Genomic DNA, 72,089 nt, shown 5'->3' on the forward strand with positions numbered 1-72,089 from the left:
TTTCCTAGAAAAACATTTAGGAAGTAATAGTGATTGTTTCCAGAAAACAGAAAAGAGGAATTTAAAAGCTAGCCTTTGGAGGATGAGGTTATAACTCAGTGGAGAACATATGGTCAACATGCATGAGGATTCAATCCCAACATCACAGAAAAATAATAAAATGAAAATTAGCCTAAAACTTTATAGATTCAGGGTGGATTGAATTTTTATTCAAAAACTATGGATTAAGAATGTAGTTCAGGGGGCTGGAGAGATGGCTCAGAGGTTGAGAGCACTGACTGCTCTTCTGGAGGTCCTGGGTTCGATTCCCAGCAACCACATGGTAGCTCACAGCCATCTGTAATGGGATCTGGTGCCCTCTTCTGGCATACACACAGACAGGATATTGTATACATAATAAATAAATAAATAAATAAATAAATAAATAAATAGCAACGCGTATGCCTATAACCCCAGGTCACGGGAGACTGAGGGAAAAAGATCTTGAGTTTGAGGTCAGTCTAGGCATAAAACAGATCTAACCTCAACAAGTAAGTAAAGATATGTAAATAATAAAGTAAAAGTAACAAAAAGATAATGACTAGGGGGGTCTAACAAGAACAAGATATACAGCAAGATAGCAACAACGAAATGGGATCGATAGAGTGGAAATTCTGATTGGTCTTAATAATAAAAAATAATAAAATAATAAAAACTTGGTGTCAGATATAGGGGTTAATGCTGAAAGATCAGAGAAGCAGAGCTGCCAGCCACTAGTTCTTACCTTTACTGAATCCTCAGACCCAAAGGGCAATCCTGTCCCTATGAATCCCTCAGACCGAATGGGATATCCTGTCTCTACAAGTCCTTAGACTGAATGCCTTCTCTAAGAAACCACAGATTGAATTCTAAGCTCCTGTCTCCTCCCGCCTTATACAACTCCCTCCAGCCATATCACCTCTCGTCTCCATCTCCCGAGCGCTGGGATTCAAGGTGTATGCCACCACTGCCTGGCCCCTAACTAGTGTGGCTAGGTCCGCACTCTGATCTTCAGGCAAGTTTTATTTGTTAAATCACAAACAAAATATCACCACAGGATCATCACACTGCAAGGCACACAGTAGTAGTACCTTGTGCTAAGAGAAAGCAGACTAAACCACCTAAGGGGTCTGGAAATGCTATAATATGTACTTCAGAAACCCTTGCACAAGCCAGGCAATGATGGAGCATGCCTTTAATCCCAGTACTTGGGAGACAAAAGCAGGTGGATCTCTGTGAGTTCAAGGCAAGTTTGGTCTACAAAGTGAGTTCCAGAAAGTTCTCTGTGTAACAGTCAAAACTATTATGCAGAGAAACTCTACCTCAAAAATAGAAAAGTTTTAAGAAAAAAATAAAAAGGATCACTTTCACTGTAAAAGAAAAGGGGTGGGTAGAAAAGTGAAAATATATAGTGACCATTTTTGTTCATTTGCTGCAGGTCCCCGACTGGAGGCAGCAGGCACTGTGGCAGCAGACAGCGAACAGCGGGTCCCAAGAGCAGTCAGTCCCAGGCAGGGATGGTGCAGATCCCCAAGTGGTTGCAGCAGGCCACAAGGGGAGACAGACAGATGGGCACACCATGCAGAATGAGGTTGGATTTTATTGAGTGGGTTATGGAAGGAAAGGGGGGGGTGGAGAGAGAGAGAGAGAGAGAGAGAGAGAGAGAGAGAGAGAGAGAGAGAGAGAGAGAGAGAGAGAAACAGAAGGGGGAAGGGGAGAAGTTGGGGAATGTCAGGAGGACCAGGAGTTAGAGGTCAATCTGTTCTATACAGCAAGACCTTGTCTCTAAAATGAACAAACATTTTCATTTTTATAATAATTTCTTGTACAAAAAAACAAAAGAATCTTATTCTAAAAGCCTGGTGAGGATGCAGCCTGCTCTCACAGTTCACTGAAACAGCTCTATGCTGTTTTTAGCCTGGAGTCAGCAGAAAGTGATCAGACTTTAAATCAAGAAGTATTGGATCCATGTCTTAACTGAAGCATTTGGAAGGCTAAGACAAGAGGACTGCTATGGGTCTGAAGGCAACCCAGGGTTGACAGTGAGTTCCAGGCTAGCCTGATCTACAGAGACCCTGTCTCAAAGTATATACATATATACATGCATACAGGCATACACATGTGCACATACAATACAAAAATGCAATGGTGTTCAAACTTTCTGAGCATACACTTGCATCATTAAAAAGATGTTGAGCTGGGGTAGAGTGCTTGCCTTGACACACAAGCCCTGGGTTCAAATAAAAAATGTTGAACACAGATAAGGTTCTTTGCTTTTTAACAATTATAAAAATGTACTGCTTAGGCTGGGGAGAGAGTTCAGTGGATAAAGTGATGCATAAAATGTAAGGACAAAGATCAGATCCCTAGCAGCAATACAAATGCAGGGCAGCTGTGAAAGTTCACTGTAATCCCAGCACATGGGTGACAAAGATAGGGTATCCCCCAGGACAAGATAACTAAAGCCTGTAGACTAACCAAATCAGCCAGTTCCAGGTAAGATGAGAAACCTGGCCTCAGTTTAAAGTGGGAAGCAATCAAGAGACATCTGATGTCAACCTCTGACCTCTACATATATGTAGCACTTGCATACATGTGACTTATATGCCTGTAGGTACACCACACACATAAAATAAATTTAAAAAATAAAAATAAATACTACTTCCCTATTTGCAGTATTTATATGTATTATATATTATACAATATATATTCTAAATATACATATTTCTATAATACAAAATACAAATACAAAATAAAGATTTCAAAAAGGATAAAAATTAACAATTAAAGTTGACTATCGGGACTGGGAAGGTGGCTCAGCAGTTAAACGTGCTTACTACTCTTGCAGAGCACCAGAGTTTGATTCTCAGAGCTGCAGCTCACACCAGGCTGCACACAAACACCTGCAACTCCAGCTCAAGGAGGATCTAAATGCCCTCTTCTGGTCACTGCAGGCAACTGCACTCACACACGTAGAAACATGCATACACATAAATAAATCTTTAAAAAAATTAATTGTAGGAGTTCTTTGGTAGAGTTTTTGGGGTCGCTTATGTATACTATAATATCATCTGCAAATAACGAAAGCTTAACTTCTTCCTTTCCAATACGAATCCCCTTGATCCCCTTATGTTGTCTTATTGCTATTGCTAGAACTTCAAGCACTATATTGAAGAGGTATGGAGAGAGCGGACATCCTTGTCGTGTTCCTGATTTTAGTGGGATGGCTTTGAGTTTTTCAAGAGCTAGTTCCAGGACAGGCTCCAAAACCACAGAGAAACCCTGTCTCGAAAAACAAAACAAAAAAAAAAATTAATTGTATTATCATCTTCCTCCAAGTGGATAAAATTGGAGACATCTTGGAAACTATGGTAACAGATGAGCTCAGTGAGGGTTAGGTAAAAAGCGGCTGACACAGGAGGCCTAGGAAATTACTACAGTTCTGAGGCTGCAGTGAGGGCTCCACAGTTAAAAGCATTCACTGCTCTTGCAGATCACCCAGATTTTGTTCCCAGGCCCCACTAGTGGCTCATAACCAACCATAACTCCAGTTCCAGGGACACCTACGCCCACAGGCACCAGGCACACACATAGTGTGAATAATTAAATAAATATTTAAATGAAAAGAACAACTCCATGTTTCGGGCAATAGCTAGGGAAGGGAACTAAAACTCAAAAAGTACATAGTAAACACAGGAAAAAACACAAGCATAAGAGTCAAACATATCTGACCTCTTAGGAAGAAAATTAACAGCCACCACTTAATATTACCAAGGAACTAGCTTCAACTCTCAGCACCTCCAAAAAGAAAAAAACAAAACATAGTTATGAAACTGGCTTAACTGTCAACTTGACACAACCGAGTCACCTGGAAGAACATCAATGAGGGATTGCCTACATTGGGCTGGCCTGTGGGTGTGTCTGTGAGGGATTGTTTTAACTGAGGCAGGAAGCCCTAGCTCGCTGTGGGTAGTACCACTCCCTAGGCAGGGGGACTTGAAGAAGAGTGAAGAAAGCTAGCTGAGCAGAGGCAAGGAAGTAAAGATGCATGCTTCTCTCTCTGTTCTTCATCGTGGATATGATGTGACCGTTTCCAGTTCCTGCCTTGACTTCCCTCCAATAATGGACATTGTGCCTGGGATTATAAAATGAATACACCTTTTCTCCACTAAGATATTTTGCTACAGTAACAGAAAGGAAACTAGAGCACTGGGCTTGTAGTTGGAACATGTTTAAACTGAGTACAATTTGCCACAGATAGGGTATCTACAACTGGCATAGTAGGACACGGTATTAGAGAATCCCAACAGGTATTAGAGAATCCCAACAGGGCCGGGGAGATGGCTCAATGGGTAAAGCACTCTAAAGAAGCATGAGAGTAGAATTTGGATTTCCAGCTCACAATTCAAAGCCTCATAGATATGGAAGCCACCTGCAATTCCAGAACTTACAAAGGCAGAGACAGGGAACCCCCTAGATAAGCTAGCAGGCTAGACTAGCCTAATTGGTGAGCTCTGGGCTCAGAGAGAGCTACTGCCTCGTTAAATAAAGTGGAGACCAACCAATGAAGAGACCCAATGTCAATTTCAGGTCTCCACATGCATGCCATAGATTCACATACTTATGAGCAGGCATACATGCACGCATACATCACACAGTTGTAGTGTGATATTTCATTTGTATTTTAATAAATAAAGTTTGCCTGAAGCTCAGAGAGTAAAACAACCCCACTGGTCAGCCTTACAGACTAGGCAGTGGTGACACACACCTTTCATCCCAGTTACCACACTAGTTTGCCATAGAAACCACATGGTAATGGTGCACGCCTTTGATCCTGGCCCTAGAGAGAAATAGAAAAGGGGAGAAGACAGCTCTCAGACACAGTCTCATTCTGAGATTTCTGGAGGCAGGACTGCCATTTTCAGACTGAATAGAGGTAAGAGCCAGTGGTTGGCTGTTTTGCTTTTCTGACCTTCAGGTTGAACCCCAATTTCTGTCTCTGAGTTTTTATTAATCGTGCTACACATAGTCATATACACGTCACACACCCACACACCAAAAAACATACACAGAAAACAAAAAGTTTATTATGCTCAGCAGCTGCTATTCACCAAACAAGAGAGACTAGGCCATGAACTTCTCCTATCAACTGTAGGTTTGACTGAAGAAAATTATAATATTGTGGCTTTTTAAAAATCCATGTCCTATGCCAATACTAACTGATAAAATAGTTGTGGGGAAAATATGACTCAGAAAAAGAAATCAAATTTAATTTAAATTTCTGGTTGCAGGAAATTTACTGGAGGAAAAAAAATCTGTTAACTCCTCGGATCACGAATCCAAACAACCAGATGTCATGGTGAACAACTTCAACCCCAGCACTCTCAGGAGGCAGAGGCAGCCTGGTCTACTTATGAAGTTCTAGATCAGACTGGGGCTACACAGTAAGACCCTATATCAGTGGGGGGGAGGGGTCCAAGACAAATTAAGGACACAAAGAAACATACTTTACAGACTTTCAGTAGTTCGTGAGAATTTAACTCTCTCCTAACAAACATCTGGTAATCTATTTGAAAATTTGTAAAATAAGGTCACTGGTCATCCTGATGGAAAAGCACAGGCACTCATTGAAGTGCACGTGTGAACTGGATCACTACAACTGGGTGGTTCATAACTCCAGAGCTAGCTCACTGAAACAGGAAGCTTGAAAACTCCATGAGCTTAATATTAAGCGTAAAGTCATGATGAAGTTATTTAAAAACTGAAGTCCATGAACAGTTTTAACTAAGTTTCCTTCAAGGTCCAAGTTCAGGATTTGTCCATTTTCGTTTGTCCTCAAAGATCAACATTTACTGGGTACTCATTAAATAACAGAATTCAAACCAAAGAGTGGTGGTGGCTGCCACCAGGACTCTAACTAACTGTATCAGCTGCTGTGCAATACAAACCAAGTGTTACATTCCATTAACTGGCCTGGGTGGAGACTTAACATTCCAGCTGGGCAATACAATCACCTGGCTCAGTGACCAGCCTCAAGAAAGCTTGATAGTCCTTGAGCCTTTTTAAGGAGATAGGAGGAATAATTATCCCCTAATGCCAGAAGCTCTCTAAGGTCGGCCCTCCCAAATCCTGACTCAGAAAGGCTTAATGCTTCCTTATCCCTCCCTGCTTCTCCCATTGGATGCTGGCCAGAGCCTAAGAACACCTTTTCTGTTATTCTGGGCTTCTTGCTCTTTCTCTGGAGCCCCTCCCTTTTTTGTGGTGAGACTGTGTGGCTGACCTCCATGACTCACTGAAATGGAATGAATTTTTCTCCTCCTCTCCTCTATCTGCCTCCTCTGGGCAGCTGCCTAGATTTACAGTTGGTCCTCCTTGGGGTTTTTCTTCTAAACTAATAAAATTGTTCTCAAGCTTCCTTTTGAGTCCATTCGTAAATTCTTTCAATAACAATACTAAGAACTCCAAGAAAGGAGCATACTAATTTCCCTGGTAACAGGTAGCAACTCCACCAGGATTCTTTTCCGGCAACACAAGTCAGGTTTCCTACAAATGCCTAGTGAAGGCTTTCCTAAACCAACTGAATATATTTTAAAATTGTATATATCTCCACTGTCAAAACACCACATCCCTAGAATGTAAAAGACAATTCTAGAATGAGGCTAGATGCTAAAGCTACATGTAATGTTTTAAGTTAACCTGAAAGAACATGTTTGGAAATATTGAAACTCAAGTTAAAAAATACCATGAGAAAATCAAGTTAGTTCTTCAGAATAGTTCAGCTGGCAAAATATGAATTTTATCATTGTAACATTCAGGTGCATCAATTCCTGTCACTACTTCCTCTGTGATTTGGTTGATTTTGTATAAGTGAGACTATTCTGTTATACTTGTATGGTTCTGTTGGTGACAGTTTTCCCCTACAAGCAACAGCAACAAATCTGACCAATTTTCACACTTAATAAGTCTCTGATAGTGTTCTTAATGGATGCTGCAATCACAGTCCTCCAGTAAAAAGATCTGAATGTTCAGACTCCAGGAACAATTAGCTCCTGCCTCAATGTTGGTCTATTTCCTCCATATGCAGGCTGTGCCCTCACAAGTCTCCAAGAACTATGGTCATACTATTTTTTGGAATTCAAAGCAAATTGACAAGGAAGGCCAGTCTACTAGGTTTTGGATGTCCTACCCACCAAAGCTCATTCTCATTTTTCCAACAAACACTCCCCTGCTGTTGGGCACATAGTTTGCACCTATTGATTCAAACATTTGTAGGCTGATATGAATGGATTACTGATAGGTTCAGGCTGAACTAGATTACACTGAGTTCCAGGTCAGCCTGGATAACATTATCTAACCCCTCTCTGTCTCTGTCTCTGTCTCTCTCTCATTTTGGAACTAGCTCTTGTAGACCAGGCTGGCCTGGACCTCACAGAAATCCTCCTGTCTTTGCCTCCCAAGTGATGGGATTAAAGACATGCGCCACCACTGCCCAGCTCTAACTGATGTTCTGAATGTCTTATCTGTATTTCATAAGTCCTTAAAACAAAAGGGTGCAATGCTATTGAAAAACATGAAAACAAGGAGGAAGCATAGATGCCACTGAGGAGAATTAATTAACTTCATGGGGGAGGGGACTATCAAATGTTCAAGACTTTCGTGGTAAATAACTAAAAATAAAAAATTTCAAACTAAACTAGCCAAGCACATTCATTTATCTCCCTTTTGAGAATAAAAATAATTCAGAAAAGATTTTTTTTTCTTGGTTTTTCTTTACAGGGTTTTTCTGTGTAGCCCTGGCTGTCCTGGAACTCACTCTGGAGATAAAGCTGACCTCAAATACACAGAGATCCACCTGCCTCCCAAGTACTGGGATAAAAGGCATGTGCCACCACTGCCTAGTGCATCAAAAAATCTTTTTAAATATCTAATTGTTGAGAGGACAAAATAAAATACAGCATTTGGCCTAGCACATGGCACATACTCAACAAACAGCCAACAAACAATGGGTATTATTGCTAACATCTCTTTTCAATCAAAATTACATGATATTTTGTAATTTCAAAGAAGTCAATATGTCATCTGTGGTTTTGCTATGTAATCAATACTGATTGAACAATTAAACTTTTCATCAGTGCAACTAATACAAAACAAGAGATCAAGGAAAGGCCTTGGGGTTTTGTTTTTGCTTTGGATTTTGTTGTTGTTGCTGTTTTTTTTGTTGTTGCTTTTTGATTGGTTGGTTTTTCGAGACAGGGTCTCTCTGCAGTTTTGGAGCCAGTCTAGCTTCGAACTCAGAGATCCAGCTGCCTCTGCCTCCTAAGTGCTGGGATTAAAGGAGTGCACCACCACTCCCCCAGCACTCACTCACTCTATCTATCTATCTATCTATCTATCTATCTATCTATCTATCTATCTATTTTGGTGGTTTTTGAGACAGAATCTCAGTAAGAAACCCTGGCTGACCCAGAACTTGCTATATATCAGACTAGCCTGGAACTCATAGAGATTCTCCTGCCTCTGCCTTCCATAGGCTGGGATTAAAGGTATGCACTATCAATGTAAAAGAAAAATTAGTACACTGTATCTAGGGTAAACATTAAAATGTAATAGTTGTTTGCTGGAGGTACTTAGATCTTCAAGAAATCATTGTAGAAAACAGTGATTGTTTTCTTTGACTTACAGAGTTGTTTATAGGTCTTTGCCCTAACTTTGGTCACAAGGCAATCCTGGCACACCAGAAACAACCTGCATTATTGGGTCCTGCAAACAGTGCACAATAAGGACTGAAGTCGCAGGGGCGTGATGTTTTCCTTTACAAAACATAGATTAGATCGGGGCTTTGGGATGAGGAAATTGCTTTACCCACAATATAACAGTCAATAAGTATGCTTCAGCATGACCGTTTGAGTTCAGTTCATCGGGACTGCTCCTCCCAGATGCTTCCAAGCCTGAATTACCCTCTTTCTTTGATTGTCCCTCTTAACTCTGAATACCCAACACCACCAAGTCAGTTTAAAGCCTTTAAACAGCATGATGGTACACGTCTATAATCCCACATTGCCATAGGCAAGAGGAGGTGAGTTTAAGACCACTGTCTCAAACACAAGTCAATTTATATTGGTGTGTTAATGCCTTATGACATCATTCCCCCTGATGGGCAAATACATATGCAATCCTTATCTAGTGTCTTCTCATAGAATGTGAGCCACAAATGTAATTTTAAAATTTCTGCCAAGAGCTAGAGAGATGACTGAACAGTTAAGTGTGTACACTGCTTACAGAGGATCCAAATTCAGTCCCTAACACCCATATCAGGGCACTAACCTAGCCTCCTCCACAGGCACTTGCATTCACTTGCACAAAACCACACATACACGTAATTTAAAAATAATAAAAATAGTCAGGCAGTAGTGGCACAAATCTTTAACCCCAGAGGAGGCAGAGGCCAGTCAACATGGTCAACAAAGTGAGTAGCCAAGGCTACACAGAGAAATCTGTCTCAAAAAAAAACAAAACAGAACAAAAAAAAATTAAAAAAAGTTTTAAAAAGTATTTGACAGTATATATAAAGACAAAATTAACTTTAATATGTATTTTACTTAATCCAGTATATACAAAGCATCCTTTAAATATGCACATAATGTAAAAATAAGATATTTAACATTTTTTTACATTATCTTCAGAATCTAGTGTGCATTTCACTTAGTCCCAAAGAATTCCATTTCAGCAATTTTCTGTGTCCACAACAAAGTCCCGACCGAGACCTTTTTCAGAAAAATCTTTGCAATGTTTTTAGCAGACATTTGCTTCTCAGATCAGTCTCTGACTAGCCAGGTAAGAATGCTGCCAGGCTTGAGTTCCTCCTGATTGCATCTGAGCAGAGACCAAAGTGGGAGAAAAATGACCTGTTGCTACAAGACACATTCTAAACTGCTTCCTTTCACCTCGCCAATTCTCAGTGAGCAGATCATCTCCAAAGGGGGGGACCAGCACAAATCACGTATCAAAAGCCGTAAGAGGGACCCATACTAGGTCATCAGGACCCGTGTGTTCACCTCACTAAAAAGGTATTATTGGCTGGTAGAGAAAGTGCCCAGTATGTGCAAGGCCCTGAGTTTCCGACCTAGTACCAATAAGTACAAATGAAGCAAGGTACTAGCAAGCACTAAATTTCCTTCCAGTTGCAACAGATTCTACACTGGGGGCTCTAAAAGACGTCCAAATCTATACAAAAATCCCAAATTAAGAAAAAAAATTCAAAGTAGCAATGGCTATGTGATCTCAAATATTAAGGTAGAATAGCCCTGTTTTCTCTAGAAACTTAACTCTCCTACCAAGATGAGCAAAGACTTCTGCAAACTCAGTCCTTTGGTCACCTCCCCAAGCTAATGCATTCTTGTTAAACTTTAACAAAGCAGGGAAGCTCAGACTACTTGGCTGCTTGATGTGAAAATAATTATTAAGCCCTTTTGTAAGGAATGGGAAACAGTGGGCTACTGTCTCAAAACCCAAAGTTTTAAAAGTAAACTCGTTATAGGAAAACACCGATATTTCTATCTTTAAAAATACAAAGTGAGCCAGGCGGTGGTGGAGCACACCTTTAATGTCAGCACTTGGAAGGCAGAGGCAGGAGAATCTTCGTGAGTTTTGAGCACAGCCTGGGCTACAGAGAGTTCCAGGACAGTCAGGGATATACAGAGAAACAGAATGAAAGAAGAGTCGTGTGATGTATTGCATTTTTCTCAACACTGAAATGAGTTGCTGGTTGCTGGTAGCTCCCTTTTTCTTCTGAAGTTCTCTAACGATTTCAGACAGGCATACAAGGCACGTCAGTCACTTCCACACACAAACCCTCTCTCATCCTCCTCAGCCCACCTCCTTCACAGCAAGTCCCCCTCCTGTTTTCACGTCCATTTTTGGTTTTGTCCCCTCTTTGAAATTTCTCATTTTCCCGACAATGAATCTATGTTAACTTCATACGAGCATAATAGTTGCAGACGGAACTCAGGGCGGGGGCGCCTACTTATAAGGTACGTGTGTTGTCCCAGATGCAGTCCTCTCGCCGCTGAAACAAGGCTGATCCGGAACTGGAGATTATTAAGACTAGATTCCATGCGAGTGACAACTTCGGACGACTCAACCTTAGAGCAAATCATTCTTCTGAAATGACACCAGTAACAGCATCTAAACTAGTATGGGCAATCGCTTAGCCATCAGTTTACAAATTCAAGCACTGAAAAAATCCTCCACATCTGTATTAACTTTCAAATTACCTTAATTTTCAATAGTCTTTTATTAAGGCCGTTAGGGCCCGAGAAACAGCAAAAGATCATGGCTTTCCATTTTCTATTTCTGCAAAGTAAACAGATTCCAGGTTTTTCCCGCCTCTCCCTAGTTTTCCCTAGAAATGGTGAATCTGAAGTCAGCGCCTGGAACGTGGTCTAGCAGTTTGAAAGACAGACATCATTCTGGGTCTCAGGCTTCTTCATCCAAGACACACTGGTCAAGCACCTACCCACGGGGAGGCCAGGGGAGGCCATAGGTCAGTGCGGGTGAGAGGCAAGCTAAAGAAATCAGGCCCAGCAAGGTGTGGCCTCTGAACCACGGTGACAAACCAGTCAACAAGGAATCCCAATGCCATAAGAGCCCACAGAAGACAAAATGCAAGCAGACACTCCAGGACAAGATTCGGACTTCGGGGAGGGCAGGGGCATTCGAAAGATGGCAAAGATCTGGAAATGGTTTCCACTAGCCAGGAATCCAGTAACTTTCCCAAAGTCTGAGTCACCTCCCCCAGTTACTCCTAGAGAAGCCCGAGGGGTGCGAGGACACCCCCGAGGCCAGCTCAGCCCTCCGCTCCCTCCCACCGTCTGCGGGGAGGCTCCGCCCCGCTCCGAGGCCGCGGGCGCCAGATCCGCGAGCACCCGCGACCGCTGAGCTCCCAGGCCCCGCGGCCTGGAAGTCGGCGCCGGGCGGAGGAGCAGAGCGGCGCGCGGGGGTCGCCTTGGGGCCTGCGAGTCGCCCGGGGCACCGTCCGCAGCCTCGGGCCACGGCTCCCTCGAGGCCCCCGCTCAAGCGTTACCTGGTCAGGCGACAGCACTGTGGGAGCCCCGGGGCTGCGCGGGCGCCGCCGCCCCACCTGGCGGAAGTGCAGCGGCTGGCCTCACCTGGGCGGAAGTGCAGCGGCCTCCTCACCTGGGCGGAAGTGCAGCGGCGGCCTCCTCACCTGGTCCGCTCTCGCTCTCAGCCGGGGCTGGGCTGGGCGGAACGGGGCGGGGCGAGCGGGGCTGCCGAGCGTGGAGAGGAGGCGTGGGGCCGTGCGGGCAGGTGCGGAGGTGCGGGGCCACCGGCGCTGGCCCGAGACCGAGACCCTAAACAAGACACCGAAGGGCGGAATCCATGCAACCTCTGGGTCAAGTCCACTTAGCCCCTAGCCCTATGTCCCTTGGTTCCTGTCTTCTTGTGGCCCTTAGGTTTTCTAGATGTGCTGACTGCACGTAAAGTTTCATAAATGTCGATCTCTGTGTCCCATCATCATAAGTGTAATTATGTGGTTTTTTTTTAAATTTAGAATTTTGACGATAAGCTTCTGCTTTATCGAATACAGCCCACTCAATGCTAAAGAGATAACCATCAAGTATCTTACTGAATAAATGAACTATTAAGCATTGTGATTGACGGGATGCTAGATAAAAGGCTATCCTCGAAAGATGAATACATATAAACAACTACGACATGAGGACGTTTGCTGGTTAAGTGTTTGATAGTTTATGACTGCGTGCTTATCTTAAAGGAGATGACATTTGTTCGGCCTCGTAAGAAGGTGTCCGGTTTGTTCCTAATGTAAGGAATAAAGTGTCCGTTTCACTTGTCCTAGTCAACATCCTATTGAAAACCTCAACCAGAGCTGTAGACAAGGAGTGAACAACGGATAGTGCTCCGTGGAATCCCAGCACTCTGGAGTTTCATGTAGTATTGTTCAAGTCACAGAATAAAAAAAAAAAAAAAAAAAAAAAAAAAAAGTACGAAAAGAAAAAATGGGCACACTAATGGAAAAGAAGCAAGAGCGAAATCTCATTTGTAGACGTCATCATTTTAAAGGTAAACAAACCTGTGAAGTGGAAGGATACAAAATCAACAGACCAAAATCAAGAATGGGTGGGCGAGTGGGTAAAGGTGCTTACTGCCCAAGCCTGACCACCTGCATTCAAGTTCTGCCGCGGGAGCCCATATGGTAAAAGGGTCAAACCAACAGCAGCAGGTTGTTTTCTGACCTTCATACACCCCCAATCCCAATAGACCATGGGTCATGTCCTCTCACACACAAAAATGTAAAAAAGAAAAGAAAGGAAAAGCACACACTGTCATCCCAGCGTTCCTGTAGTTAAACAAGAGGATTTCCATGAGCTCAAAGTCAGCCTAAGCTACAGAGTGAACTCAGGCCAGAATGGACTACTGAAACACATAGTGAGACTGATCTTGTCTCAAAAATAAATGAATGAAACTTTAAACGTCAACAGCTTTTTTTTTTTTTTTTTGTTTTTTCGAGACAGGGTTTCTCTGTGGTTTTGGAGCCTGTCCTGGAACTAGCTCTTGTAGACCAAGCTGGTCTCGAACTCACAGAGATCCGCCTGCCTCTGCCTCCCGAGTGCTGGGATTAAAGGCGTGCGCCACACAGCTTTTTTGATAACAAATAATGGACTTGCTGAGAATGAAATCGAGAAACCCACCCCATCCACAATAGCAAAAACAAATACATGAAAAAACACAACCTGGTATTAGTTGCCTACTTGTGCTGGCTAGTTGTATGTCAGGAGGACAGTTATCCGACAGGTGGAATCCTCAACTGAGAAGTTGCCTCCATGAGTCAGCTGTAGGGTATTTTCTTAATTAGTGATGGATCAGGAGAGGGCCCAGCTCATGATGAATGGTGCCATCCCTGGGCTGGTGGTCCTGTGTTCTTTAAGAAAGCTGACTGAGCAAGTGATGAAGAGCAAGCCAGTAACTGGCACTCCTCCATGGCTTCTGCATCAGCTCCTGCCTCCAGGTTCCTGCCTGTTTGAGTTCCTGATGTGACTTCCTTCAATAATGAAGTGTAGAATTGTAAGCAAAGTAAACCCTTTCCTCCCCAACTTGCTTTGGGTCATGGTGTTACCCTCAAAGCAAAAGGAACCCCATACCAGAAATGGATTATTGCTGTTACAGACCTGACCATGTTATTTCAGGAAAAGAGTTCATGTTCAAGTTCTGACCATGGAAGAACTTTGGAACTTGGGGGGGGGGGGAGAGCCACTCAATGTTTAACGCTTTGGTAAGCTATTCTATAGGAGCTTGGAAGATAACAATGTCGAGGGCAATGCTGAAGGTGGAGGAGGCCTGGCTTGTGAAGTTTCAGAAAAGGTTTAATGACTGTCAGGGGCCATGGTTCTAATTAGTTGAGGCTGAAGAATCAGCAGTGATTAACAAGATACCAGAACTGTTAAAACTGAAATCTTTGCATCTGGGATACTAGATCCTGGTTGACTGGAGCTGAGAAATTAGCAGTGATTAAGGGACCCGCAGGGGGGGCTGGAGAGACGGCTCAGTGATTAAGAGCACTGACTGCTCTTCCAGAGGACTCAGGTTCAATTCCCAGCACCCGCGTGACAACTAACAACTGTAACTCCAAATCTAACACTCACACAGACATGCTGGAATAATTCCTTTCTGCACTATAAAGGTTTGTCACTCAAATTGGCTTAATAAAATGCTGATTGGCAAGTAGCCAATGAGGAAGTATAGGCAAGGCTATCAAACTAAGGATGGTGGGATGATGGCCGGAGAAGAGTGGAGGCAGAAAGTTGCCGACAAACGCAGAGAAGAAGCAAGATGAGAATGCCGTACTGAGAAATGCTACCAAGCCATGTGACAAAGCATAAATAAGGTAATTTAAGTGTAAGAGTTAGCTGGTAATAAGCCTGAGCTATCAGCCGAGCATTTATAAGTAATAGTAAGCCTCAGTGTGTTTATTTGAGAGTGGCTACGGGACAGGAAACATCCACTTACACAGACATACAGGCAGCTAAAACACCAATGCACATAAAATAAAAATAAATTAAAAAGGAAAAAAAAAAAAGACCAGCATCATTAAGGGGAAGTCTTCAGCGAAGTATTTTTGAGAGTCAGCACACAGAAGCTGTGTTCCAGAGGTGGCCAAGGTTGTACCTCAAAACCTGGCAGCTGGACTTCAGAGTGCAAGAGTCACCCAGGTGGTACTAGTTTTGAAGATATGAAGGAGTACTGGAGAGCAGCTGAGGCTAGGCACTGGGAGAGGCCAAGAGAGGGCATCAGTGAAGACACAGCCTCTGTGGCAGTTGAAGACCCAGAAGTGAGTGGTCATGAAGAGAAGTTGAGGCCTGACACCATAAAGAGAGCCTTTGAGAGAGTATTGGCGAAAGTACAGCCTAGATACAGCAGAAGGCCCCAGCATTTTGAAGATGCCAGGACCATGGGATGGTCACCAAGAACGCAGCAGCAGAAGAACAAGCTGTGTCTGCTACAGAGGGCGGAGCCAGAGAACTGATCAAGCCCTTTGAAGGGGACCAGAAGATCGTGAATGAACCCGACATTGGACATTGAGTCATTTGTACTGATTGGAGTTAGGTTTTGCTTTGTTTAGATTGTGGCTGCGTTTTGGTTTTTCCTTCTTGAAAGGTGTATTTAACTTATTTTATAGGCGCCCACAGTTGTGAGACTAAATTTTTAAAAGAGATTTCAGGTTTTAAAAGAGACTTTGGATTTTTAATGAGTTTGAATTTTAAAGTGTTTGAATTTGTAAAGACTGGGAATTTTTTTATTAAAGTTTTATTTATTTATTATGTATACAGTATTCTGCCTGCATGTATCCCTGCAGGCCAGAAGAGGGCAACAAATCTCACTGCAGATGGTTGTGAGCCACCATGTGGTTGCTGGGAATTGAACTCAGGACCTATGGAAGAGCAGGCAGAGCTCTTAACCACTGAGCCATCTCTCCAGCCCCAAGACTGGGAATTTTTAAGTTTGTAAGCTATTTTATGTTGTGGTGTTATTAATATGTGATCTTGAAGGTGAGCAAGAAAGGAAAGGTTAAGCCTAACAATGTTTCTGTGTCAAGTTGACAAGGAGTCAAGACACTACTGCTGTAATGTTGTTTTATCTAAGATGTTCTATTTACCAATAATGAGTCAGGAATTGGGTATTGGGGGGGGGGGACCTGCTAGATCACAGATGCTGAGAAGCAACCAGATGGCCCTCCTTTTTGGCCAGAGACCAAGCAAAAGAGTGTCTCTCCTCCCATCCCAAACCAAAAAGGCCCCAAATCTCTAAATCCTCCCTACTCCCTCCTGTTTGTCTCTCTATCCGTCTTCCTAGTTCTCCATACTCTCTTCAGCTAATTCTTGTCAACTAGTCAAGGTTAATTTTATTAATACAGTCTCAGAGTTTCACAGTGTGAATCAAATACCCTGTGACACTAATAAAATTCTCTGACCCAACAATTGACAGGAGGCAGATGTAGGAAAATCTCTACGAATTCAAGACTAACCTGGTCTCTGTAGGGGGTTCCAATCCAGCCAGAGCTACATAGTGAAACCCTGGTGTTTCTTTGTTTGTTTAAAAACAATGTAAGTGAGAGTTTATTTGGTTCATAATTCTCAGTTACACCTTATCAATGTGGGTTGAAGGTGGCAGGAACATAAAACAGCTCATCACATTCCATTCAGTCAAGAAACAGCAAAGGCTTTTATACAGTTCCGAACCCTCTGTTTAGGGGATGGCACCACCCGCAGTGTGCTGATTATCCCCACTTCACCGTAATCAAGGTCGTCCCACACAACAAAACAAAGCAAAACAAAAACAAACAAAAAAGCCAATTGAAACTATATCACAGAAATTTGTGCACATCAAAGAAATCACTAAGGTCTAGAGAGACGGCTCAACCGTTGGAGTCCTGGCTGCTCTTCAGAGGACCTGGGTTCAGTTCCCAGCAACCCAATGGCCGCTCAGAATCATCTATAACTCCTGTTTCAGGCATCTAAGTCCTTAGAATTCATAGGGTTACTATTACCTTGATGAAACACCACGGCTAAAAGCAACTTGGAAAGAATAGTGCTTATTTGCTTATACTTTCAAACCAGGGCCCATCAAAGAAGGAATTCAGGGCAGGAACTCAAGCAGGGGAGGAACCTGGAGGCAGGAGCTGTTACAGAGGCCATGGAGGAATGCCCCTTACTAGCATGCTCCTCACGGCTTTTTTAGCCTGTTTTTTTTTTTTTTTTTTTGTAAAACCTAGGTCCTCTAGTGTATATAGAGTTTTTTCATCAGGATTGCTGGCTCTCCAAATAATCACAGGAGAATTATTATGAATTATAAATGCTCGGTCGTTATCTTAGGCTTGTTACTAACTCTCACAACTTAAGTTAACCTGCCTTTCTTACCTAGGCTCTCGACAGGGCACTGCCTTTTTCAGCACAGCATGTTTATTTTCTGCTTCCTCTGGGTCTGGCTGGGATGGGGACTCTGCCCCTTTTCTTCCCAGGGTTCTCTCAGTCTGACTCTCCCATCTAACCTCCTTCTACCTAGCTATTGGCCAGTTAGCTTTTTTTTTTTAATGTTTTTTATTTTTTGTTTTTATTTATTTATTAAAGATTTCTGCCTCCTCCCCGCCACCGCCTCCCATTTCCCTCCCCCTCCCCCGATCAAGTCCCCCTCCCTCATCAGCCCAAAGAGCAATCAGGGTTCCCTGCCCTGTGGGAAGTCCAAGGACCACCCACCTCCATTCAGGTCTAGTAAGGTGAGCATCCAAACTGCCTAGGCTCCCCCAAAACCAGTACGTGCAGTAGGATCAAAAACCCATTGCCATTGTTCTTGGGGTCTCAGCAGTCCTCATTGTTCGCTATGTTCAGCGAGTCTGGTTTTATCCCATGCTTTTTCAGACCCGGGCCAGCTGGCCTTGGTGAGTTCCCGATAGAACATCCCCATTGTCTCAGTGTGTGGGTGCACCCCTCGCGGTCCTGAGTTCCTTGCTCGTGCTCTCTCTCCTTCTGCTCCTGATTTGGACCTTGAGATTTCAGTCCGGTGCTCCAATGTGGGTCTCTGTCTCTGTCTCCTTTCATCCAGCCAGTTAGCTCTTTACTAACCCAAAGAGAGCAAACCTTCTTCACAGTGTACAAAAAGATTATTCCACAGCACACCAGCCCAGGGATGGCACCACCAACAATGGGCTGGGCCCTCTCCTCATCAATCACTAGTTAAGAAAACGCCCTACAGGTCAGTCTACAGCTGGGTCTACTGGAAGCATTTTTTTAATTGAGGTTCCGGCCTCTCAGATTACTAGTTTATATCAAGTTGACATAAAACTAACCAACACAACAGGTTTATGCCACTTCCTTCATCCCTGAAAACTTTTAATAATAAAATTTTAGGTATCGAGACTTTCTTTTAAAATGAGAGATTTGGGGGGCTGGAGAGATGGCTCAGTGGTTAAGGGCACCAGCTGCTCTTCCAGAGGCCCTGAGTTCAATCCCCAGCACCCATATGGTGGCTCACAACCATCTGTAATGAGATCTGGCGCCCCCTTCTGGCGTGTGTGCATACATGCAGGCAGAATGTTGTATACATAATAAATAAATCTTTAAAAAAAAGAGAGAGATTTGTCTAGAAACTGGTGCAAAATGGATTGAGTACCTTGGAAAGAGGAGGTGTATAATAAAACAAAAGCGACCAATGTAGCAAAGGATATAGGAAACAAAACATGAAATAGTGTGCAGATAGAGTTTTGACAGCCAGGTGGTGTTGGCACACGCCTTTAACCCCAGCACTTAGGAAGCAGAGGCAGGTGGGCATCTAAATTCGAGTCTGAGGCCAGCATGTTCTACAGAGCTAGTGCCAAGTCAGCCAGGACTACACAGTGAAACCCTGTCTCAAAAAAAAAAAAAAAAAAAAAGGAGAAGAGGAGGAGGAGGAGGAGAAAGAAGACAAAGATGAAGAAGATGATGACAATGGAGGAGGAGGAAAGAGAAGGAGAAAGAGGAAGAAAGAGAGGATAGTCAGGAGAGACGGGTCCCTCACCAGGAAACAGACAGGAGAATCCTGTTATTAAGTTCCAGACCAGCATGGCTACATAGCAAGATCCTTTTTATTATTTTTATTTTTTTATTATCTTTTTGCCTCCCTAGTAAAAGCACAAACAATGATATTAGTTCCTTAATGATTAGATGAAGATATTGCAAAGCATGGAGAAAACTGAAGATTAAAACGTTCCCAAATTTTATGTGTAAAATGTACAGATGTGGTCAATATACACATGTGTGCTCAGTGGAGTCCCGAGGCGAATGTCAGGTGTATTCCTTTTATTACTTCTCTACCTTATTTTTGAAACCAGCTCTTTCAGTTAACGTGGAGCTCCCAGATTTAGCTAGACTAGCTGGCTAAGAAGCCCCAGGGGCCTACCTCTCTCTTCCTCCACTGCACAAACATTACAGCGTGCATCACTTTGCCAAGCTTTTTACATGGGTGCTAGCAACCTAAATGCAAACCCTCATGCTTGTGCAGCAAGCATTTTACTCACTGAGCCATCTTCCCAGCACCGGATTGCAAGTTTGGCTTTTTGTTTTTTTGTTTTGTTTTGTTTTTTGTTTGTTTGTTTTTCGAGATAGGGTTCCTCTGTGTAACAGCCCTGGCTGTCCTGGAACTCGCTTTGTAGACCAGACTGGCCTCAAACTTGCAGAGATCTGCCTGCCTCTGCCTTCCAATTGCCGGGGTTAAAGAAGTGTCTAGCTATGATTCCAAGTTTTGAATCTGATAGGAGATATTGGTAGTGAAATGTAGAAGAGACGGTTTATTTTGTTTTATGAGGAGGACTCTGGTAAAATTAGTTTTAGATCTTCCACATGGCATTCAAGATTAAATATATTTGCCATGTAAGAGTAGGTCTTGGAGCTGAGAGGTTAGCTCAGTGCTTAAGAGCACTTGTGCTCTTGCAGAGGTCTGAGGTTCGAGTCCAAGCACTCAAAGAGTGACTCCCAGCCACCCATAACACCAGGTTCAATGGAAACAAAAGGCATGCACATGGTATACACATAAGCATGCAGGCAAAACATTCATATGCATAATATAAAAATAAATCTAAAAAACAGTTTAAAAAGAAGAGTGGGCTTTATTTTGTGCTGGGGGAGGGCAGCGGGTGGCTGCAGATGCCAGAATGGTTGCACCAGTCTGTGTGTGGAGTCTGGAGGTGAACCCTGGGTTCACTCTTCAGGAGCCATCCACTGTTTTGGGGGGCTAGGATCTCTCAATGTACCCGGAGCCAGTTAGGCTAGGCTGACTGTCCAGCAGGCCCCAGAGATCAGGAATCAGCTTGTCTCTGTCTCCTTAGTACTTGAATTAAAAGAATTACAAAAATGTCACCACACCCCAGGAGTTTGTTTTCATAGCTCTTGGGGAATCAAACTCAGTTCCTTGTACTTTTGAGATGAACACCTAACAAAAACACATTTCCCCAGTCGTGAACAGGCCTTAAGTGGTGATTCAGTTACCCGCAGCAAAGTATGCAATAACAGTTGTGAAGCAGGAGTATGGTTATAGAATTAAATGATGCCCAAAATTAAATGATGTACTAAGGATATAGAAGATTCCTGATGTTATTACCAAGGGAAAAATTTCATGTTATATATAGTCAAATACAAAAAAAGATTTGAGTAACAATCTTGTATCTCATATATTGTTATAGCAACAGAAATAGGTATTGGGTTGTTTTCTTAGACATTTGCTATGTACAAAACTAATCTTTAATGAATGAAGATACATTTATATGAAATCTTAGGGAAAATGTAACTGGGCGTGGTAATACCTATGTTTTATCCCAGAATTCATGAGGCAGAGGCAAGCAGCTTTCTCTGAGTCCCATGTCAGCCTCGTCTATCTAGTGAGTTCTAGCATAGCTAAGATACATAGTGAGGCTGCTATTCATACCCTTTGCTTTCAGTAGAAGTCTACACTTTATATGACAAAGAAACTTGGTGTTAAAAATAATGAGATTTCAGTTCTCATCAAAGTTTCAGTAATGTAGCAGTTATGTGATCATGGTAATTCATGAGATCACTAGACTACAAAAAGAAAAGTTACCTCATTTACAGACAAATAACAGATTTAAGGGCTATTCTGAAGAAGTGATACATCTTCAATACTGTAATACGTCACCAGTTCAAGAGTCAATTTTCTGTTCAAGAGTTGCTGGAGACTAAGTCCAGAAACTTGTGCTTGCTAGGCAACTCCACCACCTTCCCACTCAAGAGTCAAAAGTTTTAGAGCTTCGTTGCTGTCTTATAGAAACCTTTTAATTCTTTCACATTTACATATCATAGAAGAGAATAAAGATAATCATTAAAACCATAAAAATAGATTCCATAATGGGATTAATCAGCCAAGCATCAGCAGTTCTAAGTAATTGTTTTAAATCTGCACTAAAATTGATACACAGATCAGCAGTATTCTTGCACTCAGCAGGAAACCATCTAATTTTGACACAATTTCAATAAACCTGAACCACAAAACTGCTTCCTTTAGTCTTTTGGTTTTCTTTATGTTGTATCTTAAAAATCAACTAGAGCATTCCAAGTCCAAGTAGAAGTTAAACAAAAAGTTGCTTTTATCATCTTGTAAGATGTGTGATTGATATTTTGATTCTTTTTTTGGTTTTTCAGGACAGGGTTTCTCTCTGTAGCTTTGGAGCCTGTCCTGGAACTAGCTCTTGCAGACTGGGCTGGCCTCGAACTCATAGAGATCCACCTGCCTCTGCCTCCCAAGTGCTGGGATTAAAGGTGTGAGCCACCACCGCCAGAAGGGGTCCTTGGGTCCCTTGGAACTGGAATTCCGCGAGGTCTTTAGCCACTACATGGGTGCTGGGTACTAAGCAGGTCCTCTGTAAAAACAACAAATGTTCTCAACTCTAGAGCCATCTCTCCACTACCAATATTCGGATTTTTTTTTGTGTGTGTTGTTTTGTTTTTTGAGACAGGGTTTTCCTGTGTAGGTTTGACTGTCCCAGGAATCACCGCGTAGAGTGTGTTGACCTCGAGCTCATAAAGATCCACCTGCCTCTGCCTCCTGAGAGCTGAGGCTAGAGGTGTGTAGCACCACTGCCCCGCGGATTTTCTGATTCTTAGCCTTGTATTTTACATAGTCCTTGAACTCCAGTCCTTTGTCTTGTAACGTTGTGTAACGTGTAGGAAGTAATCACACTCTGGTCAGAGGAGAATGTGCTTTCAGAGGCTTCTAGACAAACAAAATCCAAATTCTTCCAACCATAGGGAAACCTCTATCCTTTGGGGTATCCAATAGTGGTGCCCACTAGGACCTGGGACAAGCACCTAGGTGAACACTGGGTCCTTCTCTTACTTAAGTGCCTGTTGTGGCTCATCACGAGGAGATTCAGGGAATCCTACCTGGGAAGGCCCCTGATTGTGTATTTATTATATTCAATTTATTTATTTATCTATTTATTTATTTAATTTTATGTTTGTGCTACAACACATGTGTGGAGGGCAGAAGACAACTTGTGGGAGTCAGTTTTCTCCTTTTACCTTGTGGGTCCTAGTGATTGAATTTAGAATGTCAGACTCAGAACAAGTGCCTTTACCCATTGAGCTATCTTCCCAGCATGGTGTATATATATATTAATTCCCTTGCTTGCTTTGGCAGCACATATACTAAAATTGGAACGATACAGAAATTAGCATGGCCCCTGTTCAAGTATGACAAGAGAACATACTTTTAAAAAAATCTCGCTAGCGTTTACTCCAGGGAGCAGCCTTCCGAAGACCCAGGCTGCCCCATTGGAGCCAGGCCCCTTTAAGGCCTTTCCTCATCTCGGAGGCGGAACCGGAAGCGCGAGGACGCGGTGCCCGTCATGGTGGCCGCCTGGCCCGCGGGTCGGGCTTCCCCAGCGGCGGGGCCTCCGGGCCTCCTTCGCACTCTGTGGCTCGTGACGGTCGCCGCGGGACACTGGGGGGCTGCTGCCTCCGGCGCCGTCGGGAGCGAGGAGACGCCCAAGTGTGAGGACCTCAGAGTGGGACAATATCCTCCGGAGAGCCGCCCCTGTCAGGCGCTCAGCAGGACCCGGGGCTGTGGGCTGGGGACCGTGGCCTCGGCGGTGGCCCTAGGGACAATGGACCCCGGGAGGGTTAGCGGGCTGTGGAGACCGAGGGCTGAGCCCTGCGGTCCTTCCCTGGCCCGACCAGTGGCTGGCACTTCCCTTTCTGATGGGCTGGGTTTTTACCGGTGCGCTCGCTTATTCAAACGCACATCCCTGCTTTGTCCCAGGGACTGGGATTGCAAAAATTGATAGACGCCTCCCTGAAAGTTCGCAGGTGTCAAGGGAGACAAATATTACGAGGGAGCCAGTGGTGCATGTTTCTCGTTTGTCGTTAACGTTACACGTATCACCTCCAGCCATCCCCAGATGAACTGCCAGGCAATTGTGATCTTAGACCAATTATCATTTTATGTTTTAAAATAAGAGATCCCCTCAGATGTTTTAAAATGTAATACTTATATTAATATTTTGTGAGAATCTCACCCAGAGGAATTTGAATATAGTCACAGCGACTTTTCGACCTCCAACTCCTTTCAGACCCGATTCAACTGTCCCACTCCCTCTTAACGCTCCCCCCACCAAAAAAAAAAAAAAAAAAAAAACCCTAGGGAGCCAGATCCCTGTTAGAGGTGTGGGCTGTCCACTGAAGCATGCATGACTGACCACGCTCTTAAAACTATGACTGTCTAACTGAGAAGCCATCCACTGGCAATAGTTCCTCAGTTAGGGATGGGGGCTCTTGAATGAGCAAATTATTTATGCCTATTTTCTCATGAATAAAACATGCTGGTATCAGGGACACTCGACTTAAGGGCATTTATATTAATTAGCGCAGCACTTGTGCTGTTATTTACAAATGACAAATCTGAATTAGGATTAGGTAAATTGTCTTATTACAACAGAATTGAAATAGAGGAACAAGGTGAAATGTGTGTTATACTCAAGTCACTGTGTTTGAGCAAAACTGAGTACTGACACAATGCCTCAAACATTTGTCTACAGATGCTCAAACCTGCAGAAGCAAGAAAGACTAGGAAAAATGTTAAAATTCAGAAAATTTTATAGCATCTGCATGCGAATTGAGGAGAGGCATCTATTAGACTTTCACAGGCGATGTCAGAATTTGCTAATCCCAACAAGCACGGAGTTTCTGACATACTGAGTTTGGCCTTGTCTTAGGAAAAACACGAGTGTCCTAAGAAGTGACTGAGCTGTAGAACTCTGCACACTGTCTTCATGGCCTAACTAAAGACGGAATTTCCAGGAGTGACTTAGAAGCCCTAAGAAAGAGTCGGGCCGTGACTAGAGACATCTTGTATGTGCCACACCGACTCCGTTGGAGTGTGAATCGTAACATCTTTAGACAGTAAAACTTGAAAACGTGCTCACTGGTTTCGCACCTAGGAGAGGGGTTGTCAGAAACTTAAAATCCTACTGAAGTCGAAAAACAGCCACCTTCCTGAAGTCAGATGTAAGTGTCCCAGGCTTGGAACCAGGATACCTGGTGTGTCTGCCTGTCTTCCACAGGGCTAGATAAGCCACTCCAAGTTTGACCCTCATCTGTGCCTCTGTGGTATAGGAATAACAGATGGTGTCTTCCTTGCCTCTTTGTGTTACAGGAAATTAAGTGTGAATTGGTTGAATCCAGAGCTCTGGAAACTGATTCGCTCTTAAACTTAAAATAATTTTGTCAAGGTATTTATTTATTTATTTAAGTTTTTTTGAGACAGGGTTTCCCTGTATATCCCTGGCTATCCCGGAACTCAGATCTACCTGCTTCTGCCTTCTGTAGCACTGGGATTAAAGACATGAGACCACACTGCTGGGCAAGATTTTTAATTTGATTGTTGCTTTGTGTTTATTCCCTAATTGTTGTTCTCTGAAGATGGCATCATCTGCTAGAACTTTTGGTAGAAATTTATTTTATACAACTTTTCTATAATAATTTAATTTTCAACTATTATCTAAGTAACACTAAAAGTATATTTAGGTTTGTTTTGTTTTGTTTTGAAACAGGGTCTCTCTCTCAGTTTAGCCCTGGCTGTCCTGGAACTCACTCTGTAAACCAGGCTGACCTTGACCTCGCAGAGATCCACAAACCTTTGCCTCCCAAATGCTGGGATAAAAGGAATGCATCCCCACACCAGGTTTAAAAGTGTTTTTGTAAACCGGGCTGCGGTGGCTAGTTCCAGGACAGGCTCCAAAGCCACAGAGAAACCCTGTCTCGAAAAACCAAAAAAAAAAAAAAGTGTTTTTGTATTTCAATTTGTTGACTAATGCAATAAAGTCTCTATTTTCATGTGAATCAATAGGAGTTATAAGACATTTAAAACACTATGCTAGAAATATAATTCAAATTTCCTTAACTTTTTAAACATATATTTGTAAAGAACCAAAAATAAACGATGCTACCCAAGAACCAGTTAACTGTACAAACTACACAGCTCATGGTAAGATTTCCAGAATCGTTTCTTTAAAATATTTTATAACATTTTACCTACTTCAAAGAATAATGCATAAACCCTAAGGGTAATTATTAAATATGTTTTATGTTGTGTTAGACATGATTGTTCAGTTTTCAGAACAATTTAGATTTGGAAACTGTTTAAAAATTGTAAATATTCAACTAATTGATTAGTTAATTTACTAATTAATTTTGGTGCTTTGGATTGAACCTAGGAATTCTTGCATGCTCTTCCGGAGTTATAGCCAGTCTTACTTTTTAAGTTGAAAAGCAATTTTTCTTAATTTATAAGCTGGGGTGTTTTCTATTATTTAATACTTATTTAAAACTTTAGAATCTGCTTATTTAGCTCATGTCTTTAAATTTTTATTTAAGTTTATTTTTACTTGATATATGAAACATAGCTATTGAACATATTGTATGATGAAATATTTTGGGGTATGTGTATAATACTTAAATCACAATAAGCATATCTTTCTCTTTAAATAGCTTTAGTTTTTTACTTCCCAAGCTTTGTTACAGAAATCTAAATATAGTTCTTTAGTCAGGGTTTTTTTGTTGTTTTGTTTCCATCTCTTTTTAAGACAAGGTCTCACTGTGGAAGCCTTAGATTTACAGAAATCTTCCCGCCTCTGCCTCCCCAGCGCTGGGATTAAAGGTGTGTCCCACCCTGCTGTCTTAGTCACTGCTCTATTGCTACAAAGAGACACGATGGCCAAGGCGACCCTTACTGGGGGCTTCCTTGTGGTTTTACAGGTTTAGTCCATTATCAGGGCAAGGACATGGCAGCGGAGATGGCACTGGAGCCATAGCAGAGAGCTCCATCCAGATCCACAGGCAGAGAGCACATCTAATCCTTCTCAGATAGTGCCACTCCCTGATTATGAAGCATTCAAATATATGAGCCTATGGGGTGGGGTATTTTTATTCAAAGTACCACAGGTGCCCAGCTACTTAGGGCTTTTATATGTTCCATTTTCTTATTTAAAATTTTTGAAAAATTTTATGTGTATGTGTCTGAGTAGATGTATATGTACTATGTGCATGCAGGAGGCTGTGGAAGTCAAAAGAGAGGATTGGATCCCCTGGAACTGGCGTTACCAGTGGGTGTAGGTGCTGGGAATATGCAATACACGTGTGCTGAGGTCAGGAGACCCTGCCCTAGTCAGTTCTCGCCTTTTACCCTGTTCCCAGGTGTCAAGCCAAGGTGACTTGGCAGCAACTGTGCTTACTCACTGAGCCGTCTGCCCACCCTTGGGCGTGTGGTTTGGTTTTTGTTTTTCAAGGTAGGGCTTCTTCTGTGTCGTAGCCTTAGCTGTTCTGGAACTAGCTCTTGTAGATCAGGCTGGTCTCGAACTCACAGAGATCTGCCTGCCTCTGCCTCCCAAGTGCTGGGATTAAAGGTATGCACCACCACTGTCTGGCTGATCATGGCAACTCTTATAAAGCAATCATTTAATTGGGAGTGTGCTTATAGTTTCAGAGGTTTAGTTCATTATCGTGACTGGGAGCATGGCGACACACAGGCAGACATGTGCTGGAGAAGGGCTGAGACTCTGCATTGTGATCAGCAGCAGCAAGAGAGAAGTAGACCTAGGGAATTCTGAAACCTCACAGCCTACCCCAGCATTCTGGAGGCAGAGGTAGGTGGATCTTTGAGTTTGAGCCCAGCCTGGTCCACAGAGCAAATTCTAAGACAGCCAGGGCTACACAGAGAAACCCTATCTCTTAAAAGAAAAGAGAAAAAATTATAATTAGACTAAAAAACTACTGTTTTGTCTTTTGAAGACCTGACTTTAGATAGTCTGCAGACAGAGCTAAAAGGCTGTCTAACAAGGAAATGTGTCCCACATGTGTTAGTTTTTTGTCACTGGGATAACATATCTGAGATAAAAAATGAAATGAGGAAAGGTTTGTTTTTGATTCATGGTTTTGGAAGTTTCAGTCCATGACTGGCTTATAGTGATATTTTGTTTTGTAACAAATAAAGCTTTTCTGAAGATCAGAGTGCACAGCTAAACCACTAGTTAACCATAGAGGTCAAGCAGTGGTGGCACACACCTTTAATTCCAGCACTTGGGAGACAGAGTCAGACGGATCTCTGTGAGTTCAAGGCTACCTTGGGCCATGTAAGATTGAGGTTGTCTATAAGAGAAACAGAGCTCACACAGAGGTGGTCCCAGAGCTTGGTATCATATCATACACCTTTAATCCCAGCACTAAGAAGGTAGAGACAGGAGTGATATGTCTGGGTGGAGAGAGGAATATAAGGTAGGAGGACATAGAAGCTCAGATGCAGTCTGAAGATTCAGTCTGAGGCTACAGTCTGAAGTTTCATAGAGCATTCAGTCTGAGAACTCCTGAAGACAGGATCGCCCTTTTGGTGTGATGTAGAAGTAAAAGCTAATGGCTGGTTGTTGCTTTTCTGATCTTCGGGGAAGCTTTATTTGTTAGATTACAAACAGTATCACTACACTGGCTGGCTCCCTTGCTTTTAGGCGTGTGGTAAGACAGAAACACTATAATGGAAAGGCTTGCTGGAGGAAAATTGCTCATCATTTTGGTAGCCAGGAAGCAAAGAAAGGACAGGCTAGAGATAAGGATAGTCAAAGCCATGCCCAGTGACCTATGTCCTCCACCGGGTCCCACCCCTTGGATCCCTAAGGAAGCCTGACACTGAGCTTACATTAAACTGTTGGACTTTAGTTTTGCTTTGATTTGTGACTGTGGCCTGATTCCTTCCTCTTGGAGTAAGAAAGTAGCTTATGTCTGATTTTACAGGGACTTGCAGTTGAGATGTTTAGGGTATTTTAGACTATGTTTATTTTAGAGACAGTATTTATTTGACACAGCTAGAGTCAGTTTAGAAGAGGGACTCTCAGTTGATAAAATGCCCCCACCAGATCGGCCTATGGTGATAATGGATATGGGAAGGCCCAGTTCTCTGCGGGCCGTGCAGGGTGAGCAAGCCCTGAGGAAGAGCTGTAAGCAGCGCTCTTCATCGACTCTGGATCAACGCCTGCCTCCAGGTTACGACCCTGCTTGAGTTCCTGTTCTGACTTCCCTCAGTGGTGGGCTGTGCTGTGGAACTGTAAGCTGAAGTCAGCCGTCTCCTCCCATGTTGATTTTGGTTGGTGTTTTATCTCAGTGGACACTCTTAGCTGAGACAGTGGATGTGAAAGTGCAGCCGCACTCATGCCACAGCCCATATGTGGAGCTCATGGGCAGTTTTGTAGCATTGGTCCTAACCTTCCATCTTTATGTGTGCTCTTGAGGCTCGGAATTTGAAATTGAAATCAAAGTGTTTCCAGATCCCTGTGCTCTCAGACTCTAGAGTACAATTATTTCCTTTTCCTCCTTTCACATTTCTGATGGTAGCCAGTGTGGTCGTTTGAGAGAAAATGGCTCCCAAAAGAAGTGGCACTATTGGGAGGTGTGGCCTTATTGCAGTAGGTGTGGTTTGTTGGAGGAAGTGTGTTACTATGGAGCTGTGCTTCAAGGTCTCATATGTGCTAAACTCACACCCAGTAAGACAGGCCACTTCCTGTCGCCTGCGAGATATAGGACTCTCAGCTAATTCTCCAGCACCATATCTGCCTGCCCTCCTCCATGTCCCACTATGATGTTGATGGACTGAACCTCTGGAGTGTAAGCAAGCCACCTCAGTTGAATGTTTTCCTTTATAAGAGTTGCTGTGGTCTTGGTGTCTCTCCAGAGCAATAGAGGCCCTAACACAGCCACAGATCCTTATCATTCCTTGTCTAGCAACTGGACCAACTCAATCTTTGCTTCCACCTCCATACAGCCATCCTCCCTGTGTGCCTTCATATCCTCCGTCCATGTATCCAGTTTTTTTTGTTGTTTTGTGTGTGTGTTTGTGTGTTGGTTTTATTTTTGTTGTTGTTTTGCCTCTTTTGAGACAGTATTTCACTATGTAGCCTTGACTAGTGTAGCTCTCACTGTGTAGACCAGGCTGGTCTTGAACTCACAGAGATCCATCTGCCTCTCTGCCTCCCCAGTGCTGGCATTAAAAGTGTGTGCCACCATGCCTGGCCATTTTCTTTTTTATATAAAAGGTTAGTACCTACTCTAATAATGTTATCTTAACTTGATAACTCTGCCAAGAACCTATTTCCCAAATAAGGTCCTATTTTTAAGGCATAATTTAGTCTATAACAAATGCTATTATATATGTATTTTTTTTAAATGGGAGGTTTGTTTGTTTGTTTTTCTAAAAACAGAGTCCCTCTATGTTGCCCTAGCTCTCCTGGAACTCACTTTGTAGACCAGGCTAACCTCGAACTCACAGTAGATCCACCTGCCTTGCCTCCCAGGTGCTGGGATTAGAGCATGCGTCACCACCACCAAGCAGAAATAAGATTTCTTAATTTTACAAAAGATCCTTTTCAAAGATGGTGATGAACATCAAATTTTCAATTTTATTTTAAATAATACTATAGCATTGTAATTTTAATACAGAATTTAATGTGCTGGAAACTACATTTTTCCAGCTATTTAAATTCATAATGAAAAATTTCAAATGTCAGATATGTGAAGCTTTAAAAATGATTTAGGAATGAATGATGAGAGCAAAAAATTTTTTCTTTTTTTTTGTACGGGGTTTCTTTGTGCAACAGTCCTGCTGTTCCCGGAACTCACTTTGTAGATCAGGCTGGTCTCAGACTCAGTGAGACCCACCTGACTCTGCTTCCCAAGTACTTAGATTAAAAGCGTGTACCACCACTGCCTGGCTGAGAACAAAACTTTTTGAAGAGTATCAATCTCAATTTGAGAGGGGTTCATGTAGAGTAGACTGGTCTTGAGCCAGGAGAATGGCTTTGAACTTCTGATCTTCTTGCCTCTGCTTTCTGGGTACAGGGGTTTGCAGGGATATGCTACCACGTTTGTTTTGTTAACATTGGATTGGATAATTCATGGTTTGGGGTTCTAGTGGTGTCTGTGGCTACTGTCTGCCATGCTAGTAGCAGCTCTCCTGTGGTAATTACCAAAGTGCCTCCAAGAATTACCTGATACCTTCTGGGGAGCAAAATCACCTTAATTAAGAATTATTGATCTAGAGGGCTGGGGAAATAGCTCAGCGGTTAAGAGCACTGACTGTTCTTCCTAAGGACTGGGGTTCAATTCCCAGCACCCACATGGCACCTCACAACTGTCTGTAACTCCAGTTCCAGGGGATCTGATACCTTCATACCAATGCACAGAAAATAAAGTTAAATAAATTATTAAAAAAAAGAATTGTTGATCTAAGCCAGACATGGTGGCTCACACTTATAAACAATTCTAACACTTGGAGCCTGAGGCAGGAGGATTATGAGTCTGGTTGCAGATTGGTATCTTATCTCAAGAAGTAAAAACCAAAAGACATAAAATTACTGATCTATCCATGTGTAGTTACCTGCCTATAATTCTGGCACTCAAAGGCTGAGGCCAGCCTGTGGTACATACAAAGATTTAGTATTCTCTTTTGCTCTTTTTCTCTTTTGGAAGACTGAATCAAGGGCCCTGCTCATGCTAGCCAAGTACTGAACTGCTGGTACATTCCCTGCCCTTTGTATACCTGCCTTGTGTATAACTGTCCAAATCATAACAGTACCATGATACTTAAAAACTACAGCATTACTAGTCACCATCGCAGGGTTTTCCATAGCATTAGAACTTAATAACCTTACAACCAACCTCTCACCAAACAAATCCTTACCTGTCAACCTATTCTCAACTTCCCTAGGTTATTTCCCGATAATTATACACGGAATTCTACCCACCAAAACACTCAACATAAGCTTTAAAACAGCCCTAACCCTACTAGCCCTAGTCTTTGTTGAGAAAGCAATTCTACCTTCCATACCTCCACCTTCACAACCTTAAGCAACCAGAAAGGAACATATACCTTGCTGTAATCTGAAGTCATAGTGAAAGTAGCTATATGGAAAAACAATTGTTTTGTGAGTGAGCGTTTTTATTGAAAGCTTTTTCTATTATACTCTGTATCCTTTAAATCATAGTTCAGAACAAGTCACTGCAGTGGGTTACAGGTGAGTTGATGTGTTTTCTTTTTCTTTTTCTTTTTTTTGTTTTTTTGAGACAGGATTTCTCTATAGCTTTGGAGCCTGTCCTGGAACTAGCTCTGTAGACCAGGCTGGTCTCGAACTCACAGAGATCCGCCTGCCTCTGCCTCCCGAGTGCTGGGATTAAAAGCGTGAGCCACCATCGCCCGGCTGATGTGTTTTCTTTTAGTTGTGTAATTGTAAAGCTTTGGCCTTAACTACAAGGAGTCTTGATAACAGTCTCTCTTCTTAGCAAAATAGGCTAATGTGATTACTTCTTTACTTTCTTCTCCTTCATTTTATATGATAGTTTTTAATTAAATTGAATCTGTGTCTTTTATCTTGAGTGCCACCTTGATTTATATTTTTAAAGTACATTAAATAAAAATTTTATGGATTGTGTGGTTTGAACTGTGAGGATTCTAAGAAATTTCTGGACATCTCCTAGAGTTTTATGACACTGCTTTCTTTCTTTTTTTTTTTAAAGATACTTATTTTATTTTGAGGCAGGGTTTCTGTGTTTAGTAGCCCTAGCTGTCCTGGAACTAGTTTTTGTGGACCAGGCTGCCCTCGAACTCACAGACGTCTTCCTGCCTCTACCTCACGAGTTAAAGGTGTGCTCCACCACCACCCGTCCATCACCGTTTTCATGTACTACTCTGGCTTCAAAACAAAACAAAGTCTGATTTGTTAAAAGCCTTAGAATAATTACAAACCAAATAGAAAATATTTTCCTTTCATAATAGAGCCATAAAGTCTTTGTGTATTTTATTATCCAGAGTTCTAGTTTTAACATTAAAAAAAAAGTAAACTAAAACCCAGAGAACTATGATTATTGGTGGTAATTATAGAGGTAAATTTTTGCTGAAACTACCCTAAAATATTAGTACTTTTAACATTCACTGAGAGGCTCTGTCTCAGTAGTTGAGTGCATGCCTACCATGCCTTAGGCCCCAGATTCAATCCTTAGTAGCACGTGCACACAGATGTTGAAGAAGAAAATGTTTATTAAGCTAGGCATGGCATCACACGTCTTTAATCCCAGCTCTTGGGATGGGAAGGTGGGGAAATGAAGGGCTTCAATGTCAGCCTTGGCCACGTGCAAGCAATTTGATGCCAGTCTGGGCTTTATGAGACCTGGTCTCAGACAAACAAATAATATATGGCATATAGTTTTATATATTTAACCACAGTGGTCCTGTGATGTAGGTGATCTTAGTGTTATTTTTACCTACAAGGAATTCAAAGGCTGAAAGAGACAAAAATAACCCAGATAAGGTCATCCTTACTTCAAAGTTCTTTACACCAGGAAGCTGTAACACTTTTAGGACAGTGTCTGCCTGGCACACAGTAACATCTGTACTACTAATTTATTGTGTCTTGGGTTGTGAGTGTGGATTGATATGCTGAAATAACACTGTATTAAGACCTAAAAGGAATCAAGACCCAAATATGTTTATGGAAGCCATAAACAGTGTACAGTACAATAGTACCAGTTACTTGCCTTGTTGCTGTGTTGAAATACCTGATAAACCGATAAAGGAAGGAGATATTTTCCCTCATTGTCAGGTGGCACAGGCAGGAGCAGGAGGCAGCAGATGGTTATGTCCACAGTGAGGAAGCAGCAGCGAATGCTGGTGCTCAGCTCACTTTGTCCTCATTTAGGACGGTCTTCCCTAGCGAGGGAGCCTTAATTCAGAGAGTTCTTGACTGTTTCTATTGCAGTCAAGATTAGCCATCACAAGTAATATAAGCTGGAGATATAAACCATAGATTATGTTAAAATAAATTGATAATTGCCAAATATATTGCTAACAAAAATTCAAGTATCTACCTTAGAGCGGAAATTTAAAAAAAAATAATACTTTGCAGTTCTTTTGTTATTAGAGGCAAAGACTGAACTCCATGCACAGATCTAAAACAGTGTGGCAATGTTTATATTATTGTATGAAGAGACCATTATCATATTTGCCTTTCATATCCATGCATTTCATACATATAATACAGTTCTTTAACTTCTAGTCTAGGTTAAAATCTTCTGTCACATATTACAATGGGAAGTAGTTTGTTATAATGTTATAAGTTCTTCTGTGCTTTGCCAATCTTGAGGGAAAAAAATTCACTTTTTCTGTCTTTAGTTCCATGTTTTCCAGCACCCAACATAATTTGTAAAGATTTCAGCGGTAATGAAACACATTTTACTGGAAATGAAGTTGGTTTTCTCAAGCCCATAGCTTGCCGAAATGTGTAAGTACATTACTGAAAATGAAACATGGTGTCTTTTACTTGTCTCAGTGAATGGCACCCATTCTACCCAGTTTTTTAAGCATAGGCATTGTTCCAGTACTTTGTAGTCAGAGGAAGGAGGAAGTTTGAGGCCAGCCTAGACTGTGTGGTGAGACCCTATCTCAAAAACAAAACAAAAGAGAAAAGCCAATCAGAACCTTAGAGTCATTTTCTCATTTCCCCTTAATCTCCATTTTAAGCCTGATTGCTTCTGCTTTCTTAGTATCTGCTGGTTTTCTTCACTTCTTGCTTCTTCTGGTCTCATACTCACCGGGTAGCCAAGATTGATCTTTTGATCCCGATCCCTTGCTTTCATCCTTCAAATGCTGGGATGATGGCCTTGTAGGACCACATGCATTCCCAGTCTCATGCTCAGTATTTCCTGTATGTTTATAAACTGTTTAATCTGTCTGTAGCCTAGAGTTACTTCTATAAATCTACACTGCAGTCACTTTTTCTCGTTGGACTTTCTTGGACCACCAGCTTAGCCTTATTCCCAACTAGCTCTTTTAACTTAAATTAACCTGTTCCTATTCATCTACGTTCTGCCACATGGCTTTTTGTCTGTCCTCCATTCTGTACGTTTGTCTTCCTCAGTGTCTTGCTGCATCTCCTACGGTCCTAAATTCTCTCTCCCCTGGAGGCCTGTCTAGTCTCTCGTGCCTAGCCATCGGTCATTTAGCTCTTTATTAAATCAATCAGAAGACACCTTAGGCAGAGACACATCTTTATAATGTACAAAAGATTATCCCACAGTACCACACCTGTATGTTCAGCTGATTTTTATTTAACACTATTTGGGTATCTTACAGACACCTCAAATTCACACGTCCAAGCTAAATTTTGATTTCCCTCTCAAGAACCACTCATCTGCACTCTTTCCTAACTCCTTCAACTTCCTAATGCTTAGGAGAAACATTGGAGTGCTGTTATTGCTTGTCTTTCTTCCTTTTCATTCCTTTCCTTTCCTTTCTTTTTCATGCCCTAAATTTAACAGATAAGAACATTGAATTGGCTGCGGGATGGTGGTGCATACCTTTAATCGCAGCACTTGGGAGGCAGAGGCAGGTGATCTCAGTGAGTTTGAGGTCAGCCTGGTCTACACAATGAGTTATAGGACAGCCAGGACTGTTACACAGATACACAGAGAAAAATCCTGTCTCAAAAAACAAGAAAAAGAAGAAGAGGAGGAGGAGAAAGAGGAGGAAGGAAAAAGTTGAGTTGAACATACTTTCGAACATATTCAGAACCTGATGATTCTCAGCACTTATTTTGCTATTACTCAGTCACGCCATTATTAATTCTCACCTGAGTATTTGAGGCATTCAATATTTTGTCCTTGTGCTCAAAAAAAAAAAAAAAGATTTATTAGCATATAGTCAGTCCCCAGTTCCTCTCAACAGAGAACATATATTTCCCATACCACTGTTTTTGGGCTTGACTGTATTGCCTAATTTGGCTTAAGGTTAATAGGCGAGAAACATGTAGAGGCTTAAGTGTGTTTATGAGATTCAATTTTCCTTTTGTATTTTGATGAGATAATCCTGAAAAGAACTTGCCCCAGGTGTCAGCCATGTTTTCAGCTTGAGCCTCAGAAGTCTCAGTTTCAGCCTGAGCCTGAAAAGTGAATCTGTAGCCTATAATCAAGTTCCGGGCCCCTCAGCCCAGGTGCAGTCTGTGAGCACACCAGTCTGCGTGTACAGTGTGAGAATAACAGCTTCCTGCTGGACGCCATGGGGTTCGGAGTTTGTTTTTTGATATGCTTGTGACATCGGTCCACCAATACTCCATTGCAATCTGTTTTTAGCATGACAGCCATAGTATCTGAAAGTGTAAAGCAGATCCTGTCACAGCTGGGAATCCTGTGGTAGCTTCCCCACGTCTCAGAATGAGAACTGGAGTTGGTGCACAGGTTCTGCACCCTCCCGCCCCTGCCCTGGTGTGCCCACCCTGACTCCATCCAGCCTTGCAGCAGCTGCTTCTTCCCTCAGAGACTGCCTGGCTTAACTGGTCCTTAGGTCTTTGCTCACACGTCACTATCTCACCACCCAGATTAAGTAGCCCCCAGCGTTCTGGACTTTGTATATACCCTGGTATTCTGGATTCAGTAAACATCCGCTTCCACCTTTTCTTGTTTCTTAATATTTGTAACCTAACAAACTGTACAATGTAAGTCTCTGAGGGACAGGCATCTATGTTGTTTTTATCCATTAATATATACCATAAGCTGAGAATAGTGTTAATTACACAGCCTCCAGAAAACAAATGGGTGAACAAATAATTAATGAATAAGTAGTAACATGCAGGTTGGTTTTCTAAAATGTTCACATGTTAGCAGTGCATGGCTGTGACACTCAGATTTTAATTCTCTGCAGAAATGGCTATTCATACAAAGTGGCAGTTGCATTATCTCTTTTTTTGGGATGGCTGGGAGCAGATCGATTTTACCTTGGATACCCCGCCTTAGGTGAGTATGCTTCTTCCTAAAATGGAAAAAAGAAATAAAATCCTTGTAAAACTTGTTTAGAGTTTTTGTTAAATGAATATATGCTTATGGTTTAAATCTCTCTGTGTTCAAGATACATGTGAGTTGAGTGGGTACATTCTTCTCTTAGTTGAGAGTGTTCAGTTCTGCAGTTGAGCTAAAGCAGGCAATACTGACCTTTCCTGTGTGTTCACCTTTTGGACAACACTTTCGAGGGTGAAGGGTTGTCACTTGACTGGAACTGTTGTGCTATACTAGGCACACAGTGGCTGTGCAGTAAGTGTGTGTGTGTGTTCTTTCTCCCCGAAAGAGTGTCCTTTGCCAGAGTCGTCACTGTTGCCTGAATATAGAAACAACTGCTCTCAGGACAGGTTGGTGTTTTGGTGATCACCATGATCTTGGAAGAGAGTCTGACTTTATCAGCTGTTAAGACCCTCTCCATCCCTCCACCATAGCTGTACATTTCCCTTTTGCCGTGGTTTTTCTAATGCTTAAGGAATCATTTATGTTTGACCATAAGTTTTGTTATGCTTCCTTTTCATATGCTTACCTGTATTTAAGCCTTACAACTCTCTATGTTTATCACCCTCTTTAAATCCTCTTCAGCAGTAGGGAAATTCACCAGAGTGAGGATTTACTGAGCCAAGAGGCTTTGTTGTATTCTGTGACATATTTGTTATAATCTTTCTTTTATAGATAAGGAAATTGTCATGAGATTATGAGATATATCCAAGGATATTTAGCTTAATATGCACCCCAATTTTCTGTCTTTGGAGATCATGCTTTACTTGCTATAAGTTTCTACTTGCATATTGAGCAAATGTAAAGTTTTTGAATGCTCGACTTCCCAACTGTCAACCTAGTCTTCCCATGTTACTACCACAGAGAGCAAAGAGGAGTCCTCCCTGTGGGGTTGGTGCCAGGTATGTTTCTGTTACCTGTGTTTGAAACTTAATGTTACAGTACATAAATAAAAGTCAGTGTTGACTTAGTAAACAAAGAAAATAAAGCTGGGCATGGTGGCACACACCTTTTATCCTAGCAATTGGGAGGCAGAGGCAGTGGGTCTCTGAGTTTAAGGCCAGCCTGGTCTACACTATGAGCTCCTGGATAGCCAGGGCTACATAGAACTTATCTGAAAAACAAAAACAAACAAAAAAGAAAATAGCTACAAGTTGGCAAGATGGGTTACCAGGCACCTAGGTCTTCTACTCTAGTCCATTGTTACTATGACTCTAAGCTGAAGTGAGGTATGATAATACTTCCACCATTATTCTTCTTGCTGAGGAAAGCTTTGGCTATCTGGGCTTTTTTTTGTGCTTTCATACGAATTTTGAGGGTTTTTTTTTTTTTTTTTGTTTATTTTTGTTTTTTCTTTTCTGGAGCTAGGGAGATGGATCAGCAGGTAAATTGCTTTCTGTGCAGGCATGAGACAAGAGTTTGGATCCTCAGCACCTACGTAAAAGCTGGACAAAGCAAGGCATACCTGCAACCCCAAGGAGTAGGGGTAGAAGGGTAGTGGGTTGGGGTGGGATGGACATAAATATATCCCTGGGGCATATTGGCCAGCCAGTTTAGTTGAAATGGTGAGTTCCAGACTCAGCAAGAGACCCAGGTTCAAGAAATAGAACGAGAACCATTAGAGGAAGACACCTGGTGTTGACTTTGTCCTCCACATGTGTACTCATAGTTGAGCAGACTACGTATGCACACACTACACACACATGCAGAGAAACACATGGTTTTGTTGTTGTTTTCTTTCTGTTTTTGTGAAAAACTACATGGTGAGTTTTATTGGGATTATATGGACAATTTGATTATCTTTGGTAAGATGTCGTCTTTCACAATTTTACTTCTTTCAGTCCCTGAGCATAGGATATTTTTCTCTTTTAGTATTTCCTAGTATTTTCTTTAGTGTTTTACATTTTCATTGAACAGGTCATATACTCTCTTGGTTAGACCTATTTAAAAGATATTTCACTTTTTGTTGAGACAGTTGAAAATGGAGTCATGTTGATTTTTTTCTCAACATGTCGGTTACTAAAATGCAGGAAGACTTAATTTTCTATATTAATTTTGGGTAGCTAAGACTGACCTTGAACTTCTAATCTTCCTACTTCCCTTTTGCATATTCTACCATTGTGAGCCACCACAAGTGACTCTGTTAGTTTTGTATACTGCCACTTTTCTAAAACCATTTCTTAGAGTTTTCTGGCTAGAGTGTTTAGGGTTGCTTATGTATAGAATCATACGATCTGTAAGAAAGGATGCTTTTTGATATCTTCATTTTCTATTTGTTCCCCCATTATTTCCTGCTCTTCTTGTCTTACTGCCTTAAGACTTTTAAGTACTGTATTGACTAACACGGGGAAAATGAGCACCCTTGTTTTGTCCCTGAACCAGTGCAAGTGCTTAAATTCTCCATTTCCAATGATGTTGACTATAGTTTTGTCATAAAGTTTTGCCAGCTTTTATTGTGTTGATATACTATCTCCAATCCTAATCTCTTTATAGGACTTTTATCATAAAGGGATGTTGATTTTTGTTAAGACCTTTTCTAAATCTATTGATGCGATTTTGTGATTTCTTATAGTCGGATTTGCATATGTTGAGCCATTCTTGCATTATTGTTATGAAGTCAACTTGATCATGGTGAATAATATTTTTGATGTGTTCTTGATTAGTCTGCATGCATTTTATTGAGCATTTTTGCTTCTGTTCATCAGGGAGATTGATCTTTATTTGTTGTTATACCTTCACCTGGTGGCAGGGTAATATTAGCTTTGTAGAAATAATTCAGATGTGTTCCTTTGTTTTCTGTTTCATGGAATAATTTGAGAAGGATTGGTTTTAAGATTATATTTATTTTATGTGTATGAGTGTTTTGTATGTATATGTACAGTGTATATACCGGGTGTCCTTGGAGGTTAGATCTACTGGAACTAGACTTGTAAATGCTTATGAAACAGCATGTGGGTCTTCAAAACTAAACCTGGGTCATCGTCAAGAGCAGTTAGTGCTCTTAACTGATAAAAAAAATCTTCCCTGAAACCCAAGGACATTTGTAGGGTTAAAGATGTGCACAGCCACTCTTACTATAGAGTTATGAACAGGAGCTTGAAAAATCCAGGATGAATTATAGATATTTGAGTTGATAGTCAAATTTTGGATGTTGTGTATTGTTCTTATTTTTGTATTTTTTTTTCAAGGTAGGTTTTCTCTGTGTAGTTCTGGCTGTCCTAGAACTAACTCTGTAGACCAGCCTGAACTCACAAAGATCCTGTGACCTCTGCTTCCCGAATGCTGGGATCAAAGGCCTTTGCTACCACTGCCTGGCCAGATTTTGGAATTTTAAAGATCATTATTTTTCTTGGACATTTTTGTGGCTTGACAGTATAGATTTGAACTTTCTACTCTGTTCAGTTAAACTTGTATGGCATAATATATTTTGTATGATCAGATCATTAATAAAGGGCTTTGCTACTAAGAGGTATTGTGAAGCTCTGGGGTGCTGAGGGTCTGTTGTTTGTGTTGCTGCAACCCCTGTACCTGCTGGACAGACATACGGAGCTCTACCCCAGGCCTGGATGTGGGTAGATAGAAACATTTTTTTAAAAGAAGTTTTGTAGAATATATATATATACATATATATATATATATATATTTAGTTGCTATTTTTGTTGTTGATACATGATCTAATCTATTTTGTGACTTTCTGTACATGAGGTTCCTTTAAAATGTTCTTGTATTTTTATGTGAAGGTTTGATTTTTTTTTAAGATTCTACTTTTTATCATCATACTATATACAGTATATATACAGAGTTATATACAGTATGTAATAGCTTGGTAGAAAGCTAGAAACATTTTAAATATTTACAAGACCTTCTATATTGTGAATTACTTTCCTTTGTGCTTTCCTAGGCTTGCTAAAGTTTTGCACCGTGGGATTTTGTGGAATTGGGAGCCTAATTGATTTCATTCTTATTTCAATGCAGGTAAGTTAGTTTCAGTGTGGAACATAAACTATAATCAACATGGGAGTTTGGTGCTCCTCTCCTGGTGTATGTGACACTTCAGGTACTTTAGGAAACAAAGGGTGTGTATGCTTTACAGCTTTTCTGGGTTCTAGGCTAAGGGATCAGGTTGCGTATCAGTGAACATTTCTCAAACTGTAGCTCTATAAACCATAGGATACTTATTTCAAGGAGGACTGTATGTTCAAAGGTGACAGTGGATATGGGTTCAAGTGAGTTAGAGATTTCTTTACTGGAGAGTTTCCTGAAATCTTTATAATTTTACAGTATTTTTTTTTTTTCGAGACAGGGTTTCTCTGTGGTTTTTGGAGCCTGTCCTGGAACTAGCTCTGTAGACCAGGCTGGTCTCGAACTCAGAGAGATCCGCCTGCCTCTGCCTCCCGAGTGCTGGGATTAAAGGCGTGCGCCACCACCGCCCGGCTTTACAGTATATTTTGTAGTGAGTCTCTCAGGCAGGTTACAATTATTTCTCTGACTTAGAATTTATTTGCCTGACAGTCATGTTCACCTTGTCAATTACCAAAATAGGATCCATTGATGGGATTTTGGTACACATATGAACATTCTAGAGGCAGAGGTAAGATTTTCTTTAGAAGTATATAGGCATTCTCTACAAATTGCACTCTGCAAATAACAGAAATTGTAATCAGGCTAATTTACTGGATTAACAAAGGAGTGTATGCTGGGTACTCCACATGGTTTCTAGTAGTGGGGATAGCCTCAAGCAAGACCAAATCCAACAGATTTTACATTTTCTACTCGTGAGATGTCTTCTCTGTTTCTCTGTGACAGCCTCACCTTCTCATGCTACAGAGGGTTTGGTGACTGACAGTTTATGAGATGCTGTCCTTAAGCACTTGAAGTGCCACCAGATGTTCCCTGCTAAATACCAAGCTGCTGTGATTGCTCATGAGGCTTCTTCTGTTAGAGGCAAGGATGGCTATTGGCAGACAGCGCTTGGGCAAGCATTTCCAGAGCACCTAGTGTCCTCAGTAAGAGTATCAGTGTGCATTTAAGTCATTATGCCCTTCTTCTCGTTCAGCATTGGCACTCTCCAGGTCCGCTGCTTGCTGTTACTGTCATGCTTTAAAGCCAGTTGCTCTCAGTGATTTTGATTTTGTTATGTGAAAGGGGGCAGCATATGGACCGATTAAACAAGGAAAATATTTGGAGTTTGTTGTTGTTGTTTTTCGATGCAGGGGTTCTCTGTGTTTCAGCCCTGGCTGTCCTGGAACTTGTTCAGTACACCAGACTGGCCTTGAACTCAGAGATCCACCTACCTCTGTCTCCTGAGCACCAGGATTAAAGGTGCAAATGTTTGATTTGTTAGTTGGACTTTTCTGACTTTATACACAAGCCACATGTCTACCCAGATATTGTCTCCAACCTTGGAACTGGTATAGACTTGAAGAGCCAAAGGCTCCTATGCACATGGGTGTTAGGATCGACTTCTCTTTTTAAATGAAGATGCAATGAAGTTAGGTTTTATTAGTATTATTCAAATTAAAATATCCAAAATTCAATACTCCTTGTTTGTTTTTATTTTGAGACAGTATTACACAGCATAGGCTAACCTTGAACTCCTGATCTTCCTGTCTCTAACTCTAGAGTGCTGGGTTAGATTAGGCAATGCTAGTTTTTTTGGGGTTTGTTTGTTTGTTTGAGTTTTTTGTTTGTTTGTTTGTTTTAGAAAATAGTTTGATTGTATTGAAACCTCCTCTGTTTGTACATAATCAGGGGTTCAAACCAGCATCACTAATGTGCAAACCTGTGAGACAGAATAATTACAGATCAAACAAGGGAGAAGCTAGAAGTAGTGGCTTATTAGGCAGTGTTTGTCTCCCTTTAGGACCTTAGTGTATTGAGCTGCTAGAACAAAACACCTTAGAATGGGTCATTTATTTTATTATTTTATACATAGCATCCATAAATGTCAGACAAGTTAATTTACTCTTGAGGAATTAAGTCAACATGCGATAGCAGCAGCTGACGTGGTGTCTGGCTATGTAAGAATTAGTTGAATCCACACTAGAGGAAGCTCCCTGTTGGCAGGGATGGTATCTTAGTCGCTGTTACCTGCAGAATGCCTGGGGCCTTCCTGAAATAGAGAAGGAATTAAGTGTTTGTTGAGTTGTTTTTGTTTTTATGAGATGGGTTCTCATTTATGTAGCCCTGGCTGGCTTCAAGATCTTGTGTTCAAGATCTGGGTTTCCCTGCCTCAGAGCCCAACCCCAGATATCTGGGACTTATAGCCGCATACTTTTGCATTCAGCCTTTTTAGGTTTCGAGGTTGAATGAACTGTTTATTAATTTTTTAAAACTGAAGTATTTTTTGTTTTTATCTTTTAGATTTATGAGTGTGAGTGTTTTCCCTGCACGTATGTATGTGTACCACGTGTGTGCCTGGTGCTCTCTAAGGTTAGAAGAGGGTGTCAGATCCCTGGGCACGGAGCTGTGAATGGTTTGAACTACCATGTAGGTGTTAAGTCCCCAAAGCCATGTCCTCTGCCTGAGCGGCAACTGATCGTAACTGCTGTGCCATCTCTGCAGACCATGTTTGTTTATTTTTGTGAGAGAGTCTTTCTGTGTGGATCTGGCTGGCCTTGCACTGTTGGAATCCCCTTTCTGTTCTTCTCCAGGAGGACAGGTTCACATCTCAGCAGCCAGCTCTGCCATCACTGAAGTGAGAAGTGCTAATGAGAGCTTTCTTTAGTTGTACAACCCTTAGAAGAGTATTTTTAAGTCTGTACCCTCTGTATATTTTTAAATTGACATTTAAGTGTTCCATCATAAATTTGAATAGCTGCATAGGATGTCATTTCAAATATTGACATGTTTAAATAAAACTGTTACATCAATTTTTAAATGTACCCAACAGACTATAAATACCACAAATTTTAAATGTCAGTTACTGTATAAAGAAAGGAATATACTCTTACAAACTATAATAATTTTTTTACTTAAAATATGAAATGTTTTTATGTAAAGGTTCTGGAAAAACGAGATAATTGTAACTGGCGTTCAGGGTGACACAACCTTGACTGGTAGAGATGCATACTGGGCGTTTGGAATGAACCCATCCCAGCACACTGTGGGCCCCAAACATTTTGCCAGACTGTTTTATTTCTTCCCACATGAAAACGTTCCCGCCCCCACCCCCGATCAATAAACTCTAATAATTATCAGAAGTGTTCTTTAAATACCCCTTTAAACATCTTAGAAACAACAGCCAACCCTGACATACTGACAGAAACTTAGGAAACTCTTTTCCACACAGTTAATTACCACAAAGTACTGTATTATGTGCGGTCCCTTGGTAGCCATCTTTTTATTCTAATAGTCTAATCTGAAGTTGCATATGCAGGCTCCTCATTTAGAGCTACTCCTATGATGTGGGAATGCTGGCTCTCATCCCTTCATCTGTAAATATCTAGCCATAGTCATAAGCCACAAACAGGCCAGTGAAAGTCCCTTCCTGGAACTGGTGTGTGGATAGTGAGGGAGAGAAGTATTTTGGAGAAGGCTGTGGGAATACATGATGCTGGCATTGGTGGCCTGCAGGGAGAACAAAAGCAGAGCATAGCGTGGGGAGGCCAGAGTAAGGGGCACAGAATGCAGACTGGAACCCAGTTCTTCTCACCCCTTTTTATCCTGGGAGCTCTCTGGGTCTTTTTCCGCTTCACCTACTTTGTTTTTATTTTTTTGTGTGTGTCTACTGAAATAATTTTATTGCCTACTAATAAAAGTAAACTCATATCTTTTGTAAAGGAAAAGGGCTAACTTTAAATTTTCGTCTTTTCTAGATTGTTGGACCTTCAGATGGAAGTAGTTACATTATTGACTATTATGGAACCAGACTTACAAGACTCAGCATTACTAATGAAACATTTAGAAAAACACAGTTCTACCCATAAGTGTTTGAGAAGAGGATCAGTAAGTGCATATCTGTCTCACTTTAATTCTGTGTTTCTCATGGACTTTTGAGGTGGTGGGAGCATAGGAAGATTTCAGAGATCATTTAGTGCTCTAAGCCCCCCACTTCCTGTATCAGCGAATTCAGGTCCACGTCTGTGTGTCCTCAGTCCACTGACAGCATTCTTATGCTGCTCAAGCTCTCGCAGTTTCCTGTCAGACTCCTTGCTTTCAGAGAATACTGTTTTCAGCAGGAAAATATTGTATAGTGGTTACGGTGAGGTGTGCTGTACATGTTTCTCCATGAAGTGCTTTCTGCTGTCCCTCTCTTTGGACCAAGATAGTCGTTTCAGTTTTGATTTGGTTTTGAAAAGTGTTTTTCTCCTCCTCCTCCTCCTCCTCCTCCTCCTCCTCCTCCTCCTCCTCCTCCTCCTCCTCCTCCTTCTCCTTTCTCTTCCTCTTCCTTTCTTTTCCCCCTCCTCTTCTTCCTCTTCCTCTTCTAATTTCACACCTGTATGTACGTTCTGGTCTGGTCACATTCACCTCTCCACCCTCTGTTACCTACTTCCCACCCCCACTGCTCTGCCTCTCTCCTCATTCACCTCTCTACCCTCTCTTACCTACTTCCCACCTCCACTGATTTGCCTCCCTCCTCCTAACAGTTCCCCTCTCATTGTCACATCTTCTTGCTTCTGTTTTGTGACACATTGGATGAGACACCAACCACTGGGACAGGGGTTATTACCAATAACTGCACTGCTGAGAACAAAGACTCCCCCATCCTATCAGCCATCAAGTGCCAATAGCTCTTCTGGGAGGAGGCTCTTTTCCCATCAGTGACTAAATGTTGATGGCCTGTTTCTTTTCTTTTTTGTTTTCAATGCTGGGGATTGAACCCTGTGCCTATCCCATGCCAGGCAAGTTCTCCACCACTGAGCTCCATCCCTGTCCTGTTTCTTGGTTTTTCCAGATAGATACCATAGAAAGTTTAGAGTGACCTAGAACTTGCTATGTTTCCTAGCATGACCTCAAGCTCCAGGTTCTCTTGTTTGCACCTACCGAATAAGATTATAAGTTTGTGCCAACACTCTAATATTAATAGTGTTCTTAACCTTCCCTTTCTTCTTCCTTAAATTCAAAAGATGGAACACCTAAACCCTCACTCCTTGTAAGTACCAAAGATTGGCTCTACCCATGAAGTTACTAACAGGTTTCAGTCTTTAGTAGGTCTCCCAGCTAGAACGAGAGGTGCTGCAGTCTTCCTGGTTGATATCTGCTACTACAAAGATTTAGTCCTTTAATATGTCACTCTAGTTAATAATTTTCCAGTGCTGTCTGGTTGTTCTCAGAAGGACATGGGTAGGTCAGGAAACCTGTTTCCTGATACATTTGATCTCTATAATGGAGAAGTATTGTAAAGCATGTGGGTAGCATGTATGGCACATTTTACATTAAACCCACCTTCAGCTGGCTAAAGAAAGGTAGGTTGGATGTCCAGACCCCGTCATAGAACTCCATCTCAGAGACATTGTTCAGTGTGTTGTCGTGTATAAACAGAACATAACACATAAGTTTGCCTAACAAGTAGATTATTTTTCTTATATTGAAATTATTGAATATATATTGTTATAGGATTGAATAGTGACCATTATGGCAAAATACAAAACTGACTGTCTAAAAAGTTTCCAAATTTTCACTGTAGTCAAGACTGGCCTGAAGCTTACTGTGTGGCCTAGGCTAGCCTCAAACTCTTCATTCTGCCATCCAAGCTTCCTGAGGACTCGGGTAACAGGCATAAGCCTCCATACTTGGTTTCAAATCCTTTCTTATAGAGCACCCAGTGCTCTCCCAAAGGACTTGAGTTTACTTCCAAGTAGCCAACTTGGGTGGTTCATAGCTGCCCATGTCTCCACTCCAGGGTTTCTAATACTGTCTTCTGAACCCTTAGAGAAGCTGCAGTTGCATGAGTACCCGCCCACATGCAAATATATAATTAAAAATAAAGTAATGGTGTACCTGTGGAAGTCTGGTCTCTCCCACCGTGTGCATTCTGGAGTTTGAACTCACCTCATCCTGGCTTGGTGGCCAACACCTTTACCCACTGAGTACCCACCTTTAGCACTTCTCCCTCCCACCCTTGTGATCTTTTTTTATAGCATATAAAACTACTGTAAGAGTAAGGGAAGATGTCTTGAGCAGATAAAGTGTTCAAGTGTCCATCCTGACCTAGGCGCACTGCCTAGCATGCCTAAGGCCACATTGCATCCCCAGCTGAAAAGAGAAAGAAGCAGAAATGTGTCTGTGTAACCTCATGGGAGCATTGTTTAACTTTCTTTTCCTTTTTTGTTTTAGGATTTGAGCCTCCTTGATTTCAATAGAGAGCCCCGTCTATGTGGAATTCCAGATTTTCCTTTTCCTTAAGTACCACTTTTGGGTGTGGATGATGTTTTGGTGTGTGCTCAATTTTGATTTGTTGATTTAGCTAAAAGTATTATTCCTAGATTTATTTAATAGTCTTTCTCAAAAATCAGTATAATAGTTTTTCGTGGGCTTCTGTCTCTATGAGATAGCGACCTTATTCCTGTTACTGTTATTGTTTTACTGTACTGTCCTTTACATGTCATGTGTCATTTTTATTTGTGAAAAATAAAAATTGTAACTTATTGACATTTTATTCCCCTGTTATTAAGAAAACCTTCTTATCATCAAACAAAACTGTCTTCCACATTGTGATCCTTTGAAGTAGTCAGTTCATGGTGTGAACAAGCAGGGTTTATACTGGTTGGGGCTACAGTGTCCTATGTGTTGGCCCACTGGGATGCTGCAGCTTTTAGTTCTGTGTTGTATGATGCCCTGGGAGCTGAGGATCATCAGTCCAGGGACTGGAAGGCACGTGGATACTTCTTGTCTCTGAGATGTGAACTTTGTCTATTTTGCTTGGAGAGTGACACACCAGCTATGGAAGGCCAGGTATGACTACTCCAGCTTACTGCAGTTACAGCTGACACTGGGTGAACCGGGTGGGAGCTCCAACTAGATGATTGCTGTCTGCCATCTGTAAACACTGCCAGGCAGGTGCCAGCACACTGGGGTCTGAAGGAAGCAGCCCCTGTGTGTTAGTGCCTAGTTTTCTTACCGTGTAAGAGGGGCTTTACGAAGATGAAATCCTTTAATTCTAGCACTCAGAAGGTAGAGGCAAGAGATTTCTGATTTTGAGGCCAGTCTGGTATACAGAGTGAGTTTTAGGACAGCCAGGACTACACAGAAGCCCTATCTCAAAAACAAACAAAAAAACAAACAAACAAAAAAAAACCAAAAAAACAAACAACAACAACCAAAAAAAGGGATGAAAATGTTACCTTGATTTCTGCATGAGCATTGTTGTCATTAATTTGACTGGGAGAGCTAATATTTGCCTTTTTTTTTAAAGGGAGAATCTCATAGCCCAGGTTGGCCTTGAACCTACTGTGTAGTCCAGGATGACCTTGAAGATGTAATACACCTGCCTCCACCTCCCAAGTGCTAGGATGATCATATCCACCATCATACCCAGTTTATGTGGTGCTGGGGATCAAGCCAGGTCTTCATGTATGTAGACAGGTACTCTACCTGCTGGGCTACATTCCTCGACCCCAAAGCAGGCACGTCTCAAAGTGTCTGTTTCAATACACTGTATTACAAAGAGTTGTTGACTTTCTTTTCAGTGCAGTTCCATGACAACACTTTTGTCTATTTGTTGCATTATATATGTAATGTGTTTACAGATGTTTCTTCTGTTACTCATTTTTATCTCTTCAAGTTTGTCAGTTTTTCCTTTTGTCAAACATTATTTCATCATGACTGTCTATTAGTATGTATGAATTTTATATGATTACCCTAGCTTTTAAAGTAGTGAGCAGAATTATGAGGTTCATTTACTCCTAATCCCTCAAGAGTAAATGGAACGAACCCCTTCCATCCTACAGAAACATCTAGTGCCCTGTAGTGGTCATTTACAGATGCACCTGAAAGGGTTAATACTGTTTCCAGGAATAACTGTACCCAGACACTTTGTTCTTAGTCCCAGCTTTTGCTTTTATTATAAAAGGTCAAGTCCTAGGTAATTTATAAGACGCAGAAGTCACTTTTTCACAGTGCTGGGGGCTTGGAAATTGAATATTGAGGTGCTGAACTGTATCATGCCATGGCAGGGAGAGAACAAGTAAACAAACTCAGGTTTCCCACCCTCCTGACTTCATGATCCCTACTATACCCCAAAGGCTTTACCAATATACTACCATATATACTATCCATACTCTACCAAGTAAGTGAGTTTGGGGAAGAATTGAAGTGATAGGACCACATAAATAAACTAAAGCACCTTCTTAGATGTCACAGACTTTGAGACCTCAGCCAGCATTTATTCACAGGTCCACAAAGACCATAAGAAATACAAATTTATGAGCATGGTTTGTTTTACACAAAATTTTATTCCCTCTCTTCCTCCCTCTCTTCCTTCTTTTCTTCGTTCCATACACTGTCTGTCCGTCCATTTGCTATCTGCCTGGTTGCCTTCCCTTCCTTCATCCCCTCCAAGTCCTGCATATCCACCAGGGTCTTGTGCATTCTCGATGAACACCGTGCCCTTGAGCTGCATCCTTAGGTCTTCCCACCTTATTTTAACCTAAATGCATAAGAACATGTCAAGTAGTTTGTTAGGTACCCAGAAAGCTAAAGAATTTATTTCTGTTTCTTTTAGGAATTTTCATTGTATTATACAGAGCTACTGGAGACCATCTTCATTGCAAATCTGCAATGTGCTTTAAGCTTATTCCCCTCACAGCCACTGCCCTGACCACGTCACTCCCTTCCGTTAGTTTTCTTTGTTTCTCTGGTCTAGTGGTTCTCAATGCTGCGGCCCTTTAATATACTTCCTCACGTTGTGGTGACCCTTACCCATAAAATTATTTTCATTGCTGCTTCATAACTGTAATTTTGCTACAGTTATGAATCATAATGTAAATATATTTTCTGATGGTCTTAGGTGACCACTGTGAAAGGGTTCTTCAATCTGGGGTCACGACCCACAGGTTGAGAAACAGCTGCTCCAGATGGTGTCTCATCCGTACATAAGAGAAAATGTGAGCTCTGTTTTTTAAATGTAATCTTTGTGTGTGTTGTTTTTGTATGTGTGGTGTGTCCGAGGGTGTTTGCACACCACATGTGTGTAGAGGACAGGGTAAGATGCTGCGTGTTCTGTATCGCTTCCCACCCTTTTGCTTTGGGATGGGCTGTCACTGAACCGGAAGCTCACTGTTATGTCAGAAGATCTACGTGTCCTAGTGTGGGGGTTGCTGGACTCAAGTCTGTGTCCCGCTGTCCTGGAGGTTCCAGGACAGGTCCTCGTGCTCTCAGAGGAAGCCACCTCTCCAGCCTCCCACGCCTCGTGGTTGTAAGGATCCCACATCTTCCCACACACTACTTCTCTGTTTATGTACAAACAGGCTGGTTCCCTGACCGAGCTGTTGTGAACAGTGCTGCAGTAAAATGGGTGTGCGCTTTTCCTTGTGATTTGCTGACGTGGGATTTCTGAGTAATACTTGGGGGTGGTGTAGCTGCATCACATAGCAGGCCTATGTGTAATTTGTGGGGATTCGCCATATCGATTTCCACAGTGAACTCACTTATATTCCCAGCAGTGGGTAAGGGCTGCTTTTTGTCCACATCCTCACCATCTTTAGTTGTTTGTTTGTTATTATGACTGCTAAAGCATCTTATAGCAAGAAACCAGCAAGGGAGAAAGTGAGTTCTGAATCCAGGCCTCCCTTTCAAAAGGCGCATGCCTAGGGCCGCCCTGTGTTTCTTCCCTTCGCACGCATTAGCCAGCAACCCTTGCACTTTTTCAAAACTATTCACAAAACTGATGCATCTGCTGAAGAACTTTGGAAAACACTGTTTCTGTAGTTTGTTATGCATGCTTACACATTTTTCTCACAGAAATGATACACTCTGCACACTTTTATGACAGTTTCACCTTGTAAAAAATTTTGTCTCAATATTTTGATTTGTATTTTATGTTTATATTTATATATAAATAAAGATCTATATTGCACTTATTTTATCTTACATATATATGTGTATGTGTGTTGGGTGTGTGTGTTGCTTACCTGTGGAGGTCAGAGGACAGCCTGCAGGAACTACTTACCTCTCTCTACCATGTGGATCTGGGATTAAGCTCAGACGATCAGGCTTGGCAGCAAATGCCTTTACCCGGTACTCACAGAACCATCTGGCCAGCCCTCAATAAATACTCTTAAAAAAATTTTTGTTGTTGTTGCTGAGACAGCATCTTACTATTTAGCCCTAACTGGCCTGTGGTTCTATGATGTAGACCAGCCCAGCCTTTAAACTCACCTTTGCTTCCTAAGTGCTTGGATTAAAAGCATATGGCACATGATTGGCTACAAAATTGCTGCAGAATGTTCTTTGTCTGTACCAAATTTATGCAATCCTTTATCACTATCCCAGCAATATTGACCAGTTATGACTTTTGCCCTAGAATTGGAATCTACCTGTCTTAGGGTTTCTGATGCTGCAATGAAACACTATGACCAAAAAGCAAGTTGGGGAGGAAAGGGTTTATTTGACTTAAACTTCCACATTGCTGTTCATCATCGAAGGAAGTCAGGACAGGGCAGGAAGCTAGAGGCAGGAACCGATTCAGAGACCACAGACGAATGTTACTGGCTTGCTCTCATGGCTTGCTTAGCCTGCTTTGTAGAACCCAGGACCACCAGCCCAGGGATGGCACCACCTATAATGGACTGGGTCCTCTCCCATCAATCACTAATTAAGGAAATGCCTTACAGCTGGATCCTATGGCGGACTCTTCTCAATTGAGGTCAAGTTGATATAAGACTAGCTGGCACATTCCCTCAGGTTGCTAGACTTGCAGAACACACAAACAGCTTCACTCAGAGTTATTCATGAGCCGGGGTTTCGGTTTTGTTTTGTTTTAGAATGCCTATGTGCAGTGTCAGGTAAGCAGGGTAATGGAGGAGAAATGAGGTCTAACACTCCAAACCCGACTTTAAACACAACCATGGTAAGTTCCCAGTTTCCTTGGTGCAGCCTAAGTGTGAATGGTGCATTGCAGAAGCCTGGGCCTGCTCTTTGCTGCCCACTTAGGCCACTGCTTATATTGGTTTTGTTTGCTGTTTCTCACTTCTGAGGGCCTGGGCGGGGACAGGAGCAGAGCTCTAGAACCCCACACCTGGAGAAAACTGCGGGCTGTAGGGTTGGGGGGAAGTAGCAAGTCCAATGACAGGATGTCAAATGCTTGGCTGTTACTGAGTTGCTCACCAGACACTTTGGTGGGAGAGGTGGCAGATTCTAAGAGGGCGCTCATTCATTCCGCCTTCGTTTTGGTTTGTTTGTTTTTTCCTGCTAAGAGGGAAAGAGGGACAAATAAATTTAGAAAATGAAGAGCATCACACGTGCCCACAATCCCAGTATTCAGGAGTCTGAGGCAGGAGGATCAAAGGTTTGAGGCCCGACTCTGCTACGAACAGTTCTGATCCCAGCCGGCCTGGGATATACAGTGAGACCCTGCTGGCGCAGGAGCCACACAAGCCCCGTCACCACTGAGATGCTCCTTCCAAGCCCCTGAGTTCTGAGCTGCATTGAGCAGCCAAATGAGGTTCAGAACAATGTGGGCTAAAAACTCAGCGTGGTAAGCGTTACTCCTTCCTGTGTCTTCTTGGAGCCTCATGTAGATTCTTCCCCCAAACACTAGTTCTCTTAAAGCTGCGTTACTGACAGAGGACACAGCTTTACACTCCTAGAAAAATATTGTTAAGAAAAACACTCGTAAAAATGATAAGGTGTACAAATCTTAAAGTTTCAAATGTTAACTTCTTAAAAGTTGTTTCCCATATGCAATCATTGTGCTAAGTTCATCATATATCTTAAGTGATATAATTCTGTTCTATGGTTTGTGGTGGTGGTGATTGTTTTGAGATATAAACACCAAAAGTGTTTCATGACTATCAGCATGAAATTAAAAGTGATTATTGTCAAAACCAGAAGGCTTACTCTTTATCTGTCATCTATAGCACACTGGTGACCCAAAAGAGGATTGTATTTGTAGGGCAATGGGAGAGAGACTCAGTGGGACCAGACTGTATGGCTCTGCTTATTTTTGCCAGGGGCAAATGAAGCTATCAATACCTGTAGTTAGCAGGATTGCAAGTCAGTCTTTTGCATTTTGTACAATAAAAATGCATTATTTTCATGCATATATTCGACACGAGATTATGAGTGAAGTAGAACAAAGAGCCCACGTGCATCTTGTTCTTTTTCTTCCTCCACATATATCTGAGGCCTAACTTAGCATCAGTGCAGCCATGACAGGCTAACAAAATACTGGGTCTAGGCCTTACTCTTGCAATACCCAGGGAATACCACAGACTGGACCCTGCTGGAGACCAATGAGGACTGAGATAAACAAGTGCTAGATGTTCCAGAACATTAAGGATAGCTTACATAGCTTGTGTATAGGTTGCCAATTTCCTTACATCAATGCCAGTACCAATCCTGTTTGACAAGACTTCTGTTGCCCGGCTACTGCCCAATCAGGAGCCCAACCCCCATCTGAATCTGGAGTTTCCCTACCCCCCCCCCCCACATTCTTTACTCCTTAAAAACCCTGGCATAGCTAAGCTCTAGACTCCTTGATTCAACTACTGTGTCAGAACGGACAGAGAACCCAAGTTCAAGCTTGCAATAAAGACTCTTTGCTTTTGCATATGAACTTGGACACCTGTTGGTCTCTGGGGGGGGGGGGGCGCTCATGACGTGGGCATAACATATCCACTGTGTTTTTTGCCATGGTCGTTGAAACAGTAGATATGCTTTAGGCAAATGCCATCAGAGTTGGCATCCTGGCGGTTAGTTGTTTTGTGACTCAACAAGTGACCATTAGGAGCCTCTCTGTCTTCATGTGGGTAGGGCTAATGGCACCAGTCGGGTCATATCGGAAGGCTGTGTGATGCTGTGAGAGTTGTCCTTCTTGAACACAGTTTAAACGGATGGACTAGACTCAGGGGTTTATGAAGTCCACCTAGAATGAGCCGGAGTTTCCTTACCCCTTGATTACAGTGTGGTTCGGCAATGAGCGAATCATCTGCCTCCCAGTGAAGGTAAGTCACGTGCCTTCTTTAGACTTGTTTACCTAAGTTTTCCTTATCTCCAGTTTCTTATCTCCCAAACTGTCCTTATCTGCAGCTACTGGGCGTAATAAAGGCCAAAAATGTCTCTCTTTTCTCCAGAATTAGTCTTATCCGCACCTCACCCCTTTGAGAGTCCTTGGTAACGGGAGGCTGCTGCTTGCGGGTGCTTGTTGCTGCTTTTAATCCAAAGCTCTCTCGAGATTTTTATCTAATCAATCTTGAAAAGTTGCAGTAAGGCAGCAGTAGACTCTGCCTAAATTACCTTTTATTGCAAGCAATCTCTAGGCACACAACACACTGTTGCTTTTAACTTGTCAGTGTTATCAGACTATGCCAAGCATGTAGAGATTACAGCTTGAAAAATGATTGAGGTTAGAGCTATTTGGACTGTCTATGCCGAAGAAAAATGTTTTACCAGAACTCTCTAGAAAATGTAGGGTTTGGAGCCTTTAATCACATGAGTGAATTAATATTCTATGTGGGAGGGCGCGATGAAGAAAACTCCAAGTCTCATCTTTGATTTTCAAAGATCAGAAGAAGATTCCAACTTGGAGGAACTGTATGCTTATGAAAATCCTTTACTATTGCAGCATTGGGCCCCAAAGAAGGAGGCGTGTGTTCTCTGTCTGGTCTGTGACTCAGAAAGCGCGGCGTGTGAGACATGGCAGAAATTAAACTAACACTATTACACATCGTTTTAGAGGTTTCAGAAAGGACGTTATTGTTTATTAAATCTTATGTATTGGCCCATTATGCACATCTGTGCGCTTACCCTCCTGTAATATATTCTCCACACATGTGTCACTTTCCTGTTACCCTTCCGGAGGCTGTCACCTGTCATACCTACCAATGGCCCCTTCCTCCAGGGGCTCTTCTTGCTTCCCTCTGCTCGGGGCCTCCTTTCCCAGGCTTAGGGGCTTGTGTACACGCTTGCTCAGGTCTCCGGTGTGATTCCTGACCATTCGCTCTCATCCTGCCCTAGTCCTCTGAATTTCTACGGTTTTGTTTCTCCTCACAGCACTAATAGCGACCTGGTGTTATGTCGGTCGGGCTTTTTTCTGTCTCCCATACTATATTGTTGGCTTGACCTAGGAACTTTGCCTCGGACACTGTAGAATTGTCTGCACTTGGGACAGTGCATAACTGGTCAAAACATAATTTTTAAGTGACAAAAATAAGTTAATAGGAATAACTTTGTGGGTTAATAAAATTCTGTTGTGTTTATATCACAAATTTTCTTTATTCAGTCACCTATGATGTACCTCTGGGCTTATGAACCACAACAATAGCTGGAATGGCAAGATAGCCCCAAAGGTCCTGGTCATAACCAACAGCTGTCTAATTAGGCCTATTCAACAGGACAGAATTCATGCCTGGTATTGAAAATCCTAGCCAAGAACCATTGACTGGTGTGGCCATGGAACCTAAGGGACAACCCACTACTACCACTTTATTAAACCAGTCTGATTTTTAACTTCTAAATATTCACATTCAAACTCATAAATAAGTGTAGTGCTCACCTCTTACCAAAGACATTTTTCTTTGCAGCAGAGGGAAACAATTACAGACAGCCACAACTGATGATCAAAATGCAAGGAACAACAGACTATGAGGTGCCCCGTCCCAACTCATGCACACACACAAGCCCTACACCCAGAGCTCAGGAAACACTGTAGAAGAAGGGACAGAAAGATTGTAAAAGCCAAAGGACCAGACTGTCTTGCTGGGAGACTGTGTCTTCCTGACATGGCAGGGAAGCTACACCCATGAAACAGGAACAACATGGTGGTCTAAATAAGAACTGAATAATAACAATGCCAATTAATATGCCTATGTAGATGTGGGGACTCCCACAAGAGTCTACCCCTGTTTGAAGAGCTACAGGCAATTAGTGACTGCTCTGCGAAGAACAATCAGTGCTCCTCAGGGATGAGCCCTCTAATTTGTTATCCAGCACCAAGTGGCCACCCCCAAACACATATACATAAGAGTAGCACTAATTGACTTAGCAGTTGTATTTATATCTTCATTAGTGTATATATATGTATACATATATACTAGTATATATATTAGTATACACTTGCACACACAAACGTGTATGCAACATTTATACTTAAGGAAAAAGAGGCTATAAGCTTCAGAGGGAATGAGGATTTGGGAGAAAAAGGAAAACATTGCTGTAAATACAGTACACATATATGAAATTTAAAAAAATATGCAGAGTCAAAGGTGGAAACGAACAGATGAAGCCTAGGGAAGACACAACAATCAGGTGTTGAAGTTCTCCTACGTGAAAAAATAGGACTTATATCAAAACTAGGCAGCAGAAATAAAGAGCGGGCCTTCTGAATAATGAAAGAAACAATTCTCCAGGAACATTGAACTATTTTGAGAGACTTCAAGATGGCAGATGACACTCAGGTACCATCTGCCAGCGGCAGAATTCCCTGTTCTGTCCTTTGACAACTTGTAATGCAAAGGCAGCTTTGCCTGATGGTGTCACTCAGCACCTTCCATGGCAGCACTTCCTGTTTCCCACAGGCAGCTCTGTGGATCCCTCTCGCCTTGGTGGAATCGTGCTCATCCTCAGCATCCTCAGAGAGGTGAAAAAAAAAAAAAAAAAAAAAAAAAAGCAACAGATTGGGAATTTTGGAATCAAACATAGTGAATCTGCCTTTTAGCAATTACTTGATTGTTCTGGATGTTTAATTTCTTCTTTTGTAAAAATGAGACTAATAATGCTCACTTAGTGAAGATTAAATAAAATAACAAATGTGGATGCGCCCTTCAAGATGGAGTGGATGCTCCATCAGTGGTACCCTTCCCTGCAGATAATGAACTACTTCGTCTTCTTCTTGTTCTTCCCCTGACTTCCCTATGCAGGCCATGACTTGTTATTTTCTTTTTCCACTTCTGTGTTTGCATCCACTGTTCCTTGGTCCCTTTAGTCCTAGGTTGGGAGGGAATGTCCACAAGCTGGCTGTCCATGACCCAAGAGTCTGTCAAGGTCCAGCTCCTTCCTAAGTGGTTCATCTTTCTTGTCCTTTATTCCTCACTCAGTGGATGAGAGACTGCTTCCCATCGGCCATATTCTCTCTATTGGCATTAATTCTAGATGGGTCTGTCCCTTGCTATTGATTGTTTCAGGACAGAGCTGTCTTAGAAGGTTTTTTATTTTTTTTATTTTTTTTTTACTGTTTTCTAAGTCTCTAGATGGTACCTGCATTGCTTAGCTTGTAGCTCTGCCTCACTGCAAGCTTCATTTGTCCTCCCGTCTCCTTCTCTAATACTGACCCCTTTCACTGAACTCTTTTTTTTAAATATTTATTTATTTATTTATTTATTTACTTATTATGTATACAATATTCTGTCTGTGTGTATATCTGCAGGCCAGAAGAGGGCACCAGACCTCATTACAGATGGTTGTGAGCCATCATGTGGTTGCTGGGAATTGAACTCAGAACCTTTGGAAGAGCAGGCAATGCTCTTAACCACTGAGCCATCTCTCCAGCCCCCTCACTGAACTCTTAATACCTCAGGACTTCCTAAATAACCCCCACATGAGAACTTTTTAAAATATTTTTTTTTCATACAATTCATTCTGACCATGGTTTTCCCTCCCTCATCTCCTCCCAGGTCCTCTCCACCTTCATATCCACGCAACTTGATGCTTTCTTTCTTTTCGAAAACAAGCAAACAAACCAGAATAGAACAAAACAAACACGCAGAAAGAAAAAAGAAAAAGGATGAGAAACACATGTACGCACACACCCTAAACGCAAAGCCATAATATATAAGCAAAAGACCATTAAAAAAAACAAACAACAAACAAACAAAAATGCTCAGATAAGGCATTATGAAATAAACAAACAAACAAAATCCTCCCCCAAATACCATTGAGTCGATTTTGTTTTGGCCATTTACTATTGGTGTGGTGTGTGCACCCAGTGAGACACCTTTACTGGAGAAAACTAAGTTTCTTTTGTGAGCAATCAGAGATAGCTTCTGGTTAGTGATGGGTTAGTGATGAGGGCTCATGTCTATTTCTTTTCTTGGCTTTGAGATAGGACCCAGATCAGACCTGTGCAGGCCCTGTATATACTGCTACAGTCTCTGTGAGTTCAAATGTCATCACTCTTGCTTATAGTGTCTGAAAGGAGCTCCTTGATGTCTTCCATCCCCACCGGCTCTTTCAGTCTTACTACCCCCTCTTCTGTATAGCTCCCTGGCCCTGAGGGAGGGTTTGATAAAGACATCCCATTTAGGATTGAGTGAATACACGGTCTCTCACTCTTTGCACATTGTCCAGTTGTGTGTCTCTGTATTACTTCCCATCTCATATAGGAGGAAGCTTCTCTGCTGATGACTGAGCAAGGTACCATCAGTATAGCAGAATGTCATTAAGAGTCATTTTATTGCTGTGTTCATTAGCAAAACAATAGTATTTGGTTTTCCTGTAAATTCATGGCCTGTCTAGTCTTAGGCTCTTGGCCATCTGAGCCGTGTTGGGCATGGGTTCCGTCTTATGAAGTGAGCCTTAAATCCAATCAGATAGTGTAAGTTACTCCCATACCGTTTGCCTCTATTGCACCAGCATATCAAGCAAACAGATCACCATCGTAGATTGAGGGGTTAGTAGCTGTGTTAGTGTACCCTTCTCCTCTTGTAGCATGCACAGTACCTTCCTATACCATGGACTGTTCCATTGCTGTGATGAGACACCATAGCCATGGCAGCTCTTATTTAAAAAAAAAAAAGAAAGCCTTTAATTGGGGGCTAGTTTACAGTTTCAGTGCTTTAGTCCATTATCACAGCAGGGAGCAGGGAAGCAGGCAGAGTGCTGGAGCAGTAACTGAGAGCTACATCTTGATCCACAGGCTAAGAAAGAGAAGAAGAGAAGCACTGGGCTGGGCTGTGGGCTCGTAAAAAACCTCAGAGCCCACCCCCAATGATGTGTCATGGCCGCACCTCCTAATCCCTCCAATGCTTGCAAACAGTGCACTCTCTGCAGACTAAGCTTTCAAAACTGGCCAGTGGGGGTTATTCTTATTCAACCCATCACAGTAGGGGTAAAGGCTTTAGTTAGGCACAGCACAGAGTTCACAATTCTTCCATCTACAAGGTCACTTTGGCTGTATAAAACAATATAATCTAAGGTTCTGAGAATCTGCATGCATCTTTTGGGATCATTTATTCTGCTTGATATACCAGCACTGTAAAACTCATGCAGGTAAAGCATTTGTCTTATAAGCCTGATAATTTGAGTTTGGATCCTTGGAACTCCCATAAGGTAGGATTCAGGAGCATTTCCCATAAGCTCCGCTTCATTTCTTGCTAACAGGTTCTGGTCTTACATTCTGGCCCTGGCTTTCTTTAATAACGGACTGTGACTAGGATGTGGAAGTCAGATAAACTCTTCCGTCCCTGGTTGCTTTTGGTTGTGGTGATTATTCCCACAATAGAAAGTGAATTTAGACATTATATAGTCTAGCTAACTTGGCACACAGAGTGGGGAACAATAAGAGAGACTCTGTTCCAAACAAACTGAAGACCAATACTTGGGGTTGGCCTCTGACTTCCACATGGCACCAGAACACGCTCATGCGCGCACACACATACACACACACACACACACACACACACACACACACATCATGGACAAACACAAAATAAACAAATTCCTCATTCATCTTTTCATTCCTATTTACCATTCTGCCAGTCCTTGCATTTATTTTTATTATTTTTTATTTATTTACTTGGATTTCTCTGTGTAGCCCTGGCTGTCCTGGAACTCGAACTCAAACATCTGCCTCCTGAGTGCTAGAATTAAAAGTGTGTGCTGCCACCACCCAGCCTTTCTTTTATTTGAAACACACATAAAATACCTGACAAGGGCATAACATTAAAATCAGACCAAGGAGCCTGACGCAGGAGAAACACACACTTAAGGCTGACCTGGACAACTTGTTGAGGTCTTGGCTCTAAATAAAATTTAAAAGGCAGTGGGACTGATGAATTGACTCAGTGTTTAAAGCACTGGCTGCAAAAACCTGAGTTCAATTCCCAGAACCTATGTGGTGTCTCACTACCATCGGTAATTCCAGTTCTAGGAGTCTGACATCTCTTCTTGCCTCTGAGGGCACGCAGGCATGCACATGGTGCACATACATGCAGGCCACACACCCGGTACATACAATAATACAATTAAATTTAAAATATATTGAATTTAAAAGACCTCGAGCTCACAGAGATTCACCTGCCTCTGCCTTACAAATGCAGGGATTAAATTGTGCACCATCTTTCCTGCCTGAATAGGCTTTAAAATGCAGGAAGAGTGTGCCAGCTGCCCCTTACTCATGGATGGTTCACAAGTGAGATCCCTGAGAGTCATGAGTTTGTAGAGCACATCTGGCTCACTTTCTGAAGACTCCACTGACACTTCACAAATATTTACTGTCTACCCACCGTGAGGAAAGTAAGTGCAGTGGTGCAGGAAGTAGGGAGGGGATTGACACCCCCTGAACTTGGTGTACGCCTGTTCTTTGATCCTTTGTTTTTTGCTTGATTTGCTGCTGAAGCATAAATCCTTACAGTCAGGGACTTTAAATGTAGAAGACGGGTTAATCCTAGAACTCAGGAGGCAGAGGCAGGTGGGTCTCTGTGAGTTCGAGGCCAGCCTGGTCCACAGAGCTAATTCCAGGACAGCCAGGGCTACACAGAGAAACTGTCTTGAAAAACAGCAACAACAACCAAAAAAGAAGAAGAAGAAGAAGAAGAAGAAGAAGAAGAAGAAGAGGAAGAGGAAGAGGAAGAGGAAGAGGAAGAGGAAGAGGAAGAAGAAGAAAGATGAAAAAAAAAACAAAGAAAAAGAAAAGAAGGTGGGTTTCATCTGTGCCAGCTCCAACTGTGCCAAAAAGAATCTAAGGCTGAGCTCAGGCTTAATGAGAAGGATTTGATCCCATCAAAACAAATTTTCCTCTAAGTGATCGTGGAGACAATGGTAACAGGGACACCATGTAAATTTGTATCTACTCCTTAGCTTTCCTGATACCAACTTTGCATTTGAGCATGTACGCACAAATGCAATAGAAGGCAGGATGTGGTTGCTAGGAGTGGAGGAAGCAAGCGCATCATGCCAAAACCAGGTGAAGGAATTACTCTGGAGTAGTCAGATAATGCATCAAAGAGCAGCGGTTGCATAAATTGTGTGCGGGTTGAATCCAAAAGCAGAACCACTGAGTATTTTGAAAAGTGATTTATTACAGTTTTTAGATGCTATGAGAGGAACTGGGAAAGTCAGGTCCAGAAAGGGGACCAAGGATCAGAAATAATAACAGTATCTAACCTCTGCCCTGAAATGCCAGCTACCCTGGTTGGTGAGTGATGTGGAATTTCCCTCTGTGTTCTGTGATTACCATTAATGAATAAAGAAACTGCTTTGGACCTATAGCAGGGCAGAACTTATGTAGATGGGGAAGACAGAAGTGAATGCTGGGAGAAAGAAGGGTGGAGTCAGAGAGAAGTACTGGAGCCTCCGCTGTAGACAGACTCTGGGAACTTTAGCCAGTAACAATCCTGTGGAAATACACAGATTAATAATGGGTTAAATTAATATGTAAGAGTTAGCCAATACGAAGCTAGAGCTCATGGGCTAAGCAGTGATTTAAATAATACAATTTCTGTGTGATTATTTCAGGCCTAAGCTAGCCGGGTGGCTGGGAACCAACAAGCAGCTTCCACCTACAGGTGAGCAGGAACTTGCAAGGGGATTCTGGGAGATCACGTGTAGCCAGCTGTTGGCGTGGAATCATTGAAGAAAACTGGTAAAGGAGGGCATGGAAGGTTGGCCGTACCTGGGGCCAGCTGTGGAGACAAGCTGATGTGGGAACAGAGGAGAGCGAGGATCTGTGGGAACCAGTGAACAGCTGTGCCCCTCCCAGTCACCATGTGTATAAAGAGTTGAATGCTCCAGAACTCTTGTGAGTTTTTCTCTGGGTCTAGTAGGAATACAGGAAAGACTCTGGGAAAGGTGGTTCCAGCTTAGCAGAGTTAACAGTTCAAAACCATTGCCTTCAAAAGCACAGAGAATCTGCCTAGGAGAAGAATGAGTGACCGTGGACTGTTTAACAGGCCTGTGAGGTAGGAGCCTTTGGGCTTGGAGGTAGAAGCCAGTGAGTCCGTGTTTATGAAAATGTAAGTAGATTTGCCTCAGTGCAATGAAAGGGTTCATGTTGGGAGACAGTGGAAGAAAAGGTTGGAAACGAAGGTTGGAGTCATTATTTAATTAGCGGAATCAACCGTTGTTTATTGAATGCATAATTCTACCAGGTTCTACACCTGGTGCTGGGGGCTATTGATGAGTGATCCACACTTTGAAAGGCTTTGAACGGTACACCAAATATTTGTTTTACAGAGTTTTGGTTGATCTGATGGAGAGTAGTTGACGCTCACATTCGGAACAGCTGCTCAGTCGAACCTTCTGCATCAATTCCACTGGCATTCAAACCCCTTCTCTGGGGTCTTCTCGGACCACTGACCGTGGCTGCACCCCATACAGCTGGTCGGAGTGGAAATACCGACTCCATCTCCTGCCAGTTTCTAGGCCCACTTATGCTCACATTTTACGATATATCATGGGACCCTCATTCCAAACTCAACTCAGAGTCCTTTATTGGTCACTTAAGTGAGCCAAAGACAAATGCAGATTCAATTGTCTAAAGCCCAAATGCTTGCAGAAACAAATCTTACTTCAGTATTCGGTAAAAATATTGATGCATAATTCATCGCTGTTTATCTTGGGTAATACGAGCGCCCCGTGCTAGTAAATGGTCACACCACTTAGCACTGTGTCTAATGCATTGCACAAACACTCCCTTTTAACCCTTGCGAAGCTTCCGAAGGTAGGCACTATTGTCGGCTTCATTGTGTGGGGAAAGGAAACCAAGGCTTCATGAGACTAAGTGCTTTTCCCAGAATAATAAATTGAACGATGAATCTATTTTTTCCACCATGCCACAGTTGTCTCCTCTGTGGTTTGGTGACAGGTGACTTAGAGACTCCTGCAGATGGCTCAGAAGAATATGTGATAGGTAGGTAGGTGTTGGAAAGATAGCAGTGAGTATCGCTGGACACACCAGCAGCAGGATATCTGTGCAAAGAAATCTGCGGAGAGCAAAGGGAGACTCTGAGGTCCTTGGGCTGCAGTCCAAGGTGCCAGCTGGCATGTGGGCATTTCCTCTGGATTCCACAATGCAGCCCCTGCAAGACAACCCCTCTTGGGAAACTGGAGATTGCGTAGGAGGTATTTCTTTCAAAAACCAAACCCCAAACTTGTTGCTGATTGCTGTGGATGTCCTGTTATTTCTGTCAAACAAGCAGCCTAATAAGGACCTCCTTGTTTGCATGTGTGCATGTAGATTCAAGAAGGTGCACGGTTCTTACAAAGTAAAAACTAAACCAAGGGTTGGCAAGGTGGCTGTAAAGGTTAAGGTACCTGCCAATTAGGTACAAACCTGGAGTTTGAGCCCTGAGACCCAGGTTGTGAAGGAGAGAACCAACTCCTGAAGGTTGTCCTCTGACTTCCACATGCTCAGTGGCATACACACATCTGCACACAGAAGAAATCAATGTAATAAATATTTTAGTAAAAGGAACCAAAAGGCTGGGGAGAGGGCTCAGTGATTAAGAAAACTTGCTGCTCTTGCAGAGAAACCCCGCTTTGGAGTCTCAGCCCACAACTGCCTCTTGCTCTGGGGGCTCTGGGTGTCCTCCTCTGGCCCCCTCAAGCACCTGAAGGCATGTGTGAAAATACGCACATGTGCACATGCACGCACACACAAATAAACATATGAATAAATAATAAGTAAAACAAAGTATCAGAACCCAAACTGGGACACATCTTTGTAAGGGCTTCCCGAAAACCTAGCGGCATTTGTTTCCTTTCATCTCTGTCGTACCAGGTCCTACCGCTCTTGTTCACACTGAAGTGTTTCAGCTTGGTGGATGCTCTGTCTTTGACGCTTGTTTGTTTGTTGTTTATGAACAAGGGCACACATGTCATGGAGTATATTTGGAAGCCAGAGGGAGAATTTTGGGAGTCAGCCTTCTCCTTCCACTATGGGATTTCTGGTTTGGCAGCAGACCCCTTTACCCACTGAACCACCTCGTGGGCCCCTGATGACTCAAGTGACTGTGCCTTTGACAGGGCGCATGTGGAAGCCAGGGGAGAACTGGAGGAGTAAGTGCTCTCCTTCCACCACCTTGGTCCCCAGTTGTTAGGCTTGCAAGGTACGCGCTGTCCCTTCATTCCCTGAGCCATGGCACCAGCATCCTTTTTGTGGAGGTTCTATTCCTTGATGTGGAGCACACCATCCTTACCACACTGCAGACAGTTCTTGACATCCACATCAATGTGCAGCTTAGCCCTCAGCACTCATAAGAGCTCTGGAAGGCAGGCAAGACTGGGGTGGGAGAAGGCAGGGGAGACACTTGCTAAGCAAGTCGATGGCAGAACCCAGCATAGCCCGAGCTTTCTCTCCCCTCCCTTGTCCTTACTGCTGGTCTTGGGAAATCAGCACCCTAGCCATCGATGAGTCAGAATTTTTACTTTTTAATCAGACTTTCGCAGGCTGACATCCTGTTTTCTCTTGGGCACATTTTTAATTAATTTTGGTGTGGGGGCTACAGGAGACAGTGCTGCTGTTGCAGGGGGAGCTCACGGGAACCCAAAGCACCCAGGCTTGTGAGCGATGGACTGCCTGCTGTACAGCACAGACGATCCAAGGCAAATGTGAAAAATGGGCAGACTCTCATGAGTATTCCGGCTCTTCACTCCCCTAGTTTGATTACATTGTACTGGATGGCATTTGGAACTCAGTTCAGGGTGCATGTAGCTGAATTATGCAATTTGCTGATATGCAATTAACTGGAGTAGCAACACATTCAATCTAATGGGGGCCAGACAGAGACTGCATAATTCTTGGGAACACAAGCTGATTATGCAGTTAAGTGATATGCACTTAAGAGAAGTGCACCACATCTCTCTGATCCTGCTTCTCCCAATAGATTCTTTACGGCACTTCTCTGCCTTTCAGCCGCTGTGGTCAAATGTATTCTAACCTGCATTCCCTTGACATGAGAACTGTACAGTTCTTCCATAGACTTTGTTTCTTTTTAAATCAACCTTTTAAAATTCTGTCTTTAAGTCACAGGTGGGTAAGCAAAGGGGGAGGGGGAGGGGAGATCTTATGGCTCGGCACTCCTGTCTGTGAGTAAGAAGACAACATTTGAGTTGGACGATTTCGGGTGCTCTGTGGGATCTTTCTTTTCTTTTTTTTCTTCTGGTTATGAAGTCATGGGTCAAAGGAAAACGTGAGGTGCATGAAGAGATTTCTTTTTAAAAGCAAAGGGTTGCACTCTGTTATTTTTTTTTTTTTAAACTTGAAAATGGATACCATAGAAAGGGGGCCCATTTACGGGAAACTCCAATTAAATGGCAGGTCATTGAGTGTGGCCGGTTTTAAGTTACCCCGGCGATGATGGATTGCTCACTTCATTTGGCATGTTTTACTGTTTCCCTGTATATTGCTGCATGCCCTGGATTGACTTAAATCCTTTGGGGGGACCTTAAGAAATATAAAATATGGTGGCTATCCTCCGTCTCATTGGGAGGTCATGACCCATGGATACAAAGTAATTGAGAAACAATGGAACGGCATCCAACTTAGGTGTCGAAAATGGTTGTTAAAGGGAGTAAAATGACAGGAATCAGAGATGATAATGAGCCGGGCTAGTTTTTCATCACTAGGAGCAGGGAGAAGAAGAAGCCAAGCCTAGTGCTTCAAGTTGTTAGAACAACCGAAATAACTCTGCAAAGGCGCTGATTTCCGCCACATTTACAAACGAAGAAACCTGGCTTCGTGGTGTTAAGATGTGTGCCCATGACCCACAGACAGTTGGATTTTTGAATTAGCTTGTTCGTCTGCAAACTCCTTCCTGGGAGGCATCCCTGCAAGAGGCCACGGCAGACAGGCTGAGGATGGTCAATGTTGGCTAGGAGAATCAACTGTGTGCTCATCACGGTCTTTCTCAGTCCTGTGGTCCTGTTGATCTGGAAACATCTCAAGCAAGAGATGGGGGTTGTGTTCTCAGTTGGGCTTAGGGACAGCATATGTATGTATGTATGTATGTATGTATGTATGTATTATTCTATGTCTTTTACATCATGTATCTTGATCCCATTCATTTCCCCATCCCTTTACATCCACCTTCTGCCCTTGCACACCCCCCAAATAAAACAAAATTTAAGAGAAAAAAAAGGAAAAAAAAAACAACGGGAAAAACTTAAAAATCTCGTCATGGAAGCTGCAGTGTGACGCTGTGAGTCGAGTCATGACATGAGCCCCTTTGTCCACATATCTTTACATGCATGTGCTCTCTGCCGAGTCCTTGCCCTGTTCAAGGACTCTGGTTTCTATCACACAATCAATGCGAGCACTCCTTTCAGCTCCTCCTGAACATTGTAAATGGAGGTTTCTCTGCCTTGCTCTGTCCTGCAGCTGCCTTTAAATAATTACTCAGAGGCTTAATGCATCTCGTTTCGTGGGTGGCTGGCTCTCATCTCCCTCCACTCTGTTCTTATTTCTTCTGGTATTCAGTTTGGCTTTCCTGCCTAGCTATATTCTGCCTTGCTATAGGTTGAAACAGCTTTTGTTATCAACCAATGAGAGCAACATATTTCCACATCGTACAGGAGGGTTATCCCACAGCAGGATGCCCTGCTGTCCTGTGTTGTGGAGATCCTGCAGTTTTGGGCCTGCAGGTCAGGTCTGTTCACGTACTCCAGCAGACCATAGATGGGGTGGATGATGGGTCTGGTCAAGTCATATCTTTGGATCCGTGCCTGGGCGGCTGTAGGATGGGTCTGCCAGATGTGAACTGGGGAAAGTTCTTCTCTGCTTACAACTTCGGGGCTAGCTCACCCACACCTGCACTAACGGGGGTCCCCCTCCCATCTTTTTGTTTGTTTGTTTTGTCTTGTTTTGTTTTGTTTTCGAAGCACGCTTTCTCTGTAGCTTTAGAACCTGTCCTAGAACTAGCTCTGTGGACCAGGCTGGCCTTGAACTCACAGAGCTTCTCCTGCCTCTGCCTCTTGAGTGCTGAGATTAAAGGCCTGCACCACCACGGCCCAAATGCTCCCACTCTTATGAGCACAGGGCCAGCTCTCCTGCCTGCTCCAGATGTTGATGGGAAAGGGGTGGGCAACTTTCCTCTGCCCATGCTGCCACAAGACAGATGGGTAATAGGGTCTGTTTTCCCTGCTCACAGTTTCAGGGCTAGCTCACCCACACATTTGCTAACAAAGTTGGCTCTATCATGCTTCCCTGGTGAGGTGTAGGGACAGCTCTCTCCAGTGTTGCAGCTGGTTGGGGTCAGGGATATTCTCCTACTCTTTTGAGCACAGGGCCAGATCTCCCACCTGCCTCAGGCATTGATGGGCAGGTGGGAAGGCACCATTTCCCCGCCCACACAACCATTAGACACATAGATGCCAAGTGGGGAGAACTCTCCCATGCTCACAACTTCGGTCCTGCCTTGCCCACACCTCTGCTCCATTTTGCTGCCCTGCTATGGTGCAGGGCCTACTCTCCTGAGTGTTGCAGCTGGTGGGGGTCAGGAAGAAGTCTCCTGCTCTTATGACCACAGGGCCAGCTCTCCCACCTGTCAAAGGCTTTGCTGTCCCAAGACAGATGAGAAATGGGGAGGTCTTGCCCTTGCTCACAACTTCAGGGCTGGCTTACCCACACTGAGCAAACAGGTTGGCTCTATTGTGCTGCCCTGGGGAGGTGCAAGGCCTGGGGACAGTACTTTTTTTATTTTATTTTATTTTATTTTATTTTATTTTATTTTATTTTATTTTTATGATTCTAGCAGAAGGATGCTGGTCTTATAGATGTAGCTTTTTCTGACTTAAATTCTGTAAATAAGTTCAGCCAAAACCAAATGTAATTAAGTAAGGAAGAGATTAACTCAGTGCTTGGGACTTTTGTGATGGGCAAGGAAGAAAAGATGGGCAAAGATTAATGGGGTCACGTAGTACCACTGACCATAAGGATCAGCCTCCAGCAGTGCAGGGCTCAAAGGGAATCCACGGAGTTGGCATACTAAGACTTTTTTTTTTCCTGAGGGAGTAAGGGAAAAGGCACACACTTTCTTGGTTGTTTCCTTCTTACTTTTTCTTTATTCTTTTTTTGTGTTCATCTAACTTTATTTTACCTCTACAGCTTATGTACTCCAACAAAATCTTTCTGGCAATATGGAAATTACAATGTGGCTACATTCTATTTTTCAAGTGAATGGTTATAATTTATACAGGTAAAAACATGTTTTTCATCTCCTTTATATAATTAAAACAAAGTCATCCCAAGAACCCACATCCATTTATATCTAAGTAACTTGTTATAGATTAACAGGGTGTGAGCAAGCAGGGTATTTTTCTCAGCCAGCTTTTTTTTTTATTTTTTCTGGCAAGCTGCCTTTTGTGGTTACGAAGAAAGGATTAATCATATTATTACTTATCTTTTATTACTTATCTTGAAAAGTAATTTTATAAGGAATCTTTTTCTTTTTTTTTTTTTTGTTTTTTGTTTTTTTTTGTTTTTCAAGAAAGGGTTTCTCTGTGTTGCAGCTCTGGCTGTCTTGGAACTCACTTTGTAGACCATGCTGGCCACAAAATCACTGAAATTTGTCTGCCTCTGCCTCCCGAGTGCGGGGATTCAAGGCGTGCACTACTACCCCTGGCCCAGGGAATCTTAAGAAATCACAAACCTAAACTTTTCCATTTAAAAAACAACCAGTCAGCTCTACTTTAAATCTTTGGGGTGTATACCCACTCACCAATAGTTTTTTATATCAGGAGATTGAGGGCAGAAATGGGTACAAGGAATTAATCATCACTTTTGTCCACTACCCAATCCTGGCAAGTATGTCAGCTAGTAATAAATGAACTGCTTTGTTTCTGATCCCTGACCCTTAAGAATCCCTTAGCTATGTGTCCTTGTGGACGTAAGGTTGTTTTCTAGGGCTTTTCATCTTAAAACTATTATCAAACCATCTTAATCTAACCTGAGGTCATTCTAAGGCTTTGTTTCAGCTATGACGTACACTGAAACCTGTGAATACATGTTTCAACATCAAGACTAAAAGAATTCGAGGCAACCTGGTTCCTGGGACTCAGCTGATTTCCTTAGTCATTGACCTGAACTGTGATCCCTGCAGCTCCGTAAGTGAAACTCCTAGGCCCTAGCTGTGCGGCACTTCCTTGTATTTATTTCCAGTCATCAAAACTCTATTTAAACTAACATCATTATCATTTAGACAGTACAGTTTATAAGATATCTTTATAACAATTCCCAGGTAAAAATGCGCAGTAGGATGGGATAGTTCCATGAGATAAACTCAGTACATTACAGGCAGTGGGGATCTCCCCACAGCCATTCACCCCTTGCCAGATACCGGGAGAAGATGGCAGCGGTAAGCTTGTGAAGGCACAGCAGGAGCAAAGGACATTCTGGAGTCTGTGGTCTCGGGGCCTTTCCTATCCGAGATTACACATCAGGGTTTTGTGGACTGATGACTTGAAGCCAGTCGTCATCTGCTGCTCCTCTGACAGAACCACCAGCAAAGTAGTCATCAAATTCCCTTTCCCGAAGGGCGAATCTTCTCACGGACACCCCAGGAATGGAGAGCCAAGTGTGGCTGAGCCCTGTTGGGGCTGGATTGCTCCCTACCCGTCAGATGTCTAGCAGAAACACTTGACCTGTATTAGTTTTGTAGTGTTGCCTAACAAATGCTCTCCAGCTTCGCAGGTCTCGACAGCGTGTATTTCAGCACCGGGAGTGTCTGAAGTGCAGGCTTTGTTTAGCTGCTTCCCTGAGAAGAATGAACCGGGTGTCAAGGACTGCATTCTCTTCTGCAGGCTTGACCCGGGGAAGATGCTACTTCTAAGATTATTTGCTCACTCAAAAACCTTCCTGTGGTGTCTGCAATTACAGGAAAATCCCAACCCTGGTCCCCTGCAACTTTTCTGATTCTACATTCCTGGAACTCTCCCACTTCCTCCTCGTGTCTCAGCCATGATGCTTTTCTTCTGTCCCTCAAATGTAGCATGGCTTCTCCTCAGTCTCTGATCCTCTCCCTTGCACTCCCCACCCACACCCCATGTCACTGTCTTTAGACCTGCATGTGGCCAGGGACTTTCAGCCAAGTCTTAGTCCTGTGTTATCACATCCCTGCTCGGCTTTCACAGTGACAAAAACCGGTTCTTCCCACCCCCCACCCCCACCCCGTCACTTCCACCCCGTTACCCCGTTTCCTTTTCCTTATGACCCTTACCAACCAAAACATTCCTCCTTTTTGTTCAGAAAATGTGTGAGTAGTTTGGGATCAGTTTAGTAAACGAAGTTTTAGAAAAAGTTATAAATCTTCTTGATGTAAAAAAAATTAAAGCTACATGCAATTTTATTGGCTAAAATATAAATAATCTTGCCAACCTGTTAGTTCCTTTTTTGTTTACTTTTCATATTTTTGTTTCTTTTTAACTTTCTTTTTATTTATTCTTTGTGTCTTTCACCTCACGCATTTCAATTCCATTCATCCTCCTGTCCCTTCATATCTGCCCTCTGCCCTTACACTCCCCCAAATAAAATAAAATAAAATTTTAGAGGAAAAAAAAGAAAGAAAAAAATCTCATCATAGAATGTGTGTAATGCAACACAGTGAGTCACACTGTTTATCCTTTTGTGCATATATCTTACTTACAAGTGTTCATTGCAATGACTCATTGGTCTGGTTCAAGCCTCTAGTTTCTGCTATACTAGCAATGCTGGGCCCTCATTGGTACTCCTCTGGGGTATCCTGTTATTGTCCTGTGTTCTGGAGATCCTGAAGCTTTGAATCTGCAGGACCAGTCCCTTCATGTACTCCAGTAGATCACAGATGGGGTGTGTGTTGGAGTGGGCCAACACATAACCCTAGCTCTGGGCCTGGGTAGTTTCAGGGTTGGTAAGCCCGCCTGTTCTCCCCCGTCCTTAGGACCAGAATGAGCTCTCTGGCATTGCCCTGGCAAGTTCAGCCCCTGTAGCCATGAGCAAGGGGCAGGATGGGTTCTCCTGCTTTCATGGCCTCAGGATTGGCTCTCATGCCCAGGTGAGGTACAGGGGCCACTCTCCTATGTGCTGCAGCTGGTGAGGGGCAGGGTCAGCTCTCCCAGTACTGCAGTGGGTAAGGAGCAGGGCCAGCTCTTCTACTCTTATGACCCCAGAGCCAGTTGTATCATCTGTCACAGTGGCGAGGGGCAGGGGATTGGGGCCAGGTCTTCCACACTCAAATTCCTGGGGCTCACCCCTCTCTCCAACAGTCAACAGGGTCAGCACCGCTGTGTTGCCCAGATGAAGTACATGCTTACTTTCCTGAGTGCTGCAGTTGCAGTTACACATTCTTTTCTTAATATATTATATCAGCAACGGAATCCCACAGCCAGAAAAGACGCCAGACACATGCTTTACAATGGCATTTGTAGTTTAAGAGGCCACACCCAAGTGGGCAGGTAACTTAAAGGCTACTGGTTCCTACAGCAAACTCTAGTGGCCTTCAAGCTTAGGCTGTTTGGCATATTTTCAGTTAATCTGTTCCTCATTCCAGCAGAGGATTATGATCTGTGAATATACCCCTAAATAATTAACCCTCTATTATACTCAATTCTTTTTTCTTTCTGTCTCCTATCAAGAGCTGTCTGGGATGGGACAGAAAAAAAGAATTTAGAAAAAAAATTTACTTTTCTTCATACCTATTTTTGTCTCTATCATACCTTTTATTGAATATATATGTCTGTATATGTCTATATAAATAACGTTTAAGTTTTCCACAATGAACAATGAATTTTCCTGCAGTAATCTTTGAAGTTTCCAGGAAGCAGATTGGGGCCCCCTCCTTACAAAAGGAGTTGTGCAAAAGTGAATGGCACCCCAGTTCCTCCACAGACTAGAGGCATGTCCCCAAGTGCCTGTAATTTTAAAATGTGCAGAATAATAGTAGTTCCCCAACAGGGTACTTGGAAAGACAAAATGTTCTGATACTGCACTTAATAAAGGAGTTAGTTGTCATTGCCTTCGCTTCCTGGTCATTTACCATCTTCCAATGCCTGTCTCTGTCCTTTTTATTATGTGGCACCAAGCACTGGATACAAAGTATTTCTTAAGAGGTATGCCAACCATGAGGGAATAAGATCTATTGTCAGAAGACTGGAGAGATGGATTCAGCTCCCAGCACTCACATAGCCCCTCATAATTGTTTGCAACTCCAGTCACAGGAGATCTGGTGCCCTCTTCTGACCTGCAAGGGCACTGCATGCAAGTGATGTACAGACATTCCTGCTGACAAAAGACCTATACCAATAAAATAATTAAAAATTTGCAAAAAGATGTATTGTCCTCTTAATCTGAACATG

The 72,089-nt window shown here is 42.5% G+C and overlaps 2 protein-coding genes and 1 pseudogene across 2 annotated transcripts in view; 2 read left to right on the forward strand and 1 right to left on the reverse strand.

Annotated features, from left to right (window-relative positions):
- Patj (PATJ crumbs cell polarity complex component) overlaps nucleotides 1–12,240 on the reverse strand; it is a 305,836-nt gene extending 293,596 nt beyond the window's left edge. The window contains exon 1 of the mRNA XM_050136448.1: nucleotides 12,101–12,240. The gene's annotated coding sequence lies outside the window, so the exon portion shown is untranslated. The remainder of the gene's footprint in view (nucleotides 1–12,100) is intronic.
- A 10,482-nt stretch (nucleotides 12,241–22,722) lies between these two features.
- Nucleotides 22,723–22,808, forward strand: LOC126498117 (uncharacterized; annotated as a pseudogene).
- A 100-nt stretch (nucleotides 22,809–22,908) lies between these two features.
- On the forward strand, nucleotides 22,909–47,049 carry Tm2d1 (TM2 domain containing 1). The gene is made up of 7 exons (XM_050136423.1): nucleotides 22,909–23,109; nucleotides 25,505–25,578; nucleotides 33,796–33,904; nucleotides 36,319–36,410; nucleotides 40,351–40,424; nucleotides 44,267–44,396; nucleotides 46,728–47,049. The coding sequence occupies exons 1-6, from the start codon at nucleotides 22,943–22,945 to the stop codon at nucleotides 44,375–44,377; spliced, it is 627 nt and encodes a 208-aa protein (XP_049992380.1). The 5' UTR covers nucleotides 22,909–22,942; the 3' UTR covers nucleotides 44,378–44,396; nucleotides 46,728–47,049.
- The last annotated feature ends 25,040 nt before the right edge of the window (nucleotides 47,050–72,089 follow it).

Source organism: Alexandromys fortis, unplaced genomic scaffold (genome assembly GCF_014885135.2).
Source record: "Alexandromys fortis isolate MF-2015 unplaced genomic scaffold, M_Fortis_MF-2015_v1.1 scaffold_13, whole genome shotgun sequence".
In the NCBI taxonomy this organism is placed as follows: domain Eukaryota; kingdom Metazoa; phylum Chordata; class Mammalia; order Rodentia; family Cricetidae; genus Alexandromys; species Alexandromys fortis.

What these genes read in the sequence shown, in the direction of transcription:
- Tm2d1 (XM_050136423.1), top strand. Translation starts at nt 22,943, where the DNA reads ATGGTGGCCGCCTGGCCCGCGGGTCGGGCTTCCCCAGCGGCGGGGCCT. An exon ending in TACAAACTACACAGCTCATG is followed by an intron (nt 25,579 to 33,795) that starts GTAAGATTTCCA and finishes TTCTGTCTTTAG; the next exon opens with TTCCATGTTTTCCAGCACCC. An exon ending in CCTTGGATACCCCGCCTTAG is followed by an intron (nt 36,411 to 40,350) that starts GTGAGTATGCTT and finishes GTGCTTTCCTAG; the next exon opens with GCTTGCTAAAGTTTTGCACC.